Source organism: Talpa europaea (assembly GCF_964194135.1).
Source record: "Talpa europaea genome assembly, chromosome: 7".
Lineage (NCBI taxonomy): Eukaryota > Metazoa > Chordata > Mammalia > Eulipotyphla > Talpidae > Talpa > Talpa europaea.
In genome coordinates, this window is record NC_140074.1 from 263,530 (window position 1) to 316,550 (window position 53,021).

The 53,021-nt window shown below is 71.1% G+C and overlaps 3 protein-coding genes across 3 annotated transcripts; 1 reads left to right on the forward strand and 2 right to left on the reverse strand.

Annotated features, from left to right (window-relative positions):
* Positions 1-16,243: 16,243 nt before the first annotated feature.
* Positions 16,244-26,846, reverse strand: LOC311172743 (pseudouridylate synthase TRUB2, mitochondrial-like; the record flags this gene model as incomplete). The annotated part of the gene is made up of 6 exons (XM_084236272.1): positions 16,244-16,313; positions 17,102-17,355; positions 18,087-18,225; positions 18,747-18,806; positions 19,837-19,916; positions 26,637-26,846. 6 exons carry the CDS (start codon positions 26,844-26,846, stop codon positions 16,244-16,246), a joined length of 813 nt encoding a protein of 270 aa, XP_084092398.1.
* On the forward strand, positions 26,845-29,465 carry LOC311172744 (beta-lactoglobulin-like; the record flags this gene model as incomplete). The annotated part of the gene is made up of 6 exons (XM_084236273.1): positions 26,845-26,934; positions 27,212-27,351; positions 27,461-27,534; positions 27,798-27,908; positions 28,266-28,373; positions 29,362-29,465. The coding sequence occupies 6 exons, from the start codon at positions 26,845-26,847 to the stop codon at positions 29,463-29,465; spliced, it is 627 nt and encodes a 208-aa protein (XP_084092399.1).
* A 1,835-nt stretch (positions 29,466-31,300) lies between these two features.
* On the reverse strand, positions 31,301-38,089 carry GLT6D1 (glycosyltransferase 6 domain containing 1; the record flags this gene model as incomplete). The annotated part of the gene is made up of 5 exons (XM_084236274.1): positions 31,301-31,985; positions 32,708-32,845; positions 35,641-35,682; positions 36,115-36,192; positions 38,013-38,089. The coding sequence occupies 5 exons, from the start codon at positions 38,087-38,089 to the stop codon at positions 31,301-31,303; spliced, it is 1,020 nt and encodes a 339-aa protein (XP_084092400.1).
* Between the last annotated feature and the right edge of the window lie 14,932 nt (positions 38,090-53,021).

Sequence of the window (53,021 nt, forward strand, 5' to 3'; positions counted from 1 at the left end):
GACCCCCCTCATTCAGGCGCAGGCAGGGCCTGCGCGACGGAGGACAGGGCGCCCGGCAGAGTCGTGGGGTGCAGGCCCGTGGGGGCCTCACGTGTTGGCCACTGGCAGGAGGTAAAACCACAGCTGTGCAGCGACACTTCGTGGCTCCCGCTCCCCAAGGGCCCGAGCAGGGGGCCGCGGGTCCCCCCAGAGGCGAGCACCTGCGTGTCCACAGCAGCCCCCACGGTGGCCGGAGCGCGGGAGCTGCAGGGAAACGGCACGTGTCGCACACGCTGGACGCAGCCTGGCCAGGGAGGGACGACGTCTGCCTCGAGACGAGGGCCCGAGCCCAGCGAGGGGACCCAGTGCCCGCAGGAGCGGGCGCCCCGGCCGCCTGGGGTCGGGGGAGTGGACGCTGGGCCGGGGCAGCGGAGGCAGCTCCTCCAAGGGCAGGGCGCCGACCCCGGCCGGCCACGCGCAAAGGGCGGGAGGCGCCCGAGGCGCCCAGGGGCTCCTGGCTGGGGCCCCCGGGACCCTGCGTGAGGACAGGGCGGGCGCGGGGCCTCCTCCGGCAGACACAGGCAGGTCCCCGCAGCAGGACGCCAGCACCCCCCCCCCCCCTGCGGAGAGGCGCGGGAGGAGGGAGCTCAGCTCTCCCCGGCATTGGGCAGGGCTGGCCCAGGGTCCACGGCCCGGGGGGTCCACTGGCCTCGGCTCTCCTCCCGGATCCTGCTTCTGACGGCGCCTGAGCCCCCTGAGCAGAGGGTGGCCTGGGGCCCGGGACTGAGGACCGGGAGCCACAGACACCCCAGGGCCTGGCACAGCGGGGCCAGGGCGAGGGGCCTCCCCATCAGTCTGGGTCCTTCTGGGAAGGCGGGCAGCGCCCTGGAGTGAGGGCACCTCGCGGCGGACACCCGGACACTGGAGGGAACGGGGCACACGGGGCCCTGAGGACCCTGCCCCACCCCGGAGCCCACAGGCCCTGCTCCTTTGCCTCCTGGGCCCTGGGGGAGCCCCTGCCCTGAGGACCCCGACGGGGGTGTATTCTGCTTTCTGCTTTCCTGCCGAGCGGCAGTGCCGTGGCCGCCACCTGGGGCGGGCTTGTCTGCTGTGTTCAGGGGGCCCCTGGTGCGGAAGGGCCCCCCGGGCTGGTTCTGGGCGTCCGCCTGCCTCCAGCCTCACCCACCGTGGGGGGCCGGCCTCCGGGCCCAGATGTGGCGGCTCATGGCGCGGGGACGGGGGTGAGGGGACTCGGGCGCCTCCACGAGCCCCCAGCTTCTCCTGGGGCAGGGCGCTCAGGCCTGGGGGGGAGGGGGCGTCAGGACCACGTGCACCCCCCACCCCCAGGAGCTCCCAGCCTGGAGGGAGAAGCATGAAAACACGCGTGAGGGGAGGACTGAGGGGGCCCGGGACCTCAGGCGGGTCTAACCCCCGTCTCTGCACCCCGGAGTGTGTGCTGGGGCGCCCGGGGCCTTGGACAGAGGAGGGGGGCCGGCAGGCAGCCCGTGGGGCTGCGGGAGGCGGAGGAGGGCGGAGGAGGAGGCAGAAGAGCTGGCGGCTGCAGACACCTGGCGCCCCGGGAGCAGGAGCAGGTGGGCGGCCGCCTGGGGGCACCTCACTCGACTCAGCTCAGCCCAGAGTCTGCCGCCCCGTGGGGCGCGCCTGGAGATCCTGCGACAAAGAGCAGCCCGGGCAGACGCCCCCCGCCGCAGGGGCAGCCTCCATCGTCCCCGCTGAGGCCGGGCACCGAGACGGAGCTGCGCGGGGCCTGCTGGGCCGGGGGCCGGGGCTGCGGGCGGGCTCGCCCCGACCATGGGCCCTCTCTCACTGCACCCCTCCAAATGAGAGCGAGAGGGGGCAGCGCCCCAGTCTCCCAGCAGGGCAGCGGGTGAAGGGTGACTGGCGCCCCAGGGGCCGGCCGGTGCGGGCGGGAGGGGTGGGGACAGGCCTGCGGCGCCCTCTGGACGGCGCTGGCCCCGGCCCCGGCAGGCAGGGCGTCTGCCTCCACCACGACGACCTGATTTTCCAGCTCCTGGGGAGCGGCCTGACCAGGAGCCGTCGCCGGAGCCCAGGCCCACAGCCTCTCAGTCACTGCCCGGGAGCCACGCAGGCCCTGGAGGACCCGCCTAGTCCCCGTGACCCAGCGCTGGCCATCGGGTTCCGGGTGGCAGGGCAGACGTCGGGGTCCTCTGCTGTCTCGGGGAGTGAGGCCGACTTCGCGGGTCCTCAGAAGGAATGTCCACTCTGTCCTCGTGGACAGCGGAGCCAGGGCTGCATGGGGGCAGCCGTCACCCCCACTTCAGCCCACAGCCTTCCTGCCCAGTACCCCCGCCCAGCTGGTCCCCAGAGCCCCTGGCTGCATGACACTCCGGTCCCCATCCCTCACCCGCTCAGCCACCCTCCGAGGGCACCGCCAAGTGGGTGTTATCCCCACCTGCCCCCCTCCACGGCCCGAGCAGGTGAGCGTCCCGTGTCTGAAATCTCTGCCAGGTCTAAGTGCTGTGAAGGGACGGAGGGCACAGGTGCCGCTGCCAGGAGGGGCGTCCCCACGGCCAGGCCCTTCTGACCCCCCTGCCATGCAGGCACGTGCGGGCACACGGGGCAGACGGCACGGCCCCTACGGGCAGGCTTGGACACCAGCAGTGACCAGGAGAGGATGCAGAGGCCGGGGAGAAGCGGGAGAGGTCACTCCCCCTGGAGGCCGGGCCGGGCCCCCTGACCCCGCAGAGCAGGTGCCGGCGGCTACAAGACACTCCTCCCGGAGGCCGCGGCCCAAGCGAGGCTGCAGCTTCAGCTCTGGGAGACACGAGGCGCGTCCCGGAGCCTTGGCTCGCGCATGGCCCTGCACCAGCGCCCAGAGCAGGCTCTGCTCGAGTAAAGCTGGAGATGAGAACCCCGTGACCGGGGCCTCCCTGGGCCGCAGGGGTCGGTCTCAGCCCCGTGAGGCTGTCACAGCCGCTGCAGCTCGAGTGCGACCCCCGGCCAGGGAGCTGCCCACTGGCGCGGCAGACCCATCCTGTCCCCCGCGGCCCCCTCAGCCGTGGGTTTCAGTGGATCCGCCTGTCCTGCTCCCCACTCTGTCTCTGGGGAGTCCTCTCACCCCCTGCACCTCTGGCCTGCACCCCAGTTCTTGTATGCAGAAATAAATAAAAAATAAAAACACAACTCTTTTTTTTTTAAAGATTTATTTATTTACACAAGAGCCAGGGCACAGGCCAGATGCGCGGGAGGGTGAGAGGACTCCCCAGAGACAGAGCGGGGAGCAGACAGGCAGACGGACCAAAGACACTGCTGAGGGGAGCAGCGGGGAGACAGGAGAGGTCTGCCGCGCCATGTGGGACCCTCGCCGGCTGGGATCGAACCACGCTGCAGAGGCTGTGGACAGCTTCACGGCGCGGGGAGGCCTAAGAAAACACAACGCTCGTGATTCAACAAACAGCACCGGGCGTGAGGAGAAGCCACGGTCAGGACAACGCACCGTGAAGCTGCGTTGGTGCCCAGCGGGCAGGCAGGGCGGAGGCGCCCCGAAAGCAGTTCCAGGCACGCGCACCACCCGCGCCCCCAAGACCCCGCGAGGGGCTGGAACTCGCTTCTGCCCCAGGTGTCTGAGCCGCCGTGCATGGGTGACTGCGCCGAGGGGCCGGGAGCGCAGGCGGCTGGGGGAGCTGCCTCACGGCTGGGGGGGGGGGCGCAGGCATTGTGCTTGGGGCTCCCAGCGCCCCCGCCGCCCATGCCCTGACCAGGGCCCTCACGAGGGGGTGCGGCGCTGGCAGGGGGCGCGGGCTCCACACCAGGCCCTCGGGCATGTTCCTCCAGGTGTGACATTCGCGGTGACAGAGCCTGAGACAAAGGGGCTGGTGTCCGGCAGACCTGGCAGGGCTCCAGGAAAATGGAGCCGCCCCCGAGCCTTTCCCAGAAGCCATGGCCCCTGGCCCCCCTGTGTCCTGGGCGCTGCGGAGGCGCTGGTCCCGGGAGGGAGAGGGCGAACACGGGGGTGTGGGCACCCAAAGGCAGGCCCACGGGGGTTAGGCCACTGCGCCCAGACTCCAGGTGGCGGTGGTGTCTGCGCGCTGCCCCGCCCTGCCCGGGGGCAGAGGTCCCAAACTTGAGCCCAGCGGCCAGCACCCTGGGGACAGCGGCAGGCGCCAGGGTCCCCAAGGAAGGACCGTGGACGCGGAGGCCCGCAGGCCAGGGCTGCTCCAGGGCGTGGGAGCCCCTGACTGGGCAGCCCCAGAAGGCCCCCTAGCGGGACCGGCCCACAGCCACCGGCCGCGAGCAGGGCACATGGGGGTGCCAGAGACAGGCGGCCGCGGAGGCCACAGCAGGAGGACAAGCCGCAGGACATAAGAGAGGAGGAGTAGAAAGTGGGGCGCTGGGTCCCCCAGGAGCGCTGGGGCGCAGGGCGGGGCAGGGCTGGGGCAGCCTTGGAAGTCTGACCCCCAGTCCAGCCGCCTCTCTCCCCCAGGGTGGGCTCTGGGCCTGGTGCCTGCCCCCGTGCCGCGGCTCAGAGCCAGGAGGGGGCGAAGGCTGGCTCCGGGGCTGTGCCTTGGAACCGGAGGGGAACCGTGTGGGCAGATGGGCTCTGTGGGGCCAGCAGAGGGGTTGGGGGTTCCGGGAGTCCTGGGCGCGGTCCCCCCACCTCCCTCTGGGTGGCAGCCCCTTTCTCAGAAAACCCTCAGAGGCTGTTCCTCCTGTGTTTCGGGAAGTTTCTTTCCTCTCTGTCCCGTTTCTGGGCACAGCGGGGACCTCCCGGCCTGCTGTCCTGTCCCCTCGCGCAGGGCCCGGGCCCTGGGTGCCCCCCAGTCCCATTTGGGAGCAGCGGTGATTATTTCTGAAATAGGCTCCTGGATTTCTTGGGGGAAAACCCCGTTTTCACCTACACCCATTTACTGTGACAGTCTCCTGTCAAGTCCACGGCCCCGTCCTCCAGCTCCTGCAGAGGGGCCTCCTGCCCCCCCAGTTCTGCCGAGTCTGCTCTTGGCGCCCCTTCCTGACCCTGGGCCAGGCCCAGGTGCCCCCTTCAGGGCACCCACCGGGGCACAGCCCTGCTCCATGCGCCCTCTACCGCCAGGACCCCCGCGGGGCACTCTCTGCCCCCGGGCCCCGGACAGAGGCCGCTGTTCCCTCTCGGGCCTCTGTCTGGGTCTCTCTGCCCTTCGCGCGGGGCCTGGGGCCTCTGCTCCCCCTGGCCTGCCCGCCCCCGCCCCCGGCTCCCAGCCCGGCCTCCTGAGGTCCAGCACAGGTTGGGGGGGCCCTCGGCGCGGTCACGCTCCCCTCTGATTTGAGTCCCGCCCACCTTCGCCCTTTGCACTGCCCGGCTCGTGGGTCCTTCAGCGGCCCCTGCAGAGTCGGTTTTCCTGTTACTCTTTCTAGAACGATCTGGGCTCAGAGGCTGATGCAGGGGCCCTTGGCAGGACTGAGGCTCCTGGTGCCTGCTGGTCAGGCTCTGTGGGCGCGTCCTCCGCCTGCCTCCACCTGCGCGGCCCTTCCCCAGGCCCAGCAGCCCGGTCACGCTTCCCGGGACCCGCCGCCGGGGGCGTCCTCGCCTCTGGGCCTCAGGGCAGTGTAACTAGCAATAAAATATAATTGCTAGCCCTGTGCACAGGTGTTTGAGGGAGGCTCGATTCCGTGGGACTCAATGACCACACCGTATTAAAGGAAAAAGGACTTATTGTGAGCAACACAGGTGATGCACAAGCAAAATTATAAACAGTGCCCCAAACCCGACCAAACTGGTAGTCATGCAGACACCCTGTACAGTTTCCTCAGAAATCAGCATCACGGAGGCAAAAAGGCAGCACTCCGGAGAGCAGCACGGGAGACATACCCACATCCACCAGCTGCGAGCAGCAGCAGCCGGGCGACCACTGTGTTTTTATCTCCCAAGGTCGGCTATGGGCAGTGTCCAAGCCCAGGGATTCACGGTGGGCTGGCCACGTTCCTGTGCACGACGCCCTGGAGTTACATAACCAACCTGTTTCTTGGTGGTCCCGGACATCGCGAACAGTTACATAACCAGCCCTAACTTTAGGCTCCTGGTCCCGGCGCTGGCCAGGCTCCCCGACCAGGGGGCCAAAAGGTGGTCGCACATCTTCCAATGTCTCCGGCAAAACGACATTAACACTTTATTTTCCTACAGGCAGACAGGACACAGTGCCCCCGCTCTGCACCAGCACCCCCCAAGGCCGCTCCTGGCCTGGGCCGCTGCCCGACCTGGCCACCCCCAGGACCCGTTGCAGCCGCCTTGGCTGACGTTTGGGGGCACAGCTGCCCCAGCCCAGGGTCCACACGTCCTCTCTGGTTGCCTGACACATTACAGGGTACGCTTGATTCCGTGGCCCGGCCAGCGTCGCACGTGGTGTCAGGCGGTGGGGAGCCCGGGGTGGGGGGGTCGGGCAGGGCCTCCAGGCGGCGTCCCGGGCAGGCTGGCAGGGGCCCTTGGTGCATGGCTGAGCCCGGACCTCTGTCACCCCCACACAGCACACCTGTGCTGGCTCTGGCCCGGCCCCCACCCCCAGCCGCCCCCGTGCTCCCTGCGTGGCAGGCCTGGACCCACCCCAGGCCGCCCCCCGGGCCTACCAGGAACTGGCCCCGGGACGCAGGGTCCTTCCTGTTGGCCCGGGGGAAGAAGGTCCCTTTTGTCCAGTGGAGGAAGCCACCCCAGGGCCCCGGAAGGGTCGCCGGATTCGGGGAAGCGCCTGGCTCGGGCCCCCGCCGGCCGCCTCCTATATAAGGCCCGGCCGGCCGCTCGGCCCCAGCTCCGGAGCTCCCGAGACCCGCCGCAGCCATGAAGTGCCTCCTGCTCGCCCTGGCCCTCGTGTGCGCCGTGCAGGCCACCGCCGTGCCCCAGGCCACGAAGGACCTGGACATCCAGAAGGTGGGCGCTGCGTGGGGGCCGCGGGGCCGGCGGGGCTGCTGAGCCCCCCGTCAGGGACCCGCGCTCCCCGTCCTCGGGGCCCGTCGCTCTGTCCCCGAGCCCGGGGGGTCCTCGGTGAGGGGAGCTGGGCCCGCACCCCCGGGGGAAGGGGGCTGTGTCCCGTGGGGACCCCGCGGCCGGTGCCCGCCGGCAGGGAGGCCCCCGCGCTCACTGGCCGGGGCCGGGGGCTGCGAGCGCGGGCGGGGCCTCCGGCGTGGCTCAGGCGCGGCCCTCCGCAGCTGGCGGGCCCCTGGCACTCCACGGCCATGGCGGCCAGCGACATCGCCCTCCTGGACTCCAAGGACGCCCCGCTGCGGGTGTTCGTCAAGGAGCTGCGGCCCATCACCCCGAACAGCCTGGAGATCACCCAGAGCAGATGGTGGGTGTCCCGGCCCGGCGGCCCGCGCCCCCAGGGAGGGCTGGGGGGCAGCTCCCGGCTCCCCAGACGCCCCGAGGCCGCCCCGCGCTCACGGAGACCCCGCTTCCAGGGAGAACGGCAAGTGTGTGGAGAAGAAGGTCCTGGCCACGAAAACCGCCGCCGCCGCCGAGTTCCAGATCAACGGTGAGGGCCCCGGGGCGGCGGGGGGCTCGCCGGGGACGAGGGGGCGGCCGGGGTCGGGGCACCGGCCCTGCCCACCAGCCGCCTGACCCTGGCCCTCTGCCGCGGAGCGGGCTGGGCCCCTGACCTGGTGGCACGGCCCAGGGCCACAGGCCGAGGGGCCGGCCCGGGACGGAGGCGGGTGGTCGGCGGGAGCGGGGCCGGGCGGCCAAGCCCCCGCCCCGGGGGAGCCGAGCCGGCCCTCACTTCGCCTGGCGCCCTTGCAGACCAGGACGCGACCAAGCTCTACGTGATGGACGCCACCCCCGAGACCATGGTCGTCTGCATGGAGGCCACCAAGGCGGCCCCCCAGAAGGATGTGGCCTGCCAGTACCTGGGTGCGCACCCCAGCTGCCTGGGGCCGCGGTCGGCCCGGTGGGCCGGGCGGGCTGGGGCCTGGGGCCGGGAGGGGCCGGGGGGGGTGGCACGGGAGGGCGGGCGCAGCCCTGTGTGGCCGGAGCTGGGGCCAGCCTCTGCGGCGAGGCCCGTCCCTGCTGGCGGCCAGGCCGGGGCCTCTGAGCTCTAGGGCTGGGGACGCCCCGGGCCCTGCCCTAACCCCCCGGCTGCCCCTGCCAGAATCGGCCGGCCTGGGGGCCGGGGGGCCGGGCTGGGGCGCAGGGACCCTGCCGGCCAGCCCCGCCGCGCCCCGGCTCCGTGCACGGCCCCGAGGCCCAGGCTGACCGGCCGCCCCCACAGCCAGGAAGCCCGACGCCAAGCAGGAGCCGGTCATGGAGAAGCTTTTCAGCAGCCTCAAGGGCCTGCCCATGAGCGTGTGGATGTACTTCAGCCCCGCCCAGGCGCAGGGTGAGCCGGGCGCCCCCCACGGCCCGCCCCGGGGTCTGGGGTGCGGCGCCCCGGGGGCCCTCGGGCCGAGGCTGACCGCCCCCTCCCCGCAGAGCACTGCTGGGTCTAGTGAGCTGTGCCGGACCCCTCAGAGCTGCCCCGAGGACGGACACCGAGGCCGTGCTGGACGCCCCGCGGACGCCCCGCACCCTCCGCTCTGAGCCCTCCCCCAGTTAGCAATAAAGTGACTCCCAGAGACACCCTCTCCTCGTCTCTCCTGGCCGCGTCGGGGTGCGGGCGATTCGGGGGTCACAGCTGGGCGTGAGGCCTGGGGTTGGGATCGGCACCACGTGCTCTGCTCCCCCTCCGGGGCAGGGTGACGCGGCCGATGACAGCCGGGCGGGCGGGGGGCAGGCGGGCGGGGTGTTGGGGGGCGGGCAGCGAGGACGGGAAGGCGGCTGAGAGCTCCAGAGGCCCCAGACTCGAGGGGCGATCATCCAGTAAGTTCACTCTGGTCAGCACCAACACGTGCGCAGGTCACCTCGCGGCAACCCGTGTCCGGCACACGCCGGCTGCTGGGAGGGGGCGCCGGGTCTGGGGACGCCGAGGCCCCACCCCAGGGCCTGGAAAGCTCCAAGTCGGAGCAGCTGGAAATGCAGCTGGAGCCCCGAGGGTCCCCTGGCAGAGGTTGGGGTCATCCCTGGCAGCCCCTCTCCGCAGGGTGCGACTGTGTCTGGGTGAGAGACTTGCGACCACCTCCCGGGGTGATGCACTATCGCCCCCTTGTCCCGGTACCAGGGGTGGGGGCTCCACAGTGGGGGCCAGACTCTGGGGTCTCCCTTAGCAGTTCTGGAAGCCAGACTGGTGGTCTCAGCCTGCGCAGGCCTGTCCTGAGCATGTCCCGTGGGATATGTGTCCTATTGTGGGCTCCATGCTGTCTTTTGGGGTTCAGGTGTGATTTGGAGGTGGAGAGACAGGTGTTGGGGAGCTTGGTGGTGCTCATGACTGATGGGGTGTCCACCCATCCCCACTGCTCCTCTTGGCCCATTTAAGTGACGTGTAAATCCCTCACCGGCCCCTCCCTCCGGGCCTCAGCCAGAGCCCGTGGGGTCCACACCCCGCAGACGCCTCTCTTGACCCTTCTCCACCAACTCTAATGAAGTCACATCATCTCAGTCTGAGCTCGTGTCAGGGCTGTGGGGGGGGCCTGGCACCAGGCTGGGCTGGGGAGACCCCGCTGGCCTGCGGGGTTCACCTCTGTAAGGAATCGAGAACAACAAGGCCCAAAGACCCCGTCAACCCCCCCGGGAGGCCCTGCCAGCGCAGGACCAGAGCTCCGTGGGGGCGGCCGTCAAACCGCCAGAGGAACCGTCAGGTGTAAAAGCAAAAACCACGCTCCTGGGCCTGCGGGGGGGCGGGGGGCGCCAGCCCAACCAGGCTCCGCTGGGGTCAGTAGCGGTGACCCGGAGTCCCGGCGCTGGGCGACATGGACCGCAGGGACACTCTCTGTGGGGGCTCCGTGGGGGCAGCTTGACCGTCCCGGGGTATTTACAACGGCTTTGAGGCAAATGTCAGCGCCCCAAGTGACGGAGACGCCAGAGAGAAAGCAGGCGGCGGGCAGGGCTCGGAGCCTGAGCCAGGCCGCTCCGGCTCAGGAGGCCCCCTGAGGGGCCGGGGTCAGGCGGGGAGGTGAGGGGTCGGCCTGGTCTTTCCCGGGCCTGACCCGTTCACTCACGGCAGGTGGTCGGAGGGCGCGGGCTGTGCTACCCACGCCCTCTGACAAGGTCCGGGCAGGGGGAAATTTCTGAAAAGTGAGGAAGCGCCACAGCTGGCTCCTGCTACTTCCTTTCATTTGTTTGTGGCAGTTATTGAGACCACGGAAACTTCCCGTTCGCTTTAGACTAACACGTGAGTGTTGGCCTCGGGCGGCTTCGGGAATGCGCGCCTCCGGGTTTGAGAAACTGCCTTCCGGCATGATTGAAAACGAGGCGGTTTCCAATATTTCTCCACGTCCTCCAGGTTGTCACGCAGCGGCCACGAGTAGCACCGGGTTCTCTAACAAGCCTGCTTGAGAGACCCGGTGGAAGTGGGCCCGGCGAAAGTCCCCACTAGAGAGGCCCTGAGGCGCCCCGGGAGGCGAAATGGTCCGAGAGAAACACACCGCAGGGACAGGACAGGGCACGGGGCAGGTTTTCTGACCCAGCAGACCGGGTCAAGGAGGAGTCAGAGTCCTCAGTGGCTTTTGCAGGTCTTTTATTTAGATTACCAGGCACAGGGCAGGCAGGGGCGCTGGGCGGCCGGGAGGCTGGCAGGCTGCCCGCCCCCAGCAGGTCTTCACTCTATCCGGGCTCTCCGGCCTTCACTCGGCTTCTGCTTCTCTTGCTTCTCTCTCGGCTTCTGCTGGCGTCCCCGTGACGCCGCCCTTGAAAGCCCATCTCAGCCCAGGTGACTCCCATCGCCCTAGGCCCGCACCCCACTCCAGGTGCCGCCATCAGGCAGGCACTCGGGACCGCAGGGATCCGTCATCTGTCCTCATGGCGGGAGGGCAGGAGAGCCTGATGCTTTTACCTCACCCTACACCCCCCACATGCTGTTCCCATGGCCCCGGGACCCCTGGGAGGCCGCCCTCGATTTTACGACGCCCGCTCAGCCTAGTTCAGTTGCGGAGCTTGACTGCCGGAATCACCTTCTTCGTAGCACCTGTTTCTATTTTCTGACTGACATGCGTCACCGGGGAAATATGTCACCACGTTAATGGAACCAGCAACCAGGTTCATCATAGACGGGGAAAATTAAGAAAGGGCTGGGCACGGATTTATAATCAAAAACAAGTCCTGAAACGATGGAAAAGTGAAGTCACATGACCGCGGGATGTGACGATCACATGAGGAATTTCTGATGTATAAATACGGGCCTGCGGAGCCCCTCAGCGGGAGGTACTCGCGCCCTGTCCAGTGTCTGCGGCTCCTCCTTCCCCCTCCCTTCGTGCCCCCCACCGCCAAGCGCCGTTCGTCCTCACGGAAACCCGGCCCCGGCCGGAGCTGGACTCCGGGGTCTGGTCAGTGGGGAGGACATGCCCCGGCCCATGCCCCGCCGGGAACGCGAGGACCCGGCTCAGTGCCCAGGCTCGGTGCCCAGCGGCGGCGGGTATCCTGGCCTGCACGAGGGGCGCGCCCAGGCCGGGGCACATGCGCCGTCTGTCGCCGGGGAGCCAGGAGTGCTGGGCGCGGTTCTGCCGGGGCGAGCGGAGGGGCCAGGGCAGCGGGGCACAGGCGGGCGGCCGGGAGCAGGGAGTGTCCTGAGTGACCGCCTGGTCCCTGGCTGCAGCGGCCATTCTCCGCGGAAGGCAACTGGGGACGGCCTCTCTGCTCACAGGTTCTGGAAGAGCCTTTGCTGGTCGGTGTCGCCAAGTTTTCAGCATTTTGCAGAATCTGCCAGAGAAGCCAACCGGAGCTCGCGGCGGTGGGGGGGCAGCGGGCAAGTTCCGGGCGCCTCTGGCCGGGGTACTGGGCAGCCTGCACTGGGCCTTGCCAGGGCCTGGCCCGTTTCGTCAAAGTTACCAAAATGGTTTCCATTAAGTCTCACCAAATGTCCCCCAGGGGTCCCCCAGAGCCCACAGGGTCCCCTAGGCGTGTCCCCCTGGGGTGGCCTGGCCTGCGGATGTTTCCAAAGACCGAGCGGGTTTGGGGTTCGCAGGTCTCTGCCCTTTGCTGCGCTCTCTCCCCCGTTTGGCTGCCGCATCGGCGGTGTCTTCCTCCCGCTGACGGGGTTCGAGCGGCTGCTCGGCGGCTGCAGGCCTGAGTTTGGACTTCGTCCAGCTCGGGCTGCGCTTCTGATACGCAGGTACAGCTGCTAATGTGGTGCGGAAACGTTTCATTCAAGCTGAAATGCTGAATTCGTTCTTGTGCTATCCAGCCCGATATACGCTCGACTTCCTCCTGGGAGATTCGCCACGGGCCACCTGGACCCGGCCCGCTTCACCGCCGACCCCCGAGGACATTCCCGCCCGTCGGCCGGGGCCCCCGTGGTGGGCAGCAGCACACTTCGCAGGGATTCGACTCGCGTGCGGGTTTCAGCGCGTGTCTCTGGGCCCGTGATGGGGCCTGCGTGGTCGTGCCGTGTGCCTGGACGGACACAGGGGAGGGTGGCGGGCGCCGGTCAGTGGCATGGCTTTCTCGGTATTCCTGATGGCAGCCCTGAGAGGTCTGTAGTTACCTCCACTTTCCAGAGGAAGCAAAGGAAGCTCAGTGAGGGTCAGCTACTCCCCCAAGGAAACCCAGTTCAGCAGCAGATTGAGAAGTTGAAGGCTTCAAAGATGTGCTCTTTAAAAACCAGGTCAGGGGCCTCCCTGGGGGCGCGTCGAGGTTAAGTCTCATCACGATGAAGCCGTCCGCAGCCTCTGCAGCACGAGTTCGAGCCCCGGCCAGGGAGCTACCCACACGGCGCGGCAGACCCCTCCTGTCTCCCCGCGGCTCCCCTCAGCAGTGTGTTTCAGTAGATCCGCCTGTTCTGTTCCCCGCTCTGTCTCTGGTGAATCCCCTCACACACACACACACACACACACACACACACACACACACCACTGGCCTACACCCCAGCTCTTGTATGCAAAAATAAATAAATCTTAAAAAAAAAAAAAAAAAACCAAGACAGGACAGGATTTCCAAATGACCAGGTATTACAGTGACTTTGAAAATAAAGATCTGGGGCCCCATCCTGTCCCTTGGGATTCTGTTCGGCAGGCCTGGGGCAGGCCAGCATTTCTTAACAAGCTGCCAGGTGTGCTCGGTGGCTGGCCTCTCAGATGAGAGTTCTTGGGGGCTGACGGGGTTGTTCTAACCATGGTGCCACCAAATCCTGGCCCCAAGCACCCCCACTCCCCCTGCGGGGCCACAGGGCCCAAAGCACCTGCTGGAAATCAGACCCAGGTGGGACTGAAGTTGGCTTCTCCCTAGAGCTCTGGCATTTGTTAGCTGTTCCTTGGCAGAGTTAACCTGCTGCTCCATCCTCTACCCTGGCACCGCAGACCCGCCGGGCTGGTTTACCAGGGAAGAACACAGCCTGTTCTGTCATCTTTCCTTCTGCCTTACGAGGGGCTGAGGAAGTACCTAGAGGGATTGGGGAGGGGAACCACACGGAGAAGAGTGCTGGGCTGGGGGCGACCTTGAGGGGAGGCTGCTCTGCAGACCACAGGGGGGCTAGAAGGCCCAGGACAGCCGTGTCCCCAGCAATCACACCCACCACCCACTTGCTGCTTGTCTCTCTGAGTCACCCTCTGCCGCCCCAGCAGCACCCCAATCCAGCCTCATCCAGACAGGAACCTCTTTGGGGTGACTAGCATCAGTCCTCCTATCCAGCCCATCTCTGCCTGTGCCCCACGCCTCGTGCTAAGGGGCTCCGAGGGAAAGATGTCGAGGAAATTAAATGCTTATAGGTAGCGGGTATAGTTTCTGGCTTGTTTTTTTAAGATTCATTTATTTATGCACACAAGAGCTGGAGGGTAGGCCAGAGGTGCAGCGGGGTGAGAGGACTCACCAGACACAGAGTGGGGAGCAGAACAAGCAGATCTGCTGACACACACTACCGAGGGGAGCAGCGGGGGGGGGGGAGACAGGAGAGGTCTGCCGCGCCCGGGGGGTAGCTGCCTGGTCGGGAATCGAACTCGTGCTGCAGTGGCTGCTAATAGCTTCCTAGTGCTGAGACTTAACCCCTTGCGCCGCCAGGTAAGGCCCTAGAAATATGTCTTAAAATGATTAACTTAATAGCTGAATTTAAATTTTAAAGCTCAATTCAAACTATAAATCTCGTGTGGCTTATCATACATTGGGTATAACTTAACAATCATTAGTTCTTTGGGGGTTAAAATACCTACTAAGTTTGATCCCAAGGGATTTAGGGTGGTTTTCTCAGCAGAGAGGCTGCGTATTGACTAAATATTTTGGTTATGACTCAGGGTCCCCCTCACCACCACCCCCCCGTCCCCCTAGGGCAATCAGGAGATCCTGACCAGCCACACTGAGCCCTTTCATCATCTCTTTGCCATTAGGACCCAGGTGGGATGGTGTGCCAGCCTGTGTACCCTGAGTTCCGGTTACCTCATTTTTCCAAGGCACTGAGATTTGCAAACATCCTCTGCCCCCACCCAGGCTTCCTCATCTCTGGTCTGGATCCCGGGGGTTCTAGTGTTGCTGACTGTTCTGAACGTCCCACATGCAGAGATATGTCAATGGCAAAGAGACCTGGGAGGCCTGCAAGGAACCTGGCTTCGCTGTCGCCTTTCTCTGAAAGTCGCCGTGTCCCAGAAGCGCCTGTGATAGGGGAGGGCTCCTGGGTGTGCGCCTCCCGGAGGCCCAGCTAAGACGGGGCTGGCCTACCATCATCTCCCCCGCCAGCAAGGTCTCGGCAGGTCTGGCCGGGGACACACCCAGGGCGGAGCTGGGTTGGGCAGAGTTCAGGTCAGTGTCCAGGTGGAGAGGTCATGGGCAGAGAGCGTAAGAGCAGGTGTTCGAAGCCAGACTACCGAGTTCGAATCTTGAGTCTACCTTCGACTGGCTGCGAAGCCCAGGCAAATAGTGTCTCAGTTTCCCCATCTGTAAAATGGGGATGAAATTCCCTGGGAATTTAGGTGTGAGGGAGGGGTGGTGTGAGGGGGTGACAGGCAGAGGCTGAGCACTGCTAAACAAGACGAGGTGGCTGCCCTGGGCAGTGGCCACGCTCGAGGAAGCACAGGTGGGCGGCGTGGGCTCGGCCCGACTGGCAGCGGGTCCTGAGGTCTGTGTTGTGCCCAGGGCAGAGATGCGGGAGGCCTGAGTTTAAAGGGACTTCTAGAGCCGCCGCCTGCCGGGAAACCAGAGGGGAGGGTCCTCCTGCAATGCGTGTGCTCGCTGTGAGGCGGGGTGTCTCTCCAGGGCGGCTTTCCTCACCCGCACGTGGGAGGTACGGCCACCCCCCCGCCGCTTAGCCACAGTTCCGCTTTCTGAGGCTTCTGTTTCCAGGTTAACTGCGGTCTGAAAATATGGCGCACAGTGAGGTATTTGGGAGACAGACACTTGCACGTAGCTCTCCTGACAGCGTATTTTCACATTTGTTCTATTGCATCAGCAGGTGTGACTCTCTTCCCGCCTCTAACGTACAAACTCCACTCTGTCGTGGGCACGTGCGCACAAGAGAAAAGCAGCAAGGTGCTCGTGCTCCCGGCAGGTCAGGCATCACGGGGGTCTGGAACCTACCCCTCGAGGAGCAGGGGGCTGGCATGGCACCTGCACAGCGCTGACAGCCGAGGCAGCGGGGATGGTGAACGGGAGGCCCGGCAGGAGCCTTCAGTAAACGGCCGCTGCGCCACCGTCCTCTTCCGTCGGCCGCCTGGAGGCCGACCGCCCAGGCCGGCCCTGGGAACAACCGACAGGGATGGCTTCGCGCGGTCTCTCACGGCAACAGCGCGGCAGCCAATCCCCACCTCCATGGAGGTCGGCGCGCCCGAGCCCGAGACAAGCAGCCCCTCCGAAGGAACGCGCGCCGTCGTGCTGACCTTCGCCTGCCCGGGGGGAAAAGCTCACACGTGGTACAAGCGGGGTTCAGACCTGCCCAGGGTCCCGCCCCGCTGGCTTCCGAGTCAGAGACAAGGCACCCGAATTGGACAAGAGGGAAGCGGCGTGGTTTTCCTAAGGGGCCTGGTTCGCCAGACGGCCTCGCCGGGGCAAGTCAGCGAGAAAAAGCAGTAAAGAGGAGGAAAGACTGAGCCGCTGCTCGGGGCCGCGGTCCGGCTTCCCGAGAACGGGGGTCGCCTCAGGTAGAAAAGCCCTCAGGGGCGCCTCCCCGACGGGCGGGGACGGGCGGGCCAGCCAGTGACACGAACACTGGCCCCTCCCCGGGAAGTCAGCCGCCCTTTGAGCGGAGCCGGCTCTTCCCTTGACCTTGAAGGCTTCTTCCTCCAGACAACCTCCTGGCTGGAGGCCCGCCTCCTCCACTCACGCGATCCTCCTCAGAATGCCCTCTGCAAGCTGGCGCGCCCCCGCGGGCGGGAGCACAGTCCTCTGACTGAGGTATGACAAGCGCTTACAACGGGATCTGGCAAATAGCTGGCACTAAATAAATGTTTGTTGAGTGAATGCTGAATACACTGGCAGGAACCCAGGCACAAGGAAAAGCTGCCCCATCCTAGCGGCAAATTGCCCAACGCACTGATGCCCGGTGCCCAAGGGGAGAAGAGGTCAGCACCTTTCTCAAGGGAGCCCTGGATCTCTGGTCACCCCCACGGGGCCTGGAGGAAGGGGCACCCTCACCTGGTGGACAGAGGAGGAGAAACTGACCTATGTTGTCACATAAATGCAGCAGCAAGCCAACCTGGCCGGGGAGATGCCATCATCACGAAGGGTGAGGCTCATCCGCCCCCGGACGTGCCAACCCCTGTGCTGAGAGGCAGAGGCACTTCACCCGGATGCCCGGTTACTGGAGGGGCTGAGCATGGACACTCCTGGTCTCCCGGCCATGTGACGTGTGAAATACACACGACGGTACACGCGATCCGGGTCCTCTGCCTGACTTTGTCAGCTGCCCCTGCTGTCTCACGAGCTGGGCCCGCCTGAGGGGCCTGAGACGCTGCCGGTGCTTTTATCAGTCTGTCCCTTGTTGAGCGTCCTTTCTTCCACCCGGAAGGTCTTCCTTTTCGATTGGGTCGAGCCGTCAGTCTTTCTGCTTTAGTTTTACGCCCCGAGCAGGAACGCTTCCCCTGCTGTCCTGCACAGTCACCCGGCCCGGCCTGGCCTGGGAGAGCTGTCCCGCCCGGGGCCGAGCTGGTCCTCTCAGAGCCCCGGGGCTGGCCTGGCCTGGGGAGCCGCTGGGCAGCCAGCCCCGGCTTCAAGCTCTTCTCCAGCCCTGCTGCCGCCCGGGGGGCCGCAGCCCGGATGACATCCTGGATGCTGTGCCCGTCCCGCTGCGTCCTCTGCAAGGCGTCGTCCGGCGTGAAGAAGCCATCGCGTGTGCACCGCCCCTGGGTGCACACGGCGCTGCTCTTCAGCTCCAGGCCAACCTCATGCTCCAGCCTCCGCAGCTGCTTCTGCGTCTCGTGCACGCGCTGCACCTCTGTGGACGCAGCACAGACGGCGCTGGGCGCGCACCATGGGCCCGGGGGGCTAGAGGCTGTCCCCATTTCGCCGACATGGCTGGGCCGAAAGAGCCATAGCAAGGAGCCTGCGTGCTCAGGGCTTGCTGATCAAAGTGCAGCCCAAGGCCAGCCCGCGGGCACCCCCGAAAGCTGGTCAGACATGCCGGCTCGGTGCCACCAGACCTGCTGAGTCAGAACCTGCTTTGTGGGCGAGTTAAAAATTGGGAAGCCCAGTTCTAAGACTCGGCTTACTCATCTGTGAATTGGGCGCTCGTGAGCGGTTACAAAGGATCTGCGCCAGGTGCTCGGCGTCGGAAGGCTCCTGAAGCGGAGCCCTCGCCCTTGCAGAGAACCAGCGGGGACGAATGCAGTGTGGGGGGCAGACAAAAGGACAGAGCTAGCGGGGGCTGCACCGGACAGGACCGGGAGCGCGAGTGGTTGGTGCCCGAGGGCCATGACAGCTGGAAACGGGGCAGGCCTGGAAGCGAGCCGCCAAGTATAACCTCGTCGGGGTCCGGCTTCGACGGGCGACCTGGCGGCAGGCGTGACATCTGCTCAGTGGGCTCCTGGCAGCCGGGCTGGTCCCGGGCTGGGAAGGCAGAGGCCGCAGGGCTGTGGCGGACAGCACAGCACTGGCAGGTGCCAGCCTCTGCCTGGGCTTTCTGCTGCAACTCCCCAAACCCTGGGACCCACCGCACAGTCCCTCCTTCCCCCAGGAATTCTGGAGGCGCAAAGTGGAGGCAGCGGATGCCGGTGACCAGCATCGGGGACGGGTTCATGGGCTGGATCAGGCCCCTCAGGGCCATCTCCCAGGCCTCCTGGGTCTGCAAGTCGAGGCTGGAGAACCTGGGGATCGGGAGGGGTGAGGTGCGAGGCTGGTGCAGGCGGGGAGCTCGGCTGACTGCCCGCCCTGGCCCTGCCCCTACTCCTAAAGCTCATCATTCGCGTTCCATCTTCCTGCCCCTCCAGCCCCCACTGCAGCAGCCTCCTCCCCAGCGCCCGCCTGCCCCAAAGGCAGGCTCTGCCCTCCTCTGCCCTTTCCTGCTTTCAACAGTCCCACACGTGCTGACTACTCCCGGCGCTCTGAGGTGCCGGACCCTGGCTCAGAGCCCCCGCTGGCTCCCAGGCCCCTTAGGGCAGCCGGGGTCTCTGGTTCCCCTCGGCCTCCCCAGGCGCTGGCCTAAGACCCACATACAGAAACTCCTCTGCAGGCTGTGGCAGGGGCGCCTGGCTCAAGTCTGGTCCCCAGCTCCGAGGACCCGTGGAATTATCCAGGTGGGCAGAGCCACAGGAGCCTGCGGGCACTTCTTCCTCTTCTGGCACCAACTCGGGCCCCTTTCGGGAGGTGTAGGTCAGGCCCCACTTACATCACCACGGCCTCCTGATGGGAGCCTTGGATCAGGGCCAGGATTCGATGCAGCGTCTCTCTGGAGAGCAGGGGAGGGGAGCACAGGGGTGCCCGCTGAGGATGAGTGACAACCTGACAAACTCCCTTCCCCCGAGCCAGCCTCATCCTGGGCACCTGGAAGGGGCTGCAGAGCACCCCCAGGCCCTAGGCTTCCCGTCATGGGGTCGACTACTGTTAAGACACCGGCGTCTCTTCTCACACGATACCCAGAAACTCAACATCCTGAGGACATTTTCAAGGGGCTCAGACTCCAGGCCAAGAGCCTCTTCTGGAATATGAGGACACTGAGCTCAGAAGACACATGTCCCCTCACGTCCACTCACAAAGGCCAAGGCATGAAGACAACGCAAGTGCCCATCGACAGAAGCACGCTTGCAGAGGCCGTGGCGCTTACACGCCCGCGCCGGGTACCACTCAGCTGTGAGCTCACCGACACCCCACCTGACTCGCTGTGTGCCGTCCCCAGGGCCTGGCACTTGGCCGGTACTCAAAAAACAAGTGTCAACCAAGGAAATGCGGTGGATGCTACGGGGTCCCACAGAACATGGGGGAAGCCCACCATCCATCACCTGCGCATCCCCTCGCCACTCACCCCATCCATCCGCCCCCATCCATCCCTCCCCTGCCCCGCCACCCGCCCGCCCATTCACTCCATCCCCCATGCATCCCGCTATCCACCCCCACCCCCCAACGGCCCATCTCCCATCTGCCCCCCACCCATCCATGCCCACAAGCACCTCCACCTCCAGGACCCTGTGCCGTGTGACCACAGGAGTGGAGCCGCGCAGTGCTGCCCTCGGGGGTGACGGGCCGGGGGACCCGTTTACATCATCGCTCGTTCATTGCTTTCTGAGAGTCCGTCAGTCCAAGTAGGGGGTGGAAAAGCTTTCCCGGGGCAGAGACATGTTAGCCACGTGAGAAGGCACTGGGGGAGCCCAGAGTGTTCCTGGAGGACAGCCCCCGTGGCCAGCCTGAGCGCGGCGTGGCGGAGCGTGGCCAAGGGGCAAAGCATCACGGGACGGCGCCGGGCCCGGCCCACGCACGCGCACCGAAGGCCGGCTCCTCCAGCAGCCGCCCTCCTCACAGAAGGCATCGGTGGCTTTGCCAGGAGGCCACGCACCGTGTAGTCCTGCCAGGACAGGGGGAGAGGTGGTCAGGGCCCCCCAAGCCTCACACCCGTGAGGTGCTATGCTGCTGCCGGGGTGAGGGCTGTAGGGTCTCCCCCGGGGAGCTCAGGGCTCAGCCCTGTCCCGCCGCCCCTGGGGAAGGGCCCTAGACCGTCCCAGGAATAACCCCCGGCAGCCGGCCGCAGTGCTGACGGCCACCCCCGGCCCCCTCTGCCTCCAGCGCCGCGAGCCCCCCCCGTGCCGGGCCCTCCTGGTACGCTGCCCGTCCGCCAAACGCACCCGCGGGGCCACTAACTGCTCTGCCCTAGCCGGGACAGCGACGACAGCGAGCCGAGGACAGCCACGCTGGGCCTTGACCGCCTGCCGGCGACTGTGCTCGTGTCTCACGCGGGGCCGCAAATTTATTCTCCAGTGACCCTCCGGAGGAGGCCCCTCGCCACGCCCGCTTGAAGGCAGGAACGCAGGCGCAGACGTGGTGAGGAAGCCACCCAGGGCCCGACGGCAGAAGCTGGGCTCCGAGTGGAAGCCGCCTGGCCTTGCACCTGTGCCTCTCAGAACACGGGCCTCGGCAGAGGCTCCCGCGCGCGCGGGGCAGGCTCCACGGCCCGGCCGGGGCAGCTCCCTGACCCCGGGCTGCCGTCCCCACCGAGTCTCGGGAGGGAATAATGTCCTGACCAGGCTCTGCTGCTGGACAGATCCAGGATCAAATCCCAGCCCTGCCCCTCAGCAAGCGACCCCTCGTCTGCGCCTCGGGGAGCCGGTCCGCACCATGACCGGGGGCCGGCCCCACCCACGGGGGCGCTGTGCGGCCTCCGCAAGGGTCCGAAGGCAAAAACGCTGACAGTCGCTAGTCCGTGACCCTCAGGCTCCTCCAGCGCGCGGCCGGCACAGGGGCTGGCGGGTGACCCGCTTCAGAACCTGCGGTGACCCCGGGGGGACCCAAAGGACAGGCGGCCGGACCCCCGGCCGCGTACCCCGGTGCGTGCGCGCTCTACGTGTCGGTGAGGAGCCGCGTCCCGGCCCACGGCGAGCCCTGAAAGGCACCGGCCTCGGCTCACACCTGGCTCCCCTCCCCCGCCCCCACCCCATCCCGGGCACTGCGGAGAGGCGGGAGCACAGGACGGGAGCACAGGCGGCTGGGCCCACCCACAGCTGGGGGGGGGCTGGGGTCCTTAGCAAGCCCCCCGGGACACTGAAACATGCCAGTCAGAGCCTTTTGTCTGTGCCGGGTGGCACCGAGTATGTCCTACAACCCCCTCGGGCCTCAGGTGCCCCGTCGGCACAGTGGGAGACAAGGCTGTCTGACCCCGTGGGTGTGGCTGAGGCTGAGCGCGTGCCCAGGAAGCAGCCAGCACAAAGGCGGGGACCCCAGACAGGGCCCTCCTGCCCTTCCCCCGCGCCCACGCGCGCAGGGAGGGGAGTGGCGAGGAGGCAGGAGCTCGCGCCTGGCGGCCGTGTGTCCCCGGAACGAGACAAGAGGACCGCGTGTCGCACGGGCGGGATGTGACCTCGGCCCTGGCCCCGGGACACAGACGGCTCACGCCTCGGGGCTTTGCGTGTCCAGCCCTAGCGACAGCCAGACCCTGGCGAACGGGGCCAGAGTCGCCAGCTGGTTGCCCCCGCGGGGATGAGCTTCCCCTCTCTGCCCGGGGCGTCACCAGCCACGGGACCCAGGACCCGTCCTCCAGGCTCCCGAGCCTGGTTTCCCTCGCCCATAACAGCAGCATCACCCCCGGGGAGAGGCCGCGGGAGTGGGCGCCCGGGGCTGCCCAGCTGGGAGACGCACGACTCTCTGGCAGCAGGTGGCACCGCCAGGCACCCCAGACCTGGGCCCGGCCCAGGGGAGCAGGACGCTGGTGTGACGTGGGGGTCAGCTCCGGGGGGTCTGGGCTCCTGGGAGTTGCCCGATCTTCCCCCAAGCCCCTCTCTGCCCCTCCCCAGGCGCACCCCATCACCCACAAGCACCCCTGAAGCCCGGCATCCAGCAGCGGGCGATGCTGGTCCGCGCGCTGGCAAGAGACGGGGCTCCTGCCTCGACAGAGCCGGCGCCAGGACGCTCGGGGCTGTGCGGGGACCTCAGTCCTGGAAGGGAGCCCCGCGAGCCTCGCTCCCTGGGGCTGCGCCTCGGGACCCCCCAAGGGCCCGCCTTGGCACGGGGTGGGCCGGGCGGGCTGGCGCTGTGAGGGCGGCGCCCCCCCTTCGCCGCCGTCCACGGGGCCCAGCAAAACACGCACGCGCTGCGAGGGGCCGGCGGCCGCCGCCGAGGATCGCGCCCGGCCGGGACGCGGGTCTGAGGGACGCGGGTCTGCGGGACGCGGGACAGACGCGGCGGCCCGAGCGCTGGGCGCGGAGACCTGCCCGACAGCCGCGTCCGCCCCGCGACCCGGCCACGCGCCTCTGCTCCTCAGGCGGCGGCGGAGCGGGCGCGCCGGGCGAGGCGCCCGCCCCCGAGGCCGCGGCTCCTGGCACCCCGCAGGCGCCCCGCTGGATCCCGGGGCCGGCGGGTCGCGGCCCCCCAGCCCAAGGAGGGGCCTGGACGGAGGCCGGAGGGGCGCCTCAAAGGGGCCCGCCTCGCTCCCCCGTCTTATTGCCCTGGGGGGGGACACCCCGGGGAAGGACGTGGGGTCCGCAACGAGCCCCACAGTAAGCGGCGCTCACGGCCCCTTTGGAGCCTCCGGGCGGGCGACGCGAGGACGTCAGTCAAGGGGCAGATGGGGCGGTGGGGGGAGGGGTGGGGGAGGGGTGGGGGAGAGGGTGGGGGAGGGGTGGGGAGGGGGAGGGGGAGGGAGAGGGTGGGGGAGGGGTGAGGGAGGGTGGGGGAGGGTGGGGGAGGGTTGGGGAGGGGGAGGGGTTGGGGAGGGGTGGGGTCGGGCAGACGCCGGCCCACACCGCCGAGGAGCCCGTCCCCGCCCCCGCCCCCGCCCCCGCCCCCGCCCCCGCCCCCGGAGTAAGCGCTGGCACTTTTGGTGCCTCCAGCGCTCTGTCATCGCAGGGCTGCCCTCCCCTGACCCCGGGCCTGCACCCCCGAGTGGGGGTGTGGTGTGTGTGGAGTGTGTGTGTGTGGTATGTGTGTGGGGTGTGTGTGTGGTGTGTATGGTGTGTGTGTGGTGTGGTGTGGGTGTGGTATAGGGTGTGTGTGGTGTGGAGTGTGTGTGTGGTGTGTGGGGGTGTGGGGTGTGGGGGGTGTGTGTGGTGTGTGGGGGTGTGTGTGGTGTGGTGTATGGTGTGGTGTGTGGTGTGTAGTGTATGTGGGGTGTGTGGGGTGTGTGTGTGGTGTGTGGGTTGTGGTGTGTGTGGTGTGTGAGGTGTGTGTGGGGTGTGGTGTGGGGTGTGGTGTGTGTGGTGTGTGTGTGGTATGTGTGTGGGGTGTGTGTGGGGGGTGTGTGTGTGGGGTGTGTGTGTGGGGTGTGTGTGGGGTGTGTGGTGTGGTGTGTGTGTGTGGTGTGTGGTGTGTGTGTGTGGGGTGTGTGTGGGGTGTGTGTGTGGGGTGTGTGTGAATGGGGGTGTGTGTGGTGTGTGTGGGGTGTGTGTGGTGTGTGTGTGGTGTGTGTGAATGGGGATGTGTGTGGTGTGTGTGTGGGGTGTGTGTGTGTGGGTGTGTGGTGTGTGTGTGAGGGGTGTGTGTGGGGTGTGTGTGAATGGGGATGTGTGGGGTGTGTGTGTGTGGTGTGTGTGTGGTGTGTGTGTGGGGTGTGTGGGGTGTGTGTGTGTGGGGGGTGTGGTGTGTGTGGGGTGTGTGTGTGGGGTGTGTGGGGTGTGTGGTGTGTGTGGGGTGTGGTGTGTGTGTGGGGTGTGTGGTGTGTGTGGGGTGTGGTGTGTGGTGTGTGTGTGGGGTGTGTGGGGTGTGTGGGGTGTGTGTGTGGGGTGTGTGTGGGGTGTGTGGTGTGGTGTGTGGTGTGTGTGTGGGGTGTGTGTGGGGTGTGTGTGGGGTGTGTGTGAATGGGGGTGTGTGTGTGGGGTGTGTGTGGGGTGTGTGTGAATGGGGATGTGTGGGGTGTGTGTGGGGTGTGTGTGTGTGGTGTGTGTGGTGTGTGTGAATGGGGATGTGTGTGGTGTGTGTGTGTGGGGTGTGTGGGGTGTGTGGTGTGTGTGGGGTGTGGTGTGTGGGGTGTGTGTGGGGTGTGTGGGGTGTGTGTGGGGTGTGTGTGTGGGGTGTGTGGGGTGTGTGGTGTGTGTGGGGTGTGGTGTGTGGGGTGTGTGTGGGGTGTGTGGGGTGTGTGGGGTGTGGTGTGGGGGGTGTGGGTGGGGTGTGTGTGGGGTGTGTGGGGTGTGGTGTGTGTGGTGTGTGGTGTGTGTGTGGGGGTGTGTGGGGTGTGGGGAGGAGAGCGTGGGGACCTGCAGGCGGCACCCGAGGCGCCGGGCACACGCGTTGCCCGCAGCGGGCCAGAGGGCCCGGTGAGCGCTGACCACTGCCCGGGGAGGCGGCGTCCCGGCCGGGCCTTCTCGGGAGGGCCAGGCCCACGCGGGTGGGGGGCTGTGCTCCTGCCCCCACGGCGGCGTCCCGGGTGGGCGCCCAGCGAAGGGCCGGGGCGCCCGCAGAGCACACGTGGCCGCAGCAGGCCCTGGGGTGCGGCCGGCCCAGGCGGCCGGGCACGGGGTGCGTGGCCTCCGACCCCAGGGGAGCCCCGCGGCTTCCTCGCAGGCAGAGCCGTGTGGCCGACCCCGCCAGGGCGCCCCTGGGCGCCTCCACGCAGACGCTCCTGGAGGCCTCGAGCTCGCGGACGTCTGCCCTCCAGGGCGGGCACCGCCCCCGCCCCCACCCCCGGCCTCTCCCCCTGCCCGGGTCCAGGCTGCGTCCCCCGCGGGAGGCCTGGCTCTCCCGGCCCTCCCGGCGCCTGCGGGGCCCCTGGTGCCGCGGGAGGAGCTGCCCGGGCCGCAGGAGGCCGGGGGGTGCCTGGCGCGGGGTGGGCCCTGCCCCTGACGGCCTGGGGTGCCTGCCCCGGGGTGAGGACAGACGTGGCTGCGCGGGGGGCGGGGGGGCGGGGGGCCGGGCTCCCGGCGGCCTGGCTGAGGCGGCTCTAGGGGGCAGGCGAGGCTGCGTGGGAGCGGGAGGCCGGCGGGCGGCGGCGCTGGCCACGGGGCACGAGGCTCCGGCAGCTGGTGGCGCACACGTCGGGTGGCAGAGAGGGCAGCGAGGCCGAGGGGGCTGGCGGAGACGCGCCAGAACGCGGACCGCCCCCACCCCCGAGGCCGTGGACCCCTCCTGCAGTCAGGGCCTCCCCAATAAGCCCGAGCGCGCTGCCCGGTGGCCTCTCCGTCCCTGGAACGCGAGGGCCCGGCCGGCCGGAGACTCGGGCGCGCCTGACCGCTGGGTCCGCGGCGTCCGCAGGCGTCTCCGACCCTCACGGTGAGGGCCAGGCGGGCCGCGGGGCCGGCGGGTGGGCTCAGCCCCCGGGGGCTCCCCACTGGGGCAGCCGCCCTGCCAGGGCCTTCCCGGCCGCGGGCCGCGCCATCCCAGGGGCCCTGTGGCAGGCCTTGGGGTGGCGCCTCTGCCCGGAGCACGACACGGCCGGGGTTGTCCAGGCCGACCTCCCTCTGCCCACCCCGTCCTGAAGTCCAGCGGGGCTGCCCGGTGGCTTCCTCTGCCCGGCTGCTGACCACCCTGGCTGGTGACGCCTGGGCTTGCCCCCAGGGGCGCCTCGCAAAGCCCCGGCCTCCAGGCTGAGAGTCCCCAGTTCTGTGCGGGCCGCCCCCCCCCTCCTCGCTGCCCCGGGGGACCTGGGCAAGGAAGGAGCCTGGGGAGAGGAGCCAGAGGCCTGAGGGCACCTGGCGCTGCCGACTGGTGAGGCCCAGAGGGCCTGGCATGGGGGGATTGCAGCAGCCCTGGCTCGGCTGCCGGGAAGCCGCCCTGCCCAGCCCCGGCCAGCAGCGCCCCCCAGACCCGGCAGGTGGCGTGGAGGGCCCGGCTTTGCACCCCCCACCGGCTGGGGCATGGAGGGACCTCGCTCTGCGTGGGGGGAGCGGTGCCGGCCTGGGGCTGCCTCCCCAGGGGCTGGCCCCCATGTGCCAGGTTCTCCCCCTGCAGCCCCGCAGGAGCCCAGGAGAGGCGGCATGAAGACCCGGACAGTTTCAGATTCTGCGCTGTGGACGCTTGGGCCAAACGACAGCCGTGCCCGCCAGCCCCCAGCGCCCCTGCCCCACGGCCCTGCGGGATGGGGGGCCCCCACGGCACAAGGCCCCGTGCCCCTCCCCTATGGCTCCACCCCTTCCCCAGACCCTCCAGCTCCCCCTCCCCCTCCCCCACCCACACAGCCCCCACAGCTGCTGAGACCCGAGGCCGGCTGGCTCCCCGGGGTGGAGGACCACCTGCCTCACCCCGTCCTCCCCATGAGGGCCCCCGAGCTACAAAGGCCTTAGGGGCCCTGGGCAGGCCCCCTGGGGCTCTGCCTGATCCAACCATCCTGACCCCAGTTCACAGTGGGTACCACCCCAGAGGGGAGCCCCCAAGTCCTCGCACCATACTTTGCAGGAGACCAGGAAGGGGCTTTGCAGCAAGTGGGGTGCGAGGAGCAGGAAGGGCATGGCAGGGGGACTGCAAAGGCTGTGCTGGGCCCAGGGCTGGCAGAGCCTCTCCGCACGAGGCTGAGCCCGGATCCCGGCACCCCGCCCCCCTCCCCGGGGCCAGGTGAGCCTGTGCTGGCTCTGGCCCGGTCCCCCCCAGCCGCCCTCGTGCTCCCTGCGTGGCAGGCCTGGACCCACCCCAGGCCGCCCCCCGGGCCTACCAGGAACTGGCCCCGGGACGCAGGGTCCTTCCTGTTGGCCCGGGGGAAGAAGGTCCCTTTTGTCCGGTGGAGGAAGCCACCCCAGGGCCCCGGAAGGGTCGCCGGATTCGGGGAAGCGCCTGGCTTGGGCCCCCGCCGGCCGCCTCCTATATAAGGCCCGGCCGGCCGCTCGGCCCCAGCTCCGGAGCTCCCGAGACCCGCCGCAGCCATGAAGTGCCTCCTGCTCGCCCTGGCCCTCGTGTGCGCCGTGCAGGCCACCGCCGTGCCCCAGGCCACGAAGGACCTGGACATCCAGAAGGTGGGCGCTGCGTGGGGGCCGCGGGGCCGGCGGGGCTGCTGAGCCCCCCGTCAGGGACCCGCGCTCCCCGTCCTCGGGGCCCGTCGCTCTGTCCCCGAGCCCGGGGGGTCCTCGGTGAGGGGAGCTGGGCCCGCACCCCCGGGGGAAGGGGGCTGTGTCCCGTGGGGACCCCGCGGCCGGTGCCCGCCGGCAGGGAGGCCCCCGCGCTCACTGGCCGGGGCCGGGGGCTGCGAGCCGGGCGGGGCCTCCGGCGTGGCTCAGGCGCGGCCCTCCACAGCTGGCGGGCCCCTGGCACTCCACGGCCATGGCGGCCAGCGACATCGCCCTCCTGGACTCCAAGGACGCCCCGCTGCGGGTGTTCGTCAAGGAGCTGCGGCCCATCACCCCGAGCAGCCTGGAGATCACCCAGAGCAGATGGTGGGTGTCCCGGCCCGGCGGCCCGCGCCCCCAGGGAGGGCTGGGGGGCAGCTCCCGGCTCCCCAGGCGCCCCGAGGCCGCCCCGCGCTCACGGAGACCCCGCTTCCAGGGAGAACGGCAAGTGTGTGGAGAAGAAGGTCCTGGCCACGAAAACCGCCGCCGCCGCCGAGTTCCAGATCAACGGTGAGGGCCCCGGGGCGGCGGGGGGCTCGCCGGGGACGAGGGGGCGGCCGGGGTCGGGGCACCGGCCCTGCCCACCAGCCGCCTGACCCTGGCCCTCTGCCGCGGAGCGGGCTGGGCCCCTGACCTGGTGGCACGGCCCAGGGCCGCAGGCCGAGGGGCCGGCCCGGGACGGAGGCGGGTGGTCGGCGGGAGCGGGGCCGGGCGGCCAAGCCCCCGCCCCGGGGGAGCCGAGCCGGCCCTCACTTCGCCTGGCGCCCTTGCAGACCAGGACGCGACCAAGCTCTACGTGATGGACGCCACCCCCGAGACCATGGTCGTCTGCATGGAGGCCACCAAGGCGGCCCCCCAGAAGGATGTGGCCTGCCAGTACCTGGGTGCGCACCCCAGCTGCCTGGGGCCGCGGTGGGCCCGGTGGGCCGGGCGGGCTGGGGCCTGGGGCCGGGAGGGGCGGGGGGGGTGGCACGGGAGGGCGGGCGCAGCCCTGTGTGGCCGGAGCTGGGGCCAGCGTCTGCGGCGAGGCCCGTCCCTGCTGGCGGCCAGGCCGGGGCCTCTGAGCTCTAGGGCTGGGGACGCCCCGGGCCCTGCCCTAACCCCCCGGCTGCCCCTGCCAGAATCGGCCGGCCTGGGGGCCGGGGGGCCGGGCTGGGGCGCAGGGACCCTGCCAGCCAGCCCCGCCGCGCCCCGGCTCCGTGCACGGCCCCGAGGCCCAGGCTGACCGGCCGCCCCCACAGCCAGGAAGCCCGACGCCAAGCAGGAGCCGGTCATGGAGAAGCTTTTCAGCAGCCTCAAGGGCCTGCCCATGAGCGTGTGGATGTACTTCAGCCCCGCCCAGGCGCAGGGTGAGCCGGGCGCCCCCCACGGCCCGCCCCGGGGTCTGGGGTGCGGCGCCCCGGGGGCCCTCGGGCCGAGGCTGACCGCCCCCTCCCCGCAGAGCACTGCTGGGTCTAGTGAGCTGTGCCGGACCCCTCAGAGCTGCCCCGAGGACGGACACCGAGGCCGTGCTGGACGCCCCGCGGACGCCCCGCACCCTCCGCTCTGAGCCCTCCCCCAGTTAGCAATAAAGTGACTCCCAGAGACACCCTCTCCTCGTCTTTCCTGGCCGCGTCGGGGTGCGGGCGATTCGGGGGTCACAGCTGGGCGTGAGGCCTGGGGTTGGGATCGGCACCACGTGCTCTGCTCCCCCTCCGGGGCAGGGTGACGCGGCCGATGACAGCCGGGCGGGCGGGGGGCAGGCGGGCGGGGTGTTGGGCGGCGGGGGGCGGGCAGCGAGGACGGGAAGGCGGCTGAGAGCTCCACAGGCCCCAGACTCGAGGGGCGATCGTCCAGTAAGTTCACTCTGGTCAGCACCAACACGTGCGCAGGTCACCTCGCGGCAACCCGTGTCCGGCACACGCCGGCTGCTGGGAGGGGGCGCCGGGTCTGGGGACGCCGAGGCCCCACCCCAGGGCCTGGAAAGCTCCAAGACGGAGCCGCTGGAAACGCAGCTGGAGCCCCAGGAGCACTCGGGACCCCGCTCGGCTGCCGCGCTGCCAGGGACGGGCCGCCCCTCCTGTTCCCTGTCACCTTCCGGGGGGCGGTTCTGGACCCCAGCACGTTCTCCCCTGACCGGTGACGGGGGGGCCCGGCACAGGCTGCCCGCAGAGCTGGCCACAAGCTGCACACCTGCCGTTCCCATGTCTGGCCGCCCCTCCCCGCACAGTGGCCTGGTGGCCCGCTGGCCACATCCCGCCGGACCCCGAGGGAAAGGGGTGGAGGCGGGAGCCAGGCCCCAGGCCGGACAGCCCGGGGCGGAGGTGGACGCTGCCACTGCCTGCCCTCCCTGGCCAGGCCTGGACGCCGCCGTGGGCCCTGCGGGCTCGCGCTGGGGTGGGGACAGAGCAGGCTGGCGACCCAGCGGCGTCCCCGCCCCTCCACGTGTCAACATCCGCTGACCCTGGCTCGGCCTCCGCGTCACCCCGTCCCTGTGCTGGGGTGCCCCAAATCACAGCGCAGATGCCAAAGGCGGGTGAAGGGTCACAAATCCCAGGCTTGGAGAGAGGGGTCAGGCCCTCGCCCTTGGACAGGACTGACCAGCCAAGCAGGGGTGATGCTAGGCAGGGAGGCCCAGGGTGGGCGAGGCTGGGAGCCAGAGCTGGAGACCAGGTGGAGGGAGGGGAGGGGAGGGAGGGGAGGGAGGGGAGGAAGGGAGAAGAGGGAGGGGCAGCAGGGCTGCAGCAAGCGGGGCCTGCAGGGGGCGGGGGGCCGTGGGGAGGAGGGTGGGGGGCAGGGAGGGGTGGGTGGTCTCACCCCCACCCGTAGCGGCTGGTCCTGAGCGGCTGGTGGGCGGGCCCTGCACAGGGGGGTGTCAGATGGGAAACCAAGGGCTGAGGCCTGACTGCGGGGAAAGGTCTCAGGCGTCTCCGCCCGCCCCGGGACTGCCCTGCCTGAGGGGCGCCCGCAGCCGTCACCCGGCGGAAGCCGTGGTGTCCACTCGCGGGGGCCTCGCTCGGCGTGAGACGCTCGTGGGAGAGCCGCAGGGGCGGGAGCGAGAAGGGGAGAGGAGCCCGGAGAAGCCCAGGGTGGAGACTGGCCGGGGGCTTGGACACGCCGGCCTCCGGCCCCCGCCCCGGCCTCGGCCCCCGCCAGCCGCCCTGGTGCTGCTCTACAGGTGCGAGCTCAATACAAGCCCGAGGAAGCCACCGAGGGCTCCAGGACTCTCCTCTCCGGTCCCCCCGGGTCTTAGAAACCCGGCCCCGGGCCGCCTGCCGCACACGGACGCTGCGGACCACCTCGCCGTCAGCCCCGCGAGCTGGGAATGAGAGAAACGTCTTTGGAGGCTCTGGAAGATCGAGGCTCGGACACGGGGCGCCTCCCTGGGGCTGGGATGCGGGGGGCGGCGGGGGGCGGGGGGGCACCTCGAAAACGTGCAGCTGCGTCCCCCCGAGGCTTCCTCGTGACGACCCGAGCCACGCGTCAGCACAGCCAGGCCCCCGCGGCCGGCGCCGGGAGGGGTGCCGGGAAGGCCACGGCCGCCGGGGGCGGAGCGGGCAGCGACCACACGGGCCCTGCCCAGACCGGGCGACGCGGGGCTGGCTCATCAAATCCACAAAACTAACTTTTTAAAAATCTGTGGCCGGAGGGACGGGGCGTCCGCCCGGCCTGGCTGCTCCGGGGCTGGAAACTCAGCAGCAGAAGCTGCCTGCCCCGCGCTCTCGGCGCCCCAGGGAAGGGATCGCTCGGTGGAGCCGTGACCTGGCTGGAGACCACCCTGGCCTCGCCCGCCCGCCCGGCTGCCACCGTGGGCAGGAAGCCGGCCGGGCTGGTTCTCGCTGCGCCCGGCCTCGCTCTCAGCCTCAGGTCCGGCTGCGGCGCTGCGCCGACTTGTTTCCGCCTGGAGGCTGCTCTGGGTTTGCGGACGGCGGGGACGAGGAGGGGCAGGGGCGTGGGGGGAAGCCCTGGGCCATGCGGGGAGCCGGGGCCATCGGGGCCACCCGGGCCTCAACCCGCCAGCAGCGTGGCCTCCCGGGTGGCGAGAGGAGGCCGCGCCTTCCCTTCCCGCGGGGTCTCGGCCCCTTCAGGGGTCAGCAAGGCTTGGGGGCCGGGCCGAGGGGCTGCCGCGCGCTCCACGTGCAAACGCGCTTCCCCGGAAGGGTCTTTAATTAGAAAACCACCCATTGTGACACACCCAGGGGCAGCGGCCCGACCCCAACCCCTGCCGGGTGGCCATGTACGGGGGGGGGGGGCGCTGGGTGGACCTAGGGGGGGCGGGACGGCCGCCTGGACGCCCTCACTGCCCGCGCCGCGACAGCCGGGCCACCTTCACGTAGCGCACCTGCGCGGGCGGGGCGAGCGCGGCGTCCCAGCCGTACTCGGGCGACAGCAGCCTGCTGGGCTTGTGCAGGAGGAAGTACCTGTTGAGGTGGCTCTCGAAGGTGCTGCGCAGCCCCAGCGCGGCGTCGTGCGCCAGGCCCCGCAGGCACTGCTCGATGAGGCCCAGCAGCCGCCACGGGGTGCCCCCCACCAGGGCGCCGTCGTAGTAGAAGTCCCCCTGCCCCCGGGGAATGCAGGCCGCGGAGGCGGGCCGCCGCTCGTAGGGGAAGTCGCCGGCACCCCTGAAGTACCACCAGGGGTGCAGCTGGGCTACGGCGGCGCCCAGGGCCTCCTCCCCGACATCATTCTGGAAGCGCTGGCTGGCCGCCATGCAGAACAGGAAGTCCACCTCGCCCGCGATGCGGGGGCCGATGTGCGCCCCCAGGCTGTGCATGCCCGCGGCCTCGGGGTCCTGCGGCCAGCTGCCCTCGGGGATGGGGAGCACCTGCAGCCTGCGGGGCGCCGCGGGGTCGAGCAGCAGCAGCTCCACGTGTGGGGCGTCCTTGTGGGTGTCCGCCAGGACGTAGAAGACCACCCGGGAGCCCACCATGAAGTGCTTGTTGGCGGACGTCAGGAAGGGCTCCAGGTGCTTCTCCGCCGTCCTGCGAAGAGCCCACGGGGTGACCCCAGGCAGCTGAGGACGCCTCCTCGATCCCCGCCGGGACGGCTGCAGGCCGGGCAAGCGAGGCTGGGCTCCGGCTTCGCTCTGGCCTTGCTGGCTGGTGGAGGGGGTGGCGGCCGGCCGGCAGGCGAGCCCAGGCTCGGCGGGACTGCTGGGCGCGGGGAGGGCGGGAGGGCAGCGCAGGCGCCAGGGCCCAGCTGAGCGGGGAGAAGCAGCAGCCCGCTGTGGGCCGGATGGCCAGGGGCACTGCCCAGGGCACCGAGGGGCGGGAGGCCATGGAGCTTGCACGTCTTCCCCAAACACACGGTGGGCAGCACCTGAGGGGTGGGTTCACCGCAGGGCCAGGACCCCAGTCCCGGGCGTCCACCCAGAGAACAGGGTGGCCTCCCCGCTCCCGCGTGCTGTGCGGCCAGTTCCAGGAGGCGGGGCTCGGCCGCTCTCGCGTGGGATGCTGCTCAGCTGTTCCAAGTCCTGCCGCTCGCAACCACCCGACGGAGCTGCAGGGGCGCCACGGGCAGGGCGAGTCTGAAGGGGCCGGGGGGACACGCTGCCCTCGCCCTTCATGGGCACTGGACGCGAGACGGGTGGGCCCGGGGTGGGAAGGGGTGCCGGACCCCATCCAGCAACACTGCCGCCGCCAAACGAATTCAGAGCCCAGGGAAAGACCCAGCGCTTGAAGCTCCCCGCCGCGGGGGGCCTTACCTGCCGGCCGCGAGGACAGCCAGGCCGACGGTGAGGTTGCGGGCGCCGTAGTGCCTGCGCAGCACGTCTCTGTCGAAGGTGCCCTCCCAGATGACGGGCGCCCGCCAGGCCGTCATGGTCACCACGTCAGGGCGGCTTCTGTTGAGCCGAGGAGACGCCTGGGAAGCGGGTGCCCCTGTCCAGGGGGCCGGGCGGGGTGGCCAGGCCTGCCCGCGAGCCCTTGCCATCCTGCCCGCGGGGTCACGCGTCCGTGCCGGCCGGTTTCTGCCTGCGCTGGACACCCCACCGCGGCAGGCCCTGCCCCTCCCCGTCGCAGTTATGTCCAGGGGCGGCGTCCCCCCCCAACAGCCCAGCCCCCACGGGCTCGGAGGGAAAGGAAAGTGAGGCCCAACGGGAGGGCCCGGCTGCGCCTGCAGTGACAAGGGGCGCAAGCGCAGGCGGGGTCCCCTTGGAGGGGGGCGCAGGGTGGGGGAGGCCCAGCTGAGGCCCAGCAGAGCACCTGCAGGGGCGCCGGGCCGCGGGCCCTCGCCCTGATAAGGAGCCACAGACCCCACGGGGCCCACATGGGGAGGGCAGACTAGCACGTTGTCGCCCGGAGGGGCCGGCCCGTGTGCCCACCCTTGCGGTCCTCCCGGACGCGGAGGGGAGCCGGCTCCTCAGTGACCGTCACTGCTGACGGCTCAGCCCCTCGGCCCAGAGCAGGACAGATGTCCCGTCTCCGGACTCCCTCAAGGAGCTTCCAGGAACGGCTCCGTATCCTGCAGGTCACCTCACTGTCGCGCCGTCCTCGCCCATGTGAGTCCCTTGTGATCTGAAGGCTGCTGGGGGCCCCGCCCCGCACTTGTGGCGTCTCTCAGGCGTCACTCGTCGGCCCAAGGTCTGTCACGACGTCGCCGCTTCACAGCCCCACCTCGGTGTCACTGACGGGCTCCGCTTTTCCACTCATTTGTATGCTCTGCCTTCCCGCCGCTTCCCCTCTGCTTGGTCTAGCTTTTTTCATTTTATTTTATTTTTTTAAAGATTTATTTATTTACACAAGCACTGGGTACAGTCAGAAGCGCGGGAGGGTGAGAGAATTCACCAGAGCCAGAGCGGGGAGCAGAGCAGGCAGAAGGACCGAAGGACACTGCTGAGGGGAGCAGCGGGTGGCAGGAGAGGTCTGCGCGCCATGTGGGACCCTCCTCCGGTGGCCGGGGAGCAGCCGGGGATCGAACCGGCGCCGCAGAGGCCGCGGGCAGCTTCGCAACCCAGCGCTCAACCGCTGCGCCACTGGGTGGGCCCCTTGGTCTAGCTTTTTTTTAAGGTCTATTTATTTCTGCACACAAGAGCTGGGGAGCAGGCCAGAGCTGCGGGGGGCAAGACGATTCCCCAGAGACAGAGCGGGGAGCAGAACAGGGGGAGCCACTGAGATCCATGCTGAGGGGAGCAGCGGGGAGACAGGAGGGTCTGCCGCACCCCAGGGGTCACTCCCTGGCCAGATGGGGGTGGAACTCGTGCCGCAGCGGCTGCCGACAGCCTCACAGCGCTGCTCGCAGCCCCGCGCCCCACCAGGGAGGCCCTGTGTTTTTTCTATAGTATTTTTTAAAAGATTTATTTATGTGTTTCTATAGTATCTTAACTCGCTCCTATGTGCTGTCTTCTTAGAGGAGTCTCGGGTGTTACAATGAACACTTTAATTTATAAAAATCTAAATCAACTCACACCAATTTGATTTCACTAGGCTGTGCCGCCCCACGCGCGGCTGGAGCTGGAGCTGGAGCTGGAGCTGGAGCTGGAGCTGGAGCTGGAGCTGGAGCTGGAGCTGGAGCTGGGGCCCCTGCGCCGTGGTGAGGCGAGGCGGGGGCAGCCGCACACCGACCTGTCTCCTCTGCGCGCTGACACCGCCTTTCCAGCGTCCGTTTCCTCGTGGGGCTCCGGCTGTGGGGCTGCAGAGCCACTCGCTCGGGCCAGGCTTCCCGGCCAAGCTCACGCTTCAGCTCATTCTCCTGAGAATGTCCCGGACATGCGCGGCCCTCGATGAGCTCCCAGAGCTCTGCGTCCTCAGGGCTTTGTGGAGAAGCCGTGGAAGGAAAGCGGCACCGCCCAGGCGAGGCGAGCACGAGGGCCACATGCCCGCCTCGTCGGCAGCACCGTGTGGGCCCCGCGGCTCTCCTGGGAAACAGCCCTCGAGGATGAAGTGGCGTCTCCCCCGGCTGGACAGGGCGCCAGGACGGCCGGGAGGCCGCGCACCAGGACGCGGAGGACCAGGCTGCTCAGGGCCGAAGCCGATGGCTCAGTGCCGGGGGTCGTGGCCCGGGACTCCCCAGGCCGGGCCGTCCGGTTGTCAGAGCGGCGGGTGCCCGGGGCGGCCCTAGTGAATAGCGCCCAGGACGCGCAGGTCGTGAGGGCCCGTCGGCGCGACAGCCTCCCTCCACAGCCACGGCCACGGCGGCCAGAGCCAGCCCCCAGGCGAGCGGGCGGCCCAGGGCTGCGCGGGCCCTGGCTGGGCGGCGGGACTGGAGGACCCCAGCGTAAGACGTGAGGGAAGGCACAGGCCACGCGCAGAGCAACGGGCACGTCGCCGTGGGCAGGGGCGGCCAAGTGCAGGGTCAACCGGGATGTTTCACAAGCCGTGTGGCCGAGGACGAAAGGCGCTTAGTGCGTCCGCGGCGGAACAGCCGGCGGCGGCAGGGACGGCCCCCTCGGGACGCAGGCGCCGCGCCCGGGGGTGCGTCTCGGACGGGCCTGGGCCGCGGAACGCAGGGGAGGCGCGCAGGGGGCGGGGTCCGGCCACATGGCTCCCGGCCAGACCGTTCAGAGGCACGAAGCCCCCGGCGCCTGGCCACGAGGACCCTCGGCTCCCGGGCGGCCGGCGAGGGCCACGGCCGGTCTTGAGGGGGGACATCGCCACCCAGGGCCCCGCGCTGCCCATGCCCAGAGGCGCCCGTCCTTACCTGGGGTCGAACCAGTCTGAGAGCCGCAGTTCTCCCGGGTGCCTGCGTGCGACGGGAGAGCCGGGTCGCCCGAGCCCCCATGGACGGCGCCGCCAGGGGAGCCCCTGCCTACGGGCTGTCCCCCCACGAGAGAGCAGGCCTGAGGGCCGCAGGGCTCCGCTGGGCGCTGACAGGAGGGGTCAGGTCGACAGCCTAGGCCGGGCAACCCCGCTGTCCCTGCATCCCCTTGGTCCTGGCCCCCCAGGGGAACGCGAGGCGGGCGCCCACCCCCGCAGCAGCCCCCACCCCCGCAGCAGCGGAGAGCCCCCGGATCTCTCCAGCCTGCGCTCGGGACCCCCCAACTGGGAGACTCGCAGCTGTGGGTGGCTTGGGGGGATCACGAAGCCCCTCCCCGGCGGAGCGCGCGGGGGCTGTGCTGTGCCGTGGGCACCGCGTCCGGGCGGCCCAGCCCTCGGGACGCCCGGCGGCCGGTACCTGAGGCGGCGCTGGGCGCCCAGGAGCAGCAGGGCCAGCGCAGCCAGCAGCAGCGCCGTCCTCCTCCTGCCCATGGCCCTGGGAGGAAGCAGGCGGCTGTTAAGTGTGGCTCCAGGGGGGCACCTCCGGGGCGCTGGGGCCTGCTGGCCGAGGGGCGCCCCCACCCTCCTCCCAGCCGGGGACCCCCAGGCGGCTTCGCGCAGGCCGGGAGCCCGGAGGCAGATGCGGCCGGGCCGCCGGGCCTGAGGGCCTCGGGGGGAGCAGCAGCGGGCAGCGGGTTAAGAGCCCTGTCGGGGCAGGGCTGTGGCGGGCAGGGTGTCCCCCGCCTCTCCTCGCAGCCGAGGGCCCCCCCAGGCTTGTGGAAGCCGACGCCCGGTGAGCGGACACTCGGCCCGCGCCGCCTGCAGCAAGGGAGCAGGAGGCTGGGCGCCGCCCGGGGCGGGGGGCAGAGCCTGTGTGGGGCAGACCCCGCGCAGCCACCGGCGCGTCCCAGCCGCTGGGCTGTCCACGCTGGTGCCCACCCTCCTGGCCTCCCGGCTGGGCCAAGTGACCACCGGGGAGGTGGGTCCACAGAGGTGCCGGCCAGTGCTTCTGCCAGACTGGCCGCGGGCAGCTTGGGGTCCAGCCCACGCACTTCCTGGCCCTCGAGGTGAAGTGGAGGCCCTGGGGCTCCGGCTCAGGCGTGGCCAGCCACGGGGGGACGCAGCAGGGTCTCTCCACCCCCGCACTGGGGCGTGACTCCCCACCTTGCCCCCGGCCCCAGGGCCCTCTACGTGGCCGCTCCAGGAACAGGGGAGCCCCCAGGACAGACGGGCTTCCCTGTGAAGTCAGAGCCAGATGCTGCCCCCCGGGCTGACTCGCTGACGTCAGCAGGCCCCGCGGTGACGTCACAGTGGGACAGTCACAGGGATGGCGCCCCGCAGGGCCCCTCGTGGTGGCCCGGGCGGCCTCGGGCCAGCGGGCGGGGCAGGCGTCCTGCGCGGCTCCGGAGAGCTGGCTGCGGCACAGAGTAGACGGGCTGGCGGGGGCGGGACAGGGCAGCGGTGCCCAAGGACGTGGCTCACCCTCCTCGCACCAGCCCTGCCCTTGGGAAGTAAATCCCTCTCCATTCTCGAGAAGTTGCGGCGTCTTTGGGGCACCCATGGGCTTCCTGGGCAGCCGCCACAGGCGGCCACAAGCAGACGGGCTGAAGCACCAGCAACTGTGGGGAGGTCCAGTGGACGCTGGAGAACACCCCACTCCCTCACCCCCGCAGCTCTGGGCCCTTGGGGCTGCTCCCCTCTGGGCTGGAGGCCCCGGGGCGGAGTGGGACCTTGGGTTGTGCCCCCCAGGCCCCTGCACCTCCCGGTCCCACGGCCGTGCAGCCTGTCCGTGCCCCAGTTCCCACCCCCGCAGTCCTGGGGTCTCAGCAGGAGGGAGCCGAGCGGGGGGCCCGGCGCAAGCTGGTCCATGGGCTCTGCCCTGCCCAGACCTGGCTGGACACCTGGGCTGGGGAAAGCCCCTCGGCAGTGAGGGGAGACCCCCCACTCTACCCACAGCCAGCCCTGCCCCAGGGGCTGCTGTTCAGCCCCAGCCCCTGCCGGGCCTCCCGGGGAATCAGCAGGGAGTTCGCGACTGGCTCTGCCCTCTGCACCCACCGTGGCCAAGCCACTTTCCCGCAGGCCTGGAGCTGCCCAATGCCCAGTGGGGCTCACGCCCGTGGGTGGCTGCAGGCGGCCTCCACCCACCCCCACCCCGTGCTGGGGCCTCCCTCGGCCCCATCCCTCCCAATTCAGTCATGCCCTTGAAGCTCCAGGTGCACCTGCCTGAGGGTTTACGGGGCGCTAAAGGCTCCTGGGCCAGACCCCGATGGCCCCCTTCCCCGCCCCTCTGGGCACTCCCCCCACCACGAGCCTCACCGGCGGGCGCCTGCAGCCTCGCGTCCCCTGCAGCGACCCAGGGGCTGGCCCAGGGCACTGAGGGCGCTGGGGCCCATCACTGGCACCAGGATGTCCGTGGGGGCCAGGGCGGCGGAAGCGGGACCTGGCTGTGTTCCGGACGCGGGGGCGTGCGTGGGGCCGGCCGGAAGGCGCAGCTCAGAGGCCCATAAAGGGCAGGGGGCGGCCGCGGCCGCGGGGGATGGCGCTGCTGCTGCTGCTGCTGCTGCGGACGCTGCTGCTGGGTGCGGGGCTGGGCCCGGCCTCCGCCCAGGAGTTCCGGCTCCGGGACGTGGTGCGCGGGAACTACGACATGGCCAAGGTGGCTGGCCCGGTCCGCGCTGCGGGGAACCGGCGCCCCGAGCCTGGGTCCGCGCCCCGTGACAGGGACACCACTGCTGGGGAGCCCCCCTCTCCCGTCCAGCAGTCACGGCAGCCTGGGGAGAAAGAGGGCTGCTGGGAGTGTGGGTGGCCAGGAGGGCTGCTGGGAGGAGGGGGCGCCCTTGGAGGATGGGGTCCTACAGCAGGCTCAGGGCGCCCCACGCCCTGGCCGCCCACAGGTGTCGGGGACCTGGGACGCGATCTCCATGGCCTCGGACGACGTGAAGAGGATCGGCGGAGACGGGGACCTGCGGGGCTACATCCGGGACATCCACAACCTGGACAATGGGGGCCTGAAGTTCCGGTTCTTCTTCTCGTGAGTGTCGCCCGGGGGGACGGGGTGACCGTGGCCCCCACACCGGCTCACTGCCCCATGGGGCGGCCGGGAGGGAAGGACACTGGCCGCGAGGCCGGCTTGGCCCACACCTCGCCCCTGCGCAGGGTGCAGGGGGGCTGCGAGCCAGTGGACATCGTCTGCGAGAAGACGGACAAGGTCGGGGTGCACACGCTGGCCTGTGAGTGCAGCCGACCGACGGCGGAGCCGCCTCGGGGCCGCGGGGGCCCTGGGGTGGACGCCCGGAGTGGGGTGCAGGGGAGGCTCCCGGCTGCGCAGGCGTGGGCGGCTCTGAGCCAGGTGTTCTCGCAGATGGTGGGGATAACAGGGTGCTGGTGGCAGAGACGGACTACCACCTGTACGTCACCTTCCACCTGCACAACGTCAGGAACGGCTCGGCCACACAAGTGCTGGCCCTCTACGGTACCCCGTGGGCCCAGCGGGTCACAGCAGGCCCAGGCTTCCCCCACAGGTCCCCGCAGGACCCCACAGGACCCCCGCAGGACCCCCGCAGGACCCCCAGCAGTTCCCAGCAGATCCCAGCAGGTCCCCTGCAGGACCCCACAGGACCCCAAAGGACCCCCAGCAGGTCCCCCGCAGGACCCCACAGGACCCCCAGAACTCCCACAGGACCCCCTCAGGTCCCCCCCGCTCCCCAGTACATCCTGGGGGGAGGTGATGTGATCTAGGTTGCCCAGGCAGGTCTGCCCCCCGCCTTACACACCCCCTACTGCCGAGCCCCGGACACCCCGACAGCACCCAAACCGCCCTGAGGCCGAGGCTCCTGTGTCCGCAGGGCGGATCCCAGAGCTGAGCGCCGGCTTCCTGGACAGGTTTGCGGCCGTGTGCCGCAGGCACGGGCTGGGGCCCCGGAACATTGTCACCCTCACCCGCGACGGTGAGTCCCCGCGCCCACCAGCAGCCCCGGGGGAGACCCCGGCGGGGGGAGGGCAGGCGGCGCAGGCTAACGGCCACTCTGTCCCCAGACGCGTGTGCCAGGAAGTAGATGCCCGCCGGGCCGCAGGTTCGTGAGGCCCTTGCTGGGGGGGGGGCACGGGGGGCATCAGGGACCTGCCCCCCCAAGGCGGCCTGGCCTCGCCGCACTGCAGGCCTCACCTGCCACAGTGGGGGCCGCGGGAGGGGGCCTGAGTTAGCGCCCTGAGACCCCCGCAGAGATGACCCCGATGGGTCTCCTCGCCCAGTTCCAGACCCCAAAAGCCAGGTGGTGTCAGGCAGGGGCAGGGGTCACTGCGCCCCGAGGCTCCAGGGAGGGCCCTCCTGCCCTTCCCGCCCCAGGGCTCCAGGCGCCCCGGCTTCAGCCTCTCCTCCCACCAGGAGCCCCCGCCGCCCGGGAGACCCCAGGCCCGCCCAGAGCACAGCGGCACAAGGCCCGTCCAGGCGCCCCGAAGAGCACCCTGACCCCCCTTCTGAGACCGCTGGGGCAGCTCGGGCTAGCGGGGTGCAGGGGTCACGTCCGCGGCCTCAGCGGCCCTCACCTGGGAGCCGGAGGAGGACGGCGGGCCTGGGGGGACGGCACTGGCCCCCCGTGAGCAAGGTCCTCCCGGGCTCCCCAGGCCTCGCCGTGCCCCCCTCAGCCCGACCCAAGCGCGGTTCTCTCAGAATAAAAGGTCAGGAGGAGGCACGTCTGCCCCCGTGCCCGCTGCCCCGTCTCACCGCGCTGCCCGCGGGCCCTGCCGCCCCGCGGGGCCCCGCCATCAGCACCCGCCTCCGGTCCCCGGTGCCCCTCCCGGCCCAGGCACCCCCAGGCCGGGCTGCAGCAGCGGCCTGCCCCTCCGGCCGGAGACCCCCCAGGGCCGTGGCCCAGAAGCCCCCAGACGGCCGGGGTCACGGGCCCAGCCCCGAGGCCCAGGGTCCGCTCAGGGGTCGCAGCCCGGGGCTGCTTTCAAAGGCAGGACACGGGGCGCCTGCGGGGGCTCCGGGCACGGGGCAGGGAGCCTCGGGCCCCTTCCAGAGCAGAGGGCAGCTCCAGGGTGCCCTGGGGGTGCCCAACACTCCCTCAGCCCTGGGGTCCGCGCCCTGCGGGGCCCCAGCGGGTGGAGCTCCCCAGGCGGCCTGCGACGCGGACAACCTGTGTGGGGAGCAGGCCGCGGCCCCCAGGGGCTGGGAGGCGGCTGATGCGGTCCCTGCGGTCAGCGGCGGGGAGGGGCGGCCCCACGCGGGGGCTCTTCCCGCCGGGCACCTCGCCCGCCTGCCGGGATGAAGCTGGCTTTGCTGTGGGTGTGGAAGGACCCCGGGGAGTCCTGGCCGCCCCAGCACAGCCACCGCCGGGCCGAGGGGCTGCCGGGTCCTCCCACGGCCCGGCCAGGCTGCCCAGCAAGCCCGTGGGCGCCATGCCCGCCAGGGTATGGGCTCTGCAGCCTGTGGGGGCACTTGGCTTCCAGCATCTCCTGCCCAGGGGGAGGGGTCCCCGCTGCAGTGAGGGCCCCCAGGCTCAGTCCGACCCACAGGAGCGGGCGCCCCCGCGGACACGGGGCGGGGCTGCGGTCGCCGGATCTGGGGTCTGGCCAGAGCCCAGGTGGGAGGCGGCTCCTTGCATCTTGTCCTGGTCTTGGCCTCGGGGGACGGAGGGAGGGTCCCTGCGGTTTCTCGGGACGCCAGGGCCATAGTGGGGACCTGCTGGGGCCCCTCGGGGAGCCCTGGGGCACAGAAGCCTGGTCTGGCAGTGGTGCCCCAGAGCCCAGCCCCGATAGCCGGCCCCGGGTCGCATCGGCGGGAGGGCAGGCCCGGGACGCGGGGGCCAGGCCCCAGAGCTGCTGCGCCCTCGCGGGCGGTTCCCGCAGAGACCGGGGCGGGAGGGCAAACCCCTTCACACAGACAGCTCCTTGCCCGCCCGCCTGCCCGGCCCCCGCAGGGCTCCAGCATCTGCCGGGTGTGAGGGCCCCGCGAACCCCTTGGGGGCCCAGACTTTCTGGAGCCCTGGGCCCCGCGAGGATGGGACCCCAGCCACGTTTCCTGGGGATGAACATCACGGCAGCGGGACTGTGGAAGCGGGGCGCCGGGCGGGGCGGGGCGGGGCGGCCAGGGCTCCCACCGTGGCAGGACCGGCCCCGGGGACGCTGGCTGGCACAGGAGTCCCGGGGCGCCCCGCGAGCCGCCTTGCAGCTGGACGGCAGGCCAGGGCCTTTCAGGGCGCCGGGCTTTGGGGCCTCGCTGCTGCCTGTCCCTGCGCCCTGGCTCCTGAGCCGGCTGTCCGCCGGGCCCTGCTCGCCGGGCCTGCTCCTCTCTCGCGGGCAGCGGCGCCTGCCCAGCCTGGGCAGCAGCAGAGAGTCCGGTGCCCTCTCTCTGCTGTTCCCTGCGCCGAGGGCGGCCCTGGATCTCCCCACACACCCTGCGGGCTCCGTGCCTGCAAGGGAGGGAGTGGGCCTTTGGCCAGCGGCCACTTGCCTTCATCTGCTCCCAGGGCCGGATGGGCTCCCGCGCCCCCACGCCCGCCCCAGCCCAGGGAAGGACAGGAAGCTGCAGGTCCCCACTATGGCCCTGGCGTCCCGGAGAAACCGCAGGGACCCTCCTGCCATCCCCCGAGGCCAAGACTGGGACGAGATGCAAGGAGCCGCCTCCCACCTGGACTCTGGCCAGACCCCAGATCCGGACCGCAGCCCCGCCCCGTGTCCGCGGGACCTGGGGCTCCTGCTCCTGTGGGATGGACTGAGCCTGGGGACCCTCACAGCACAGCGGGGACCTCTCCTCCCGGGCAGGAAGCCAAGTGCCCCCCATGACCCCCTCCAGCCCACAGGTCGTGGGTTCCCAGTCTCCAGGGAGTGGCCTGGGAGGTCGTGCGCTGCTGACCTGCCCTCCCCAAGGCCACCTGGGCTGGCGTCTCCATAGCAGCCCGACTTTGCCCTCTGCCCGGGGAGGGCACAGCGTCCCCGACCGGCCGTCGGACACCAGGCCAAGCGCCGGGCCAGTAATGCCCAGGGTAGCTGCCGCTGGGGTCCAGCTGCTGGGACTCAGGGCGTGTGCAAGCACCTGCGTGTGAGTGTGCATGCACCGGGGTGTGCGTGCAAGCGCCTGTGTGCATGTGCGTGTGCAAGCATGCGTGTAGAGCCCCCCAACCTGGGGCACGGCGTGGGCGGGGAGCTTTGAGCTCCAGCTGAGCCACCCTGGAGGGCAGCAGGGGCAGCCACCATGAGGCCATGCGGAGAGGCCCCGGCGGAAGGACACGGGGCCCTCCCTCAGGTCGGGGGCCGCTGACAGCACGTGGGGTGCCAGGGAGGGGGGCGGCCACATAAGCAGACAGGAGCAGGGGCCCGCCTGGAGGGGACTGCAGCTCAACTCCCGTGGGTGCCCAGCCCCTCTCTGGCAGCCCCACCTGGAAGGCCCCAGAAGGGTTGAGCTGCCGGCACCCCCATCGTGGGCCCAGAACCAGGGTCCAGCCACACGCAGCCTGTCTCACCCCAGCCCGGGGAACAGCCCTCCCCCACTGAGCGGGCCTGGCCCCCGCCCCACTTGCCGGAGGGCTGCCCCGCCCAGCCGCAGCGCCTGCCCGGCAGCTGGGCTTCCCGGGCCCCGGTGACATTTTCAAAGTCAACACTCCTGCGGCCTCTCCCATGCGCCCGCCACGGGTCGGTGCCGTCTGGAGCGGCACTGGGGCGGGTCGGGGTGCTGCGGCCCCTGGAGTGCCTGGACGTCCAGGGAACCCTGGGCCTTCTCAGATGCAGGCTGAGCTCGGGGCCCAGACTGCCAGGAGCAGGGGATGCGGGTGTCAGCCCAGCAGCAGACCCCCGAGCCCCGGGGTGGCTGGGTTCCCCGAGCGTCTCCCCACCACGCGGGAAGGCCGCGGGGCCCCGGCTCGGTCGCAGGCTCTGATGCGGGGCCTCACCTGGGGCCCGCTGGGCCGAGGTCAGCGGGTGGGTTCTTGGAGCCTCAGGGAGGGCAAAGGGCTCGACACACCTCCCGAGACTCGGCGCTCATCACGCAGCACCCGGGGGTGGCAGTGACGTCACGCTCTCCACGCTCAGCCCCAGAGACCTTCCAGCCTCACACGGTCTGGCCGGGTCCCTCTGTCCCCGTGCGCCCCACCCAGGGCCCTTTGCTGCCCGCACCTGCCTCTGCTGTCCTCAGAGCCCCGCGCTGGAGTGTCTAGCACGACCTGGCCCGGCCGGGCTCCCTGCATGTGGGGCCGCAGCCCAGGGGCTCCGGGGAGGCCTCCCGAGTCCGCCTCAGCCTCCTCCCCCAGCCCCCCTCATTCTTGCAGCTCAGGCCCAGGTGGGGCCTGGCTCCCCGGGGGCAGCCGCCCCGGCCCAGCGAGACCCAAGGCGCCCCCAGCCCCACTGCAGGTGGCAGGCGGCCCTATGGGCTCCGGGACAGCTGGGAGGAGCGGCCCCCCCGGCTCCCGCCATGGGAAGGGACGCGGATGCTCCAGCAGGACAGCGCAGGGCCCGGCGAGCCCCAGGCCTCCGGAGCCCGGTGGGAGGCGCTTCAACCGGCGCGAGGCGGCGTCCACCGAGGCGGACGCGGAGGCCGCCCAATCAGGCGCCCAAGGGAGGACTTGGGGGGAGTAAATAATCGACAAAGCAGCCAAATTTGGCGTGAAAGCCAAGGGAGTCGCGCCCAGCCGCGAGCAGAGCGAGCCCACAAGCCGCGCGGGGGCGGCCGGGGCGCGGGGCCCAGGTGCCCGCGCGAGAAAGCCCGCCGGCCGCCCTCCACGCCAGGAGCCAGGGCCCGGCCGCCCGCCATTGCGGGGGCCTCCCCGGCGCCCGCCCGGCCCAGCCCCCGGCCCAGCCCCCGGCCGCCCCGCACCCCAGCGCAGCCCGGCCCTCTGCTGCCCCTGGGCTCGCGCTCCTCCTGGTGGAACAATCTCTCAGAGTAGCCCGACCGGGGGCTCCCTCCCTGCCCCGGGACCCTGGCAGCACCCCTCGCCAGCTCCGGAGCCCTTTATTCAGCTGCGGCGAGGGCACAGGCAGGGGCAGCGGTCACCCGGGTCCTGCCCCTCCGCTGGCTGGTGACCTCGTCCGGGCCGGGGCTCCACCCGCTCAGGAGACCCGAAGCGCCAGACGGGGGGTCACGGCCCCTGCGGCGGGGACAGGGGGCATCGGCCCACGCCCTGCGGGTCCAAGCGCCCAGCCGCATCCCTCGGCCCCGCGGCGTCTGACCCAATCCCCAGGTTTAAGGGGCAGGGCTGGACCAGGGCTGCCGTCACAGCCCCCGCACTGGCCGGGGCCAGCTGCCCAGGGGGAACCGGGGGCTCCACGGTGTGACTGCAGGCCAGGCTCCTGCCCGCTGCCCGGCACCCCCAGGGGCTGGTCCTGCTCAGCACCAAGGCCGCGCCAAGGTCACCCCTGGGCACCAGGCAGGGAGCCGGCTCGCCCACCAGAGGCTGTTGATTCTGGAAGCCAGAGGTGGACGCGGCCTTTCACGCCCGAAGCACAGAGAACAGACAAGCGCTGGCCGCGCTCCGGGGATTAGGCGTCCCCGCCGACCTTCCGCAGCAGGCGCGCGCCTCCACGTGACCCGCCGCCCGGCTACATAGGCGGCCGCCGCCCCCGCACCCCAGATCCTGCGAGTCCCTCACCGCCGCCCCACCCGCGGCGCGTGGAGATGCAGCTGCTTCTGCTGACCGTGGGCCTGGCGCTGCTCGGCAGCCTCCGGGCTGAAGACGAGAGCCTCGAGTCGCCAGAGTCCACCTCCCAGGAGTCGGAGGTGACCGCCGGGGCTGGGGACTGGCTGGGTCACCCGAGTGAGCGCGGCCCCAGCGGCCGGGGCCCAGGTCAGGGCTGGGGCTACGCCTCCTGGCCCCCGCTCCTCCCGGGACCAAGACTCGGGTCCCCCGGCGGACCTGGGCTGGCCAGAGGGGAGCAGGGCAAGGCCCCGGCAGCACAGCCGGGCCACAGTCCTCACGGGCGGGCCCCTGGGGTCCACAGGAGACCCGCGTGGTGACCATGGCCAGTCCCCGGGACGTGCAGGGGCAGCCTCAGGAGTTGGAGCCATGGTCTGGGGGGCAGGACCCTGAATCTATCCTGAGGAAAGGTGGGGTCCCCAGTGGGAGAGGCAGGCGCTGGGCAGGGTCGGGGGGACTGGAAACCTGGACGCCTTGCTCCCCGGCCCTGTCCTGTGCGTCGTGCAGAGGAGCAGGTGCTGCACGGAGGGGGCCGCGGATCTGCCCCACCTCGGGGTGCTGGGGGGCAGTGTGAGCGGGTGGCCCTGGGGTGCGGGCGGCCCAGCCCCTCACTCGGCCTCTCCTCGCCCAGGTTTCCGGGGCCTGGTACACAGCCGCCATCGCCTCCAGCAACCCCGACCTGATCCGGCCCGGCGGGCGCTTCCGGGTTTTCATCAACTCCCTGGACATGGAGGGCGCCGACCTGCACGGGGAGATCCTCATACCGTGGGTCCAGGCGCGGTGCGGCGGGCGGGTGGGCGTGCGGGGGCAGGTGCCTCCTTCAGCGGCAGCTGGCCAGGGCCCCAGGCGGGCTGGGACCTGGACGTGGGGTGGGCACAGCTGGAGAGCGAGGTCACCTTGCAGGGGCTCAAGCTAATCAGATGCCGAGAACCCAGCACCAAAGGGGACACTTGAGGGTGCAGAGCACCCCAATTTAGCCCAGGAGTGCGCAGTGGGCGCTCACCCGCCCCCTCGGTCTGGTCTGCAGGCAGGAAAACGGGTGCCAGAAGGTCGACCTCATCGCTTATGGTGCTGGCGCCCCCAACCAGTTCTCCCTGGACTGTAAGTGTGGGGGCCCCCGGGGTCACTGGGAATCGGGACCCCGGGCCCGCAGCTCTGTCCCAGGGCAATGGTCTGCCTGGGGCTGGCAGCCATTTTTGCGGGGCAGACACCACCCCCGGCGCAGTCCCGAGGCCGGCAGGACAGGGTGCACCACCCCGCGCCCAGCTGCCCCCTCACCCCGCGCTCCCCCGCAGTCTGGGGACAGAACCACCTCTTCCTGGAAGCGGCGGCGTCGCAGGAGCACCTGACCGTCTACACCCTCAACAGGGACCAGGAGACCAACGTGGTGGTCACGCTGCTGAGTACGAGCCCCGCCCCGCCCCGCCCCAGGGGACCCCACGCCCGCCCCGGTCCCAAGTCTCTTGGCCAGACTCGCTTCAGCCCCAGGGAGCACAGCAGCCTGACCAGACCCCCCCACCCGCGAGCCTCCCGCCCCCCCGCAGGCACATGACCCCCCTGTTCCTGCGCAGCCCGGGCGCCCAAGGCGGAGCAGGCTGTCCTGGACGAGTTCAAGGCCAAGTGTGAGGCTCTCGGCCTCCAGGGGGAGCAGATAGCCGTCGTGGACACCACCGGTGAGTCCCTCCCAGGGCCCGCCGCCAGGTCTCCCCAGCCCTCCCTAAGCCCCCCAGCCTTTCCTGGGCCCCCAAACCCTCCCCCATGCCCTCCTGGACACCTCAGCCCTCCCGGGCCTCCAGCTGCCCCCAAATCCCTCCCAGCACCCCCAAGCCCTCCCCAGCACCCCCAGTCCCTCCCCAGTCCCTGGCCAGCGGCCTCCACGGTGGGGCATGGGAGGGTGCTGGGCGGGGCTCACGGGGACCCTCTGCCCTTCAGACCGGTGCCAGCAGTTCAGGGACTAGGCAGCCACGGCCCCAGAGGGCACCTCCGCCCACAGACGCGTGAGGCGCTCCTTGGCGGGGGCCCGGGACGCTGCCCGCCTCCCCGCCCGTCTCCGCCCCCCAGGACAGCGAGCCCAGAGGAGGGGCCCCTGCGCGTGGTGTGGGGACCAGCCGAGGCCCTCTGCCCGGCTCCCCGCTCACCTCCCCCAAAGCCTCCAGGAAGCCCACCCCGCTCACTGCCTGCCCCGCCACGGGCCTCCGCCCCACCCGGGCTCTGCCCCACGCCTGGGAGGGGCAGCCCGGGACGCCGGGCCCCACCCGCCCCTCGGATGTCCCCCTGCAATAAAGACACCCCCTGCAGCAGGCCAGCGCGTGCTCGCCGGGTCCTTCCGCTCCGCCGTGGGCGCGGCCCAGGGAAAGCCTGGCACACCCTGGCCACCAGCGTGCCCACAGGAGGCGCCTGCTGGCCCCACACAGCTCGGTGACGCGGCTGCATCTGTCACCAAGCGCGGGGCCCGACCTCCGCCCCTGCAGACGCGCGCGCAGCTCCGCCGGGGCTCTGCGGGCCGGGGAGGACACGCACGCGCCGCGAGCGCACAGGGAGGCCCGCCCCCGCCTGCGAAAGGAGCAGGGCGCGGCCTGCAGGCGCGGCTGCATCCAGGCGCACACGCCGCAGCCTCACTGCTCTCCTCTGGGGGCGCGGCGCTGGCTGCCAGCAGCCCCGAGCCCGGCTGCCTCCGCAAGTGCGGGGGGGGGGGGGGTGCGGGTTTCAGGCTCCTCCCAAAGACCCAGGAGGGTCCCTGCTGCCTCGCCGGCCAGGGAGATGACGCTTGCCCGGTTTCTGAGGTGCCAGACCTGAGCCACCTCTCCTCGGGGGCGAGGGCAGCTTCGTCCAAAGCCCACAAGGAAGAGGCACGGGGTGTTTCCGAGACGTGGGGTCAGCAGAGCTGGGCGCCGGAGGGCTGGGAGTGACATGCACCTGTCAGACACCCCCCCGTGGCTGCACCTCGATCCCCAAACCCCCTCAGCCCTCCCGGGGGCTGACCCAGAGCCCAGTCTCGGTGCTCAGGCCCAGGGTTGGGGAGGGGCACCCTGGGGCAGGTAGAGCCACAGCCGCCCCACTCCCAGGCCCCCCAGACAGTACTCTCCAGACAGGCTCCCCCCAGCCCGCCGGGTGCCGACTGGTAACGCACCGGTGGAGCCTTTTTGGGAGACACGCCAGGAGGGCCCAGCCCGCCGAGGGGATGAGCTTCCTCCCCGTGGGGACGCGCCCCTCCCACTGTCCTGGCACCAACCCGGCTGCGCAAAGGCCCAGTGCCCAGGCCCTTGAGGGGAGCAACCCTGCCCTCCCGCTGCAGCCCCCAAAGCTGCAAAGCAGCCCTCACCGGAGACACCCGCCCGGCGCTGAGCTCAGCAGACTGAGGCAACACGGGCGCCCTGTCCCCAGAGATGTCTGGTGGGGGATCCAGGGCCAGGACAGCCTCCCCCTTACACTTGAGGTGCAGGTGTTCCTGGAAAGAGGCACTCAGGCTCCTGGGGAAGGGGCTGTGGGGGTGCTACACCTGACACCCCCCTCGGCAACTGCAGGCGGCCGGCAGGACCCTGGCAGGGGTACCAGCCCAGGGTGCACCTGCCCCACCTCCAGCCCACCCCAGGGCTGCGCCCCGCAGTGACCCAGCCAGAGGACACAGAGCCCCCGAGGTGGGGGGGGCCTCGGCAGCCCCGGGGGACTCCAGGCGGGGGGCCAGGGCACAGGGCTGGGAGCCCCTGTGGGAGAAGCCAGGAGGGTGGGCCTTCCCGCTGCCCCAGGCCGGCCTCCCCAGAGACGGCCCGTGGCTGGGCTCCGCCTGGGTGTCCAGCGCCTCCCGAGGGGACGGCCAGCCCCCACAACCCCCGCAGGCACCCGCGACTCATGCAAGCACGGGTGCAGCAGCAGAGGACCCTGGCGTCCTGGTGCCAGCTGCGCGCGGGCCAGGGCGACACACCCGCTCCCCCGGCTGACGCGGCAGAAGGAAGAGAAGCCGCGCAGCCGGCCACACCGGGCCCTGCCTGCCTCGGCCCGGACGCCCCACGGGCCCCAACACTCACCCAGGGCGGCCGCCGGCCCGTGCGGCTCCTCATCCGTGCCCAGCAGGGCCCTGCCCTGGTCCCCACTGGCGGCCACGCAGCTCGGGGCGCCCCGCTGCCTGCACCCGCCAGACAGGAGGCGCGTGGGGGCCGGGAAGCAGCCGCCGCCCGGCTCAGCAGGCCCGCCCGCGGGTGCCCCCCGCTGTCCGCACCCCGCGCGGACCAGGCCGGGAGAGGCCGCCCCGCGGGCTCAGACACCGCGGCCCCCGCCGGCCCCGGCCGCCCCGCCCCGCCCCGCCCCGGCCGCGCCGCCCCGGGGAGCGGGAGCCCCGCCTCACTGACGTGGTCGCCGGCCCGCGGCCCCGGGCCCCGGCGGGGCTCTGCTCGGCGTCCTGGGTCCACGGGCGCCGCGGCTCGGGGGGCGGCAGGGCCTGCGGACACCGACAGGCGCCGTGGCCGCGGGGGCCGGGCGGGCCGTCCTGGGGGGGCCGGGGCGCGCGGCGGGGCGGGGGCGCCCACCCAGGGGCCCCGCTCACGGGCTGCGGCTCCGGCTCCGGCTCCGCGCGGGCGCCCGCCAGCTGCAGGAAGCGCACGGCCATCTCCAGCACCGCCGCCATGTCCTCGCGCCGGCCCGCGAAGCCCGGCAGCAGGCCCCGCAGGCGCTCGCAGCTCGCCGCGATCCGCCGCCTGCCGGGCAGGGCCTGAGCCGGCGCCGAGGCCCCGCAACCCCCGCCGCCCCCCGCCCCGGGCCCCCTCACCCCCGCCCCGGGGCCCCCCTCGACCCCCGCCCCGGGGCCCCCCTCGACCCCCGCCCCGGGGCCCCCCTCGACCCCCGCCCCGGGGCCCCCCCCACCCCCGCCCCGGGGCCCCCCCCACCCCCGCCCCGCGGCGAGACCCCCCCCCCACGGCCGCGCCCGCAGCGCCCCGGCCTCACCTGCGCTCCCGCTCGCCCAGCACGCTGCGCCGCGGGCGGCCGCCGGGACCCTCGGCGCCCCCGGGGGGCTGCGCCCCGCCCCGGCCCGGCCCGGGGGCCTCAAGGGGCGGCGCGCCAGGCGCGGAACGGCCGCTGCGGGGGGAGGCCAGGTGCGTTCCGGGCCCAGCAGAGCGCGAGCCGTCGGCCCCGGGCGGCCCCGCAACCCCCGCCCGCGCCCACCTGCGCCCCGCGCCCACCTGCGCCCCGCGCCCACCTGCGCCTCGCGCCCCGCGCTCACCTGCGCCCCGCGCCCACCTGCGCCCCACCCTCACCTGTGCCCCGCCCTCACCTGCGCCCCGCCCTCACCTGCGCCCCGCGGCGGGGGAGCCTCGGGCAGCCACAGCCCCGGGCCGGGGGCCCCGGGAAGCCATGAGCGCAGGAGGCAGCCGCCGCGTCAGCTCCTGGACACCCCGCCCCCGAACACGTGCCCGCGCCTCGTGCCTTCCTCCCGCACCTGGACGCCCCGCCCCGCACGCCCCGCAGCCCCGCCCCCAGCGCACGCCGGCCCCGCCCCCGCACACGTGCCCGCGCCTCGTGCTTCCCTCCCCCTCCTGGACGCCCCGCCCCCGAGCACGTGCCCGCGCCTCGTGCCTCCCTCCGGCCCCTGGACGCCCCGCCCCGCACGCCCCGCAGCCCCGCCCCCTGCACACGCCGCCCCGCCCCCGCACGCCCGGCCTCCGCTCCCCCACCCGGCGCCCGGTCGCCCGCCCGCCCCCGCCCGCGCTCGGCACCCACCCCTGGCCTGCAGCACGGCCCCGCCGAGCCTGGGTTAAGGGGCGACGAGGGGGCAGAGGTCACCGAGCGGCCAGGGGCCCGAGCCTGAGGCCGCGGGGCCGGCGGGGGTGGGGGGCTGCCGGCGGCCAGCCCTGCAGAGGTGGGGCGCCCGCGGGCCCTGGTCGTGGGGGGCCGGCCCCCTGCGGGGAGATGGGCCGAGCCCAGAGCAGCTGGCGCCGGGTTGGGCCCCTCCGTGGCGGGGTCACCTGGGGGGGGGCCCCCGGGACGCGGCTGCCCGAGCGGGCGGGGCCCCGGGGCCGGAGAGGGGCGGGCGCGGGGCGGGGCGGGCACACCGGGGCGGGCACACCGGGGCGGGCACACCGGGGCGGGCACACCGGGGCGGGGCGGGCACACCGGGGCGGGCACACCGGGGCGGGCACACCGGGGCGGGCACACCGGGGCGGGGCGGGCACACCGGGGCGGGGCGGGCACACCGGGGCGGGCACACCGGGGCGGGCACACCGGGGCGGGCACACCGGGGCGGGTCCGCGCCGCCGTCCACACCGCCTCGGGGCTGGGCCGCGGGCGTCGGCGAGGGGCGCGGGCTGCAGGGCCCTGCGCGCTGGCCCGGCCACTCGGAGCTGGGACTTTCCTTCCAGCCTCGTGGCCGGCGCCCCCAGCTGCCCGGAGCCCGCCCGGGCCAGGGGCTCGGTCCAGGAACCCCTCCCCCATGGGGATCCTGCCCTCCGGCCCGCCCCGCCCCGCCCCGCCCCGCGCCCCCAGGCCCCGCGCCCCCTCTGACCCTCCCCTGGGCAGGAGTCGCCTCCCAGCCCGGTGTGCGCCCCCACCCGCCCCCGCCGTGCCCTGGGTCCTGTAGTCGCCATGCTGAGGCCAGAGAAGGGGTGGCGGGTTACCTGGAAGGCGGGGGCCTGGGGTGCGGGAGAGGTGCTCCTGCTGACTGCAGGGAGGGGGGCTCACTTTCGGGGTGTGTTCAGTGAGGGGCGGAGTGGGTGGTCCCAGGCCTGCTCTGAGGGGCGCCTGGGTCCAGAGGGGACGCGTCCCGCCAGTCCGGGTGGGGGAGCAAGGTCGCCCCTGGAAGCAGTGGGCACCGGCTCTGCGCTGTGGGCGCAGCGGCACCTCCCTAGGGCTGCCCTCAAGGGTCAGCTGGCACTGAACGCCGGGCAGAGGGCAGAGGGCAGAGGACACCCTTTCCCATCGTGTGGAGCCAGCGGCCCCACCTCCCTCCGCCGGTACCTGCGCGTCCAAGACGGGGCTCTCCCAGGCCAGGTGGGCTGGGTCCCCGGACCCCCGCCTGGGCCAGACACGCCACACGCCTCCACCTGCCCCGGGCCTTGCCCCAGGCAGCCCCCCCCCACTGTCCTGCCTGACCTCTCACCCCGCCAAGTCGCTGTCATGTAGCGTGAGGACGGGGCGGGTCAGGCCGCATGACCTTCCCCCCAGGGCAGCTCAGTCTGGGTAAAGACCCCCAGGAAAGACGAGGCTGGGCGGGCACAGCCAGTCAGGTGGCCAGGTAGGCCTGCCCGGGGCGGGCAGTGAGGCTGAGCCTGGAGGTGACTTCTGCTGGGAAGGGCCTGGGGCGCCGGTAGGCGGGGCCTGCTCCTGCCTCCCAGGGTCCCGGGTCTCCACTCTCCCTTCCCTGGACCCTAAGTGACTGGGTCCTGGAAAGTGCGGCCCATATTCATCTCAGTACAGGGGAACCCCCATTTCAGGCTGGAGTGGGAACCCCCACTCCCACAGCGAGGCTGTGTGTGGGGTCCAGCCACCCTGGCGGCCGCAGGGAAGGGCGGGGAGCCTCCGCCAGACAGGGCCGCTGCTGTGGGCGCGGCTGCCCCAGACCCTGAGCCGGCCTCCTGCCGGTGCTGCCCACTGAGAGCCCCGCCTTGCCCCTGCCCCGCTGCCCTGCCCCCGGCGGGGGACCCTTGGGCTGGTGGCTGGGCACAGAGCTGGACTGGCATCCAGCCAGGGTACGTGCCTGGCCTGAAGCTCT